Source organism: Peromyscus eremicus, chromosome 5 (assembly GCF_949786415.1).
Source record: "Peromyscus eremicus chromosome 5, PerEre_H2_v1, whole genome shotgun sequence".
Taxonomy (NCBI): Eukaryota; Metazoa; Chordata; class Mammalia; order Rodentia; family Cricetidae; genus Peromyscus; species Peromyscus eremicus.
Genome location: NC_081420.1, coordinates 74,635,427 through 74,707,515, shown reverse-complemented (window position 1 = coordinate 74,707,515; position 72,089 = coordinate 74,635,427). Strand labels below are relative to the sequence as shown.

The following is a 72,089-nucleotide window of genomic DNA, read 5'->3' as shown; positions in this document are numbered from 1 at the left end:
ACCTTCAATTCCAGCACTAGGAAGGTTGAGACAGGATGTGATATGGCCGAGCAAAGAAAGGAATGTAAGGCTAGAGGAGACAGGAACTCACACTCTTTCAGGTTGAGGAGTTGGTGAAGTAAGAGGTGGTGGCTGTGGCTTGCTCTGCTTCTTTGATCTTTCAGCTTTCACCCTGATATCTGGCTCCAGGTTTTTATCGAGACCAATTAGGATTTGAGCAGTACTGATGGAGTCATCATGAAGCATTATTGGAAGGTAGCACCTGCTGGGAAGGAATTGGGCCCCCGGGGCAGCTGCGAAAAGGTACACATTGCCCCAGCCTCTTGCTTCTCTCTCTTCTCTTTTGGCTTCTGGTCAACATGAGATGAACAGTTTCCTCACAGCACAATGCTCTGTCTTATTACAGGCCCAGAAACACAGAACCGAGTGACAGAAACCTTTGAAACAGTGAGCTGAAAGAAATCTTTCCTTTTGATTGTCCTCTTAGGCATTTTGTCACAGCAATGGAAATATGGTTAAAATGACATTGCGCGACTATATTGTATATGTAAGAACATATATAAACACTGTTGGGATCCTGCTCTCACTCTTCCCAGGTCTAATGTCTTACTTCATCAGTGGGGACGGGTGACTGTGTATCTGCCGAGTGGTCATGCAGTCCCCACCTTAAAAAAGCCAGATGCAGACCCCCACTCCTCCTTTTCTGTGTTTCCTCTCTCTGCGCTCTGTCTCTGTGTTCCTGCTCTACTCCTGCCATCTTCCTTTCTCTTCAGGTCTGGCTTCTTTCTAATAAAGCTCTTTCTAACTCTGGTAGCCGTGGCCCATGACTTTTCCACCGGTAACCAGTGCCACCAATGCCATTTTAACTATCAAACACATACACAGAGATTATTATATATAGTCAGCCCTTGATATCTGAATTGGTTCTAGGACTATTGGTTCTAGGGAATTGGTTCTAGGACTCCCATATAATCTCAGGATACCAAAATCCTGATACCAAAAACCATGCTAAATACCCCTCATATAAAACAGTAGGACTTTCGTTTAATTTATGCAAAACCTCCTATACATCTTAAACTATCCCTGGGTTGCTTCCAACACCTAGTACAGTGGAAAAGTTGTCTGCTGTGGGAACCATTTGCTGTAGTTCTTTGTGAATGCTGGGCAAGCATGATGCTACTCCTGCAGCCTTGGTTTACTAAACAGTGGCCAGAAAAAAGTACCTATTCACTGAAGATAGAGTTTGAGTTTTGACATTTTCATCCTAAGGCTGGTGGAGTCAGTGGTAGAGGAACTACATATGCTCAGCATCACCAGTCTTAATAACAAGCAGTTTCAAGGTGAGGTCTTGGTGATGCAGCCCCAGAGTGCTGTGGAATCCTTTCTACTGAGTATGAGAGAGATTGCCAGCAAGCAGGACCCCAAGCTCCCACAACTGAGGTAGCAGACATGTGCCCATCCTAGCAGGCTAAGGCCACACCTTGCAGGTGAAAGGATTGAGGAGCCTGCAACAACAACCCACAAATCTACTTCTTTCCTAGGAAATTCTGCCGTGGGACTTCCCCCTCAGCTGAATCATAGCCCACCTTCACTCTAAGCTAAATTCTCTTTCTTTTGGAACGTGGTCATGGCGGAGTGCATACCATGTCCTAGCTGTGCTCTGGGCAGATGCGTGCAACTTAGCAGCAGGCTGAAATGGTTTGCAGCCTCCCTGCTTCCTGCGGTTGTGGGAGGAGGGTTGATGTGCTGCTACAGGGTGCCTTTAGGAGCACAGACAACCATGTTACATTCAAATTCAAGGCCTGGATTTCCACCATGACACACCACTGGCAAGTTCACTGCTCCCTCCAAAGGCAACGGCCTCAGCGGAAGTCCCATCGGGAAGTGGGCATTTGCCTTCTGGAGCAGAGAGTGCGGAGTCCGGCTGAGGCTAAACTGCCCTGAGGGGATCCCTTCTGGCAATCCAGTTTTGCTGTGGAAATAAATTCTTTTTAAGTCTGAGGAACTCTCACAGTGACTCAGAGACTCTAGCCCCTTTGTGGAGCTATTTCCCATCATCCAAATGGTTCACATTGAGACCTTCTCTCCCGGCTCTTTGAACCACTAGGCAATTCTTGCTGCCATGTTCCCAATTGGTGGTGCTCTACTCTCAGGCCGAATGTTGCCTCTAAGACATAAGCTGGCACTGTGTGGCCCCGGGGAGTAGCAGGGGCTGTCTGGCCAGCCCACCCAGGCTCAACACAGTTTCTGAATGGTGACTAGTCAGTTGATTCTGCTCATTAAAAAGTTCACTCCCATGAGCTCTGCCTGAATCTGCCAAAAGTGGTTAGAATGACCACCCTACAATCTGCTTAACTCTTAGGATTAATTTCATGGAGTCTGTTTTTGATTAGATACTAAGCATTTTAAATATTAATATGGCTTTTCCATAAGCGGGTCTCAGTGTTGGCGACTTCCTGGGCACTTAATTTTGCTGAGTAGGATTGGCCCTCCTGGGACTGGTTGCTATGCCACAGAGGACAATGGGATTCCTCACACAGTGGTGGCATGGGATTTAGTACTTATTTTCCCAGAAGGAGGGCAAACCTTGACTCTTGCATCCTGGGAGCTTCTGAAAATTAAAGTTAATCCACAGCTTGACACAATAGGACATAATTAAATTCTTTCATAGCCAGACGAGGACAAGGCTATGCTGTCTGCATTGTGGACACACAGAAGCATTCTTACCTGACAGAGCAAAGCTCATTTCTCAGCATTGAATGTAAGTCTCTTTCCAAAATCATGCTTGTTGGGCATATAAGTCTCTTTAGAATCAAATTAAGCTTATCATGACATTCTTCCCGTGGGGCAGAACACAGTGTCAGTCACATGGGCTCCATAGCCTGATGTCTGCATTTATGGAATTTTCCATCTCTTCCTGGTTTCTTTTTTTATTGGCATTTATGTATTTACTGGTTCGTAAGGACATTTTCCAACACATGTGTATGATATGATTTGGTTGTGTTTCCCAAATACCTTATTGCCCACCTCCTTTCTCTCCCTGTTAGTACCTTCATTTTCTTTGCTGGTTTCATTTCTACTTTAATGTCAAGTATAAATACATGAGTTTATGTGTCTATATGAAATCTAGGATCCACAAGTGAGAGAAAACTTATTTGCCTTTCAGAGACTGACTTAATTTGTTAATATGATAATTTTCATCTGCAGCATACTTTTGTTCTTCTTTATGACGAAATGTAATTCCATTGTGTGTGCATGAGTGCATGTATGCATATAAATGCATATATCTCATGTTCTTTAACCCTTCCTATGTTAATGGGTACCTAGGTTGATTCTATAACTTAACTATTGTTAAGTTAACAAGGCAACAATAAACACTGATGTGAAAGTATCTTTGTGATATGTTGACTTAAGCCCCTTGGAGAAATACTCAGACATGGTATTATGGGGTCACATGGTTGATCTATTTTTAGTGTAGTCTTTTTTTTAGACCTTCAATACTGGTTTCCATAGTGGCTGAGTGAATTTACATTCCCAGCAGTGTATAAATGCCCCCCCCCCACATCTTTGCTGGTATTTGTTATCTTAATGATTGGCATTCTGACTGGGGGTGAGATAGAATCATGCTATGTAGTCCAGGCTGGTCTTTAACTCAGATCCTTTTGCCTCAGACTACAGAGTGCTTGGATTACAGGTGTATGTCACCACAGCAGGCTTCTAATTTTTTAAAAGACAAATTAAGCTCTCTTTCTGTGTGGGCCTAGGGTTTGGGTGCCTTATACTTGACAGGGTGGTGGGCATCCCAATGCTGTTTAGCTATTCAGCTTACTCAGAGAAGAATGAACTTTCGATTTCTCTTAGTGACTTTTGATTGTGGGCTCCAACTTTTTAAAACATGATTCCTTTTAAAAACAATAATAAAAATCAGCCATATCCCTTATTATAAAGTTAATAGATTTTGGTGAAAAAATTCCCATATAACATGGATTTTAGGATATTTTGTAAAAGTTCTGCTGCTCTCTGGGTCTTTAAATTTTATTATTATTACTTCTATTGTGTGTATGTGCATGCATGCATGATGTGTATATATGTGTGCACCACAGCACATGAGAAAGTTGCTGGGCAGTTTTGTAGACTTGATCCTCTCCATCCACCTGCACAGTTGGGGATTCATCTCAGATCATTATGCTTGCTCAGCTGTCTGGGCAACCCCTCCTCTCTAGGTTTTTGATTAAAAAAAAAAATCTGAGGCAGGGGCTTTGGAAAAGAATCGATGAAGACCTCAGACTGCTCTTCCAGCAGGCCCGGGTTCAGTTCCTGACACCTTACACTTCAGGGCTCTTAAGGGCCTACAACTCCAGCTCCAGGATGCCCTCTGCTGGCCACCTCAGGCACTGTACTTACATGCACAAACTTTCATGTACACACACATATAAACACGTAATTTAAAAAGTGAAATGGCTCAGAGGCCAAGAGCTGCTCTTCCAGAAGATCTGGGTTCAATTCCCAGCACCCACATGGCAGCTCACAACTGTCTGTAACTCCAGTTCCAGGAGATCCGATACCCTCACACAGACACATGTGCAATAAAATAAATAAATAGAATAGAATAAAGTGAAAACAAAATCTTAAAAAAGTCTGAGGCAGAGGATTAAAGGCAAGTATTTACCAGCTTAATCAATTCTGGCCTGGGTCAACAGGAGGAAATATCAGAGGAAGTCAGCTGACTTCCTGGCTTAGAAGGCACATACCCTCCAAGGAGGGGTTGAGTTCAGGTCCCAAGCATGGGCAGTTTTCCTTTCGCTGTGTAAAAGCCCATGGGTCCTCTGAAGCCTGTGGGTGGCATTGTTGGTGGGACGTGTGTGATCCACAGGCAAATGATTCATCTCCGGCGTGGGTGGTCCCCAAAGACCCTCTAGAAGAGTCTCAATTGTTTTGAGGCTTCATTAATGCTGCGAAGGTTCTCCTGGGGCCCATCCAGGGGTTTGCTCTCTCAGGCACCACTGGGAGCCAAATCCTCATTACCAAGGTGAAGCCAAGGTTAGGTTGCTCTGGCTCACTTCTCAACAGCAGGGGAAATGATTGGTTTTTCAAAAGCAAACCTCCCGGTGGCCTTCTGGAAGGCTATCGGTTGTCTTTGGAGCCAAGGTTACAAAGGGAAGCAGTAGCTGGTCCAGCAATGGTTCTGATCACTGACAGAGAGGTGAATGGAGAGTCCAGCGACATCTGCCTCTGTCATCTGAGTACTCACCTGGGTCTTTTGGACACATGCTCCTCTAATTCCATGGTCATAAAAGCACACAACTTTTCCTTATTGTGGGGGCCACCTACATGGGGCCGGAGGCAGACTTACTCTAGAGGTCTGATTATGTTTGGAAGCCTGCCTCATAGTTACGGCAATTCTCAGGGCTCCAGAGGACCCATGCCAGATGTTAGAGGCTGGTCTTTGTTCCGGTAAGGTCAAGGGTGAGTCTGTCCCAGCTAGCAGAGACTCCAGGGCTAGAAGGGGTAGATCTTGATGGGCCTGCTTTCTGATGTCTACCCTCTAACACATGGAGAGAGGCCTGCAGCCTCCAGCGTCCCTCATTATATCAAGCGCCCGCCGCCATCACTAATCCCAGCTTCCTGTTTTGAAGCTTGGACCTAATAATGGATCCTCTGTAGTCCGTTGTTTGACTAAGGAACATAATTCTGCCATGTGGCTCCCCAAGTGGAAAGATAAAATCCAAATGGTCAGGACCTGTCAGTATTGTGTAGGGGTGTGCATCTTTCACATTGGCTTGAATAGAATTATTAAGTAAGTTCTCAGAAAAGAACCTGCCATCAAATGTGGATCCAAGAAGATGGAAACCTAGGCTAGGTAAGAAGGGAGCTTCTGGATATGTCTTGGCTGGCTGTGAGCTTGAGGACACTTTTATTTGAGGCCTTGGCTTCCGTGAGTCAGCTGGGAGCCAGCTGTGGCTAAGTGGGAAATGGAGCATTTGGGAAGAAAGAATAAATTAGTCTTGGCACTACGCCTTGAGTTCTACCCAGGTATAGAAAGTCTCAGTGGATGAGCCAAAGCTTACAAAAAGTGGGACTGGGGAACATCAAACCTTGGAAACGCAGAAGGGGCCAGAGCGGCCCAAGGCCTATTATCTGTGCTTTTCTGTTTGCTGTGACCTGGAAAACATAACTTAAGGAAGGTAGAGTTTACTTTGGGTCAAAGTTTGGGGAGATAAAGTCCATGCAGAGAGGGAAGGCATGGCAACCGGTATGTGAAGCAACTGGGCATGCTGTCTCCACCAGCAGGAAGCGGAGAAAGACTAGAGTTGGGCTCAGCCCACTTGCTCCTCTTCCAAGCCCATGAGGCAGTGGCATCCACACTCAGGGTGGAGCCTCCCACCTCAATTAAACATCTCTGGAAACTCCCCCCACGACGCAGCCAGTATCTCCTAGGTGATTCTGCATCCAGTCAAATTGACCGTGAAGATGAACCATGACAACCACCAATCATTCCCGAGTCATTTCCTCCGTATCAGCAGTCAGAGCATCACCTGAGTGTCATGTTTGCTCTGAATCTTTGTGGCTTAAGAAATGGCTGGAAAGAGACTCTGGGAATATTCATGGTGTTTGCAGATGATGTCAGAAGCTGTGCTAGTTGAGTGAGCAGAGAGGACTTTGAGTATCATCCAGAATCTTTATCAAGCTACTATTCCTGTGTATTCAGAGACATGGAGAACACAGGGCAATGTCATAGAGATTCCAGAAGTCTTCCAGTCTCTGTTTTCTGAGAAATAGTAGGTAAGATGAGCCAAGAGGGACTAAAGTTGGCCCTGGTTCTGTCTGTGGTGTTTTGGGTTCCACCAATTTCCTGTTGTTGTCGGTGAATCTGCAAGGAGATTGGGGGCCCGTGTGGTATAAAACATGAAGGATAGTTTACCTACTCAAAGCTGAGAGGATGAAACTACAGAGAAACCCATTATATCTCATCTTCATTTTATGTCCTGGTTTGCCGACTTGGTATGGTATTTGGGAAGGTTTTAGAAACTGCACTGGGTAAACCTTGCTGGAATAGGTGGTTCCCTGGGGATGTGCCTTTGATGGTTACAAATTATCTTGGTACCTTCTCTTCTTGTGCTTCCTGTCTGCCAGGAGGTAAAGAAGCTTCTTTACCACACACTCCCATTGTTACGACACACAGTCGAACTGAGGACCAAACCCTCTAAAACCGTGAGCCGACCCCCTTAAGTGGTTTCTATGTGATATTTTGTCATAGAAGTGAGGAAAATAATTAACAAAGACTGAAACCTCCCCTCTCTTAGAACATAAGTCCATTCCAGAACTAACAGATCTAAGATTTCCATGGTCAATAATCCACGGTAATCGTATTATGATACTCTCCCATGGCAAGCCATGAGCCAGCTGTTCGTTTTTCATTTTACTAACACAGACATGGTGAACCCAGAGGAGAGCTGTGCAGGGCTGCTGCTGATGTGAGCCCCAAAGGGTCAGCTCTAGAAGGGCTGGTGACACCTCAGGAACACTGCAGACCAGTCTGCAGTCCTGGCTGCTACTGTTCGTTGCAGCAGGCAGAGGAAGACATGGGCAGATGACTGAATCTGGTACCATGAACTCGTGTTCCCAGCCAATGGCTTTCGGCATCAAAGCAGGAGGCTCTCTTCCCAGTGGTCTACTCCAGGCCAGAGACTCCTTTAAATGGGACTGACCTCCCTAAGTTAATCTGCACCTGTTGGCATTTCCTCTTCTGATCTGGAATCTGCCTCAGAAACATTGTGCCCAGGCCTAATTAATTCCAGTTAATTAGTCTCAAGTCTCTCTGTGACTGAAAAGACATTTCCATTGAAATATTTCTCATTTTTTTCTATTATTGTTTTTTGCTACTGAATTTTGAGATAGGGTAATGCTATGAATCCCGGATTGATTCCTTACCTCAACCTCCCAAGTATCGGGATTACAGGTGCGTGCTATAATTACACCACACCCAACTCAGCTCAATCATTTTTTGCCCAAGTTTATCCATTATTTGGAATCTGCTGAGAACTGAGGTCTCATAGTTCCAGCAAGATCTGGCCAGTTGTGCTGAGACTCTTGGTCCTCTCACCAAGGTGACAGTTCAGCCATTGTACCTGTTGTGCTTACTGCGCCGGACCCTGCATACCCCACTCCCTCACCAGAGGAATGCTGTCTCTACATCTCACGGTAAGTCAATCTACCAGGTTCTCTCAGTCTCTTCTGCCAGGACCATCCAGCTTGTCCAGCTTCAAAGGCACTGGCATGAGACGGTTGAGGCCAGGCCTTGACAGCCCAAGCCTTAGCCATCCTTGATGCAAGAGTGGGGAGGCAGTTTCCTTTTCACTCTCTTTGGTGATGAGTTGGCTGTGGCAAGGACTGAATGCCAAATAGAGTCTCCATGGCTCATCAATGGCTAGCAACCATCATTTAAAAATAACATTTCGATTTGCACTCGTGATGTTGGTGGACAAAGTGCTTCTGTTGTTTGAGAGAGGAGCTATGAATGTCCTCTTCTCAGAAATACAGGGATTTCCTCTGAAATTAGTATTGCCCATTAGTGTAGAGCTAGGAAACACAATAACTAGAAATATAGAACCAAATTTCTATACCTGTTTCCTTCCTTCCTCCCTCCCCTGGCTCCCTGAATTCTACATCTTACCCACAAGCTGTACTAAAGCTTGGATATGCCATCCTTTTTTTGCTACAGGTAAGACCAGAAATGAAGGAAATACATGTTGAGTAATTTCCTGGGTATGCGGTTCTACATGGCAGACACTTTTAGTTTATTTACTAAGAGTAATGCTGTGGGGCAGGGGCAGGCACGTTTGCCTTACTTTAGAGATAATGGTAGAGTTGCTACTTTAGAAAGTAAAGACACATCCGTCATGCAACAGGAAGCGAGTGAACCTGGAACTTGACCGAGGTCTCTACTTCCGAAGTGTGATGCTCATTCCACAAGCCTCTGGCTAACTGAGAGGAGAATGCGGGAGCTCTCCTGGGTTCATTGGACATTTGGTAGACAGATGCAGGGGCATAGAATTGGACCTGATTGCTAATTGACAAAATGTGCACTGTGTGATGACCAGTAGAAAATGAAAAAGGGGAAGGAGAAAGGGGGAAAATAGAGAGCCAGAGTCACACTTGCTCAGTCCACACTCCTTTACCTCTGAGAGCCGAGGGAGGCCTGGGACACAGGAATGACACTGACAGAGAAATCCTGTCCATGCAGTCTCCAGTAGCTGCTTGCTATCTTACTTCTAGTGCAAAAGTGGGAGTGTACGCTGTGCCTGGGTGCTAGACTAACAGTGACAAAAAAAAAATCTGGGCTGCACAATGTGTTCTTCTCTAGGATTTTCTTACAACTAATGAGCAGTAGACCACTTGATTATAGAAGCCATCTAACTCTTCCTTCTCCTTCTCCTGCAGACTTCCATTCACACACACACACACACACACACACACACACACACACACACACACCCCTCAACGATCACCCAGTATGCTCATGCTCATTACTCAATTCGGTTTCCTGTGAAAAGCATCAGGGACAGAACTCATAATCTTAAAGACCAAATATGTGCTTAGACCTAAAAGTAGTCACACTGTCTTTTAAGGCAGGATTATGTAAACTCTGTTCCCAGAGTATTCTGAAGAAGCATTGTTTGACTTGGGAAGGATTTATGAAGTAGAGCACCCTTGACATCTATTTCAAATAAATGTGAAAGCATCATGTGTAAATTTAACTTCCTCTTAAGTGGTGATTACAAAGTGAGGCAAGATTGGTTCAGAATAATGGGAGCTGAAGGCTTTGCAAAAACTGACGGGGGCTGGGAGACCAAGATGTGGGTGCTTTTCGCTGTAGTGGGTAGAATTGCCAGGGAGCTGACCTTGGGGTGGGCACTGGCACGCTGACTCAGGAATGTGAGTAACCTCTCTCTAGCCATTCCCTCTGTTCCCAGATTCACTATTCACAGTGAGTAAACATCCTGTGAGGTGCAAGTCCCCAAGGTCTTAGTCCTCGCTGCTTGATAAATATTTTTTTTAGTCCCCATTCCAAGTCTCCTCTCGATACTGATAGTACAAAACAAAAAAGCCTTCTCATCACAAGGACAAGTCCCACTGGCCCTGCACCTGATCAACAACGATTAAGAAACGTCTAGGGTGAATGTTGACATCCTATCAGATCTGTGAGGTGACACTCAGGGGAAACTGAGAGCCCCTAAAGAAAAGGGGAGGAGATAAGCTCCCTCCTCCACACCTGCCATCTAGGTACACAACAGTCTTAGCTGCAGAACAGTGTGGTTGACCGTCATGTGCACAGGCTTCCAAGGCAAAGGGTCCAAGTTTCTGGTTAGGCCCCGTTCTATCTGTGAGACTTTCCCATGTGCCTCGGGGCCTGCATCCTGAACTCCTCCTATGTTTGGGTGAGTCATCCAAGAGTTACAGATGGAAAAATGATTGAAATGTAAGCTCTTAATAAAAGGTAGTTACTATCATTATTTAACAAACAGTTCCTCATGAGCATGACTGCCCAAGTTTGATTCCCAGGACCCACGTGGTGGAAGGAGAGAAAGGAATTCCTCATGTTCTCCTCTGACCTTCACAGATAAGCTAGGGCATGTGCCTCCTCCCAATGAAAATGTAAAACAAACAAACAAACATTTTTTAACCGTGATTGATGACCACCGTGTCATTCTCTCAGGACTCAGGACTCAGGACCCTCAGACCTTCATGTGGCTTCAATGTCCTGATTACCAACCACAGAAATGCTGGCTTACACCAGGCCAGTGGATAAATACCTCAGTTTCCCCAGCTGCCTTTCCAGAAGGGGAGGACGAAGGAGATTCACAGCCAATAGACTGCATACTCTATTACTAACGCAAATAAGAAAACTGTTTATGGGGCCGTGTTGGGATGGAGGTCACCAGACTGAAATTCAAGAGAGGGAAAGGAAATGCCCTGTCCCCTCAGATGTAGCCTGGTCTGTGTTGTCTCAGTGCAGTCTTCCACGGAGAGCCCTGACAGCTTCCCAGGGGAAAATCTGAAGGGCTTCTCCTTGGAAGGACACACTCAGGCTGACTGGGCTAAATCAACAGACTGAGAAATATTGATGTGTAAATCAGAGAGAAGCTATTGAGCTGTGAGGTCCATGTTTGGTTGAGGGTGCTTTTTGACTTTGAAATGAGAAAGCCCACACTGTAGGTGGTACTCCCTGTAAGCGTGGGAAACCACGGGATTCAGACAGCCAGGGACCTGCAAATATTTGGGTTAGGTTTTTTCCACACACTGATAAGTTCTAGTTTTAATTCCTTCCCAGACTTACTCCACTACATTTTTATTTTGCACTTGGTTCTGAGTGTCCATTAAATAGAACGTGCACACACACACACACACACCATCCACAACAGCCTAACTGTTGCTTATGTAATTAATAGAAACCAAATGTCCCAGGAGCCCCCACTCCACACTGCTTTCCTTTTTCCCACTGATCTGAGAATCTCTCCCCATGAGCTCATTTTCTCCTCCGTTCCTTCCACCCCAGGCTGCAAATGTCTACAGTCTAAAGGTCTTTTGTCCGCCACACTTAAAGACTCCGGTCTCCTTGCAAGTGAACTTGCCTGCCTTGTTTCATTATTTGCAGGGCATTCCTCACAGACGGGGACCTTGACCTTCTGAAATTCTTGTTTAAGATTAGATACCAAACGCAGCACTCCGCAGGAGCACTAACGGACAGCTTCGGTACACACAGCAAGACCTCCGGAGGGGTCACATTATTAACTCACGGGGAAATGTGGATGTGATGATCAGACAGGATGTAACTCACATTCTAATCCACTACTGGCACTGGGGGTCGCTGAGTCCTAAAGAAGGAGCAGCCCAGGATTTGGCTCATAGGAGGCCTTAGTTTGGAGACTCTTTTTTTTTTTCAAACACATGAATACCATCCAGCCCCACCGTGGGATTTTAGGAGCTCTGCTTTCTCTTGCTCAGACCTGCTTCTTTTCTTCCCCCATCCCTCCAGCCTTTTGCCAATGGTGCATCAGGCTGTTCCAGAAGTTTAAAATATACTGTAGCTGGTCAGTCGAACAGAGGTTAGAAGCTGTCATGTGACTTTTCCTGAGGAGACTAAAATAAATGTGTGTTCACTTTTCTGATGGGCACCGAAAGACCATAGAAATGTGCTGCCAGCTGCAGAAAATATGTGAAGTAGGAATTCAGCTGATTATGATAAAGCTAGACCTGGAAGAGTTCAGAACTCTTCCAGAGGATAAAGCTGAGGCTCAAGGAGTCTTGGTAATACTGGCTCTTGATTATCAGCCGTTTCCTGCTTTGAATTTCTCGTGTGCTATTGTAGCTTTTCCATCATTCATTGGGCACAATTTCCCCTCTACAATTAACGTATTTGTATAACTTTCTTTAACTGTGCTAACACCAGACACAGTCAAGATCCCTAATTTCAGGCCTTTCTGTAATTATCGTCATTAGCAGCATCCAGCCAGGACCATCCCCGGATGGACAAAGTGTCTTATCTGAGATACCTCACAGACTCTCTGGGACCAGACTTAAGCATCCAGACTATCTGTTTGAGAAGGCCTGGAGGATGTACTCATTAAGCTTAACTTTCTCCTTTTCCAAATCTTAACTCTACCTTTAGATCCATCCTTAACAATTAACTCAGAACTAAAGGGTTCCAACTTACAGATACACCAAGCTATGACTCAGGGAGCACAGACACACACAGACACACACACACACACACACACACACACACACACAGACACACACACACACACACACACACACACACACACACACACACACACCACCCCTAGCCTGCCAGAAAGCGGCAGGAACTGAGATAGCTTGGACAGATAAGGGGACCAAAGGAAAAAAAAAGGCAATTTTATTTTCACCTATGACCTAGTGACTTATAGGTTCTATAGGTTCTTAATATTTCAACTAACCACTTCTAAGAATATAGTTTGAGCACATAAACCCCTTTTGCTTAGATATTAACAGAACTTAGCCCTCAGTTGATTCATTCCACATTAGTCACTTCCCTTTTGGGCTGCAGATGATGGCTGGCAATTACTGCCCTTTCGTGTGGATCTTATTGCCCCTCCTTTTGACCTTGAGGGAATTCAAGCCTGGTGACCCTGCCTTAGCCAGAGCATTACTATTGCATGAGTATATGACTCAAACTTCAGAGACTTGGGGGACTAGATTGGAGGGCTTGAAGAGAGTACTAGAGGAACGAAGATGAATGAGATGGAAGATGAGGAAGAGCCAGATGGAGAAGAAGAAAATGAGGAAAAACAAGATGAGAAAAGAGATGGGAGAGGAGCTAAGATGGGAAAGAACTAGATGGATGAGAACCTAGATAGGGCAGAACTAGATGAAGGAATTAAGATAGAACTTAGAGGGGAACAGCAGATAAATGTAGAGAGAAATCCGGTGAGAAAAGAGCTAAGTAAGAGAGCAGACTAGAAGCTGTGTAGAGAGAACTGACTCAGAAGAATAAAGTGAATGGACCAAAGAGTTACATGTACTAGATTTATTAGAGAATCCCTCAGATTAATCCGTCGTTGGGAGAAGGCTATCAAGGGGCTGAACCCCAATAGCTTTCATTGGAAATGGTCCATCCCAGCCTGATTTGGAGAACCAGTGAGCTTATAGGTATTACAGGGACACCAGTGAGGGGTTACTTACAGGAGCCTGGATGACATAAAGCCAATTTTTCCCACTTTTTTATTATTAAGAAATTTTCTATTCATTTTACATACCAACCACAGATTCCCCCCTCCTCCCTCTTCCTGCCCCCAAAGCAAAGATTTTTTGTTTGTTTGTTTGGTTTTTTTGCATTTTTTTTGAGACAGGGTTTCTTTGTACCGTTTTGGTCCCTGTCCTGGATCTCTCTCTGTAGACCAGGCTGGCCTCAAACTCTTAGAGATCTGCCTGTCTCTGCCTCCTGAGGGCTGGGATTAAAGGCGTGTGCCACCACCGCCTGGCAACTTAAAGCCAATTTGTGGTGGGAAAAAAAGAATCTCATTTCAACATGGATTATCATTCACAAAAGGGGCACTGAAAGATCCCCACCACCAGGCAATCTTCTGTTTTCTCTATGCTTTAGCATGCCCCAAGACCACATGTAGCTTTAGAACGAGAGGGACCTGGAATCTCAGGAGAGGGTCTGGTGACACCCCTCGGCTTAGGCACCACCAAAGACCCCAACCATCATGCGATGAAATAAGCTGTGTTCCCTGCTTATTTCATTGCGTGACTGCAGGGAAAGGCCTTTCCCAGGTATTCGGAGCAACTGCTTCCTGATGGTTGATGGTTCAGTCAGACGCGGAGGAAACAGCCCCACTCCAGCAGAAGTCAGTTCCGTTTCTGGTGTCTGTAGGAGGTATGTTGAGTCTGCAAGTTCAGAAGTGGAAAATCCAGCCTAGAAATTCATGTCGTCCATTTGGCATGACCATTGGCTAACAATGTATTGTTTTGTAATTGGACAGAGACTTTTTCAAACTTGGCTGAAAAATCTGAATTTATTGAAGAGGCATTGAGCAGCAGGTTCCTGATGAGTTCAGATTTCTCCACTGGTCCCTCTGCTGATCAGCATTTGGTGATTTTCGTTACTCATTCTCTGATTTGGGTTCAGAACCCTGTGTGTGGTTTGATTTCTGAGGATCCATCTGATGTCTCCCTCCCTTCATCTGTCTTTTTCTTGTCCAGAGAGCTAACAGGCCACTGGCTGGATACCCGAGGGTGTGAGTGCCTGTCTGTACTGCTGCAACAGTAAGGCCAGAAATTTGGGAAGGGCATTCTTGTTTGTTTGTTTGTTTGTGTGTTTTTCAAAATACACTTAGTGTTCATAGGAAAGACATAAAACATAAAAAATGTTAACTATCTGCACTTTCTTTTAAACATTTTAAAATTAATTTGTGGCTAGCACACAAAGGAGTGTTTCACTTTCAAACAAATATCACTATACTTGGTTCTTCTTTGTCCGTGTCGTGTCCCCCCCCCTTCTTCCCCTTCTCCTCCCCTTTCCCCAGCCTCCCCTTGTCCTGTCGTGACTGTATGTTCCACGACCTTCTCTGTGCCCCCTCCCTCTCTCCTTTCCTTTTCATGTCCTGCACACACACTTAAGTCTAGACCCCATATACGAAAGAAAACATGTGTACTTGTCCTAAGTCTGGTTTATTTTGCTTAACATGGTGCCCTTCAGTCCCATCCGCTTCCCTGCCAACGACAGGATTTCATTCTTGGTTACAGCTGAATAAAACCCTCTTGTGTCTCAACCCCACATTGTCTTTAATTTTTGGAATTGGTTGATTTTCGAAGCTAGCGTAAAATGTTTTATTACGGCATTTTCATGCACAGTTCGCTTTGACAGATCCCCTCCTGTACCCCATCCTGCTGCCTTTTTATATCTCCCACCCCAAGTCATCTCCTTTTTGTCTTGTGATACAGGTATCATACTTTCTTTGCTCATTCATCGGCTTGTGCATATCTGGGCTGGTTGCGCAGGCTTGACTATTTTTAATGGTACAGCAGCATGGTGCCAAGTATCTTGTGTTCATTTTGTGAGTTAGACATTTCGGAGTCTGTGACTGGGCAGGAACTTCAGGAGCAGTTTGGATGTCCAGAGTGACGCCATGCTTACCTGACTTCTCAGTCCTGTCCTTGTTGTCCTCACTCACATCCAGGCCTTTCCCCTGCCCCAGAACTTAGTCGTACCCAAGAAAGTACCTGTAAACATCACACTACTTCCCAGTGCTGACCCCTGACCTCACTAGCATGGGGTTTTCCTGGAATTCTCTCCAATTTTTGGTCTTAAGAGAAATTTCTGAAAATACAGAGGTGTGGTAAGGATTTCAACTTCTTCCCAAAACTCTAGAAGTAGCTGAACTTAGGTTCTGGTGTAAAGCTACCGTGTCAATAGCCACCATCATAACAAGCTGAAGTCCTTTAGGGCAGTGGAAGGTGGTATGGATGCCCGCCACTGTTGTGACGGTGACTGGGAGGCTCTCTGGGCCGAATCAGAATAACAGTGGTAAAAGCTTATGAGTATAAGCAACGTGGAGATGTTAAGTGAGGCGCCTTAAGACTCCGACCACCCCACTAGATGACATTAATACACTGTTTAAAGATTATCAGAGATCTGAGGAGTTAAATTAGTGGCCATGCTAGATAAGTGCGAACCGAGGGCTTCCTGGCCCGCCAGGCTGTATAGATGGAGAAGACAGGCGGCTTCCTGAGAGTGGGAAGGACAGCCAAAGTCATGTAGCTTCTAGATTTCTCATTCTCTGCCTGGTCCTAGTCTAGCTCCGCTGTGCTAAATGCAGTCAATATTTTGGATGATTAAACTTTAAAGAGCTTATAAAGCCAGCTGCTGAGCCTTGCCCATAGCTGGAAGAGATTTAGAATGTGTCCTATGCAGCAGGTCATTGGGTAAGGTCCTCAATGCTTCCCAGCAGCCCAACTTGTCAAGGTGGCACTGAGCCCTGGCTTCCAGACAGGCATAGGTGACTTTAAAATGCCCACATCCACTGTAGATGAGATAAATAAGGGCCCTGAGGGTGGAACCCCGATTGCGTGTTTGGGGAGCCCCAGGAAGCTGCTGGTCAGACACATCCTGGGTTTGTACCTGAGCCAGCTTCCTAAGAATGGTCCTCAGGAAGTGCTCACGATGCCCAGGACTACATGAGGAGAATCTCAGTATCCAGAGGATGCCATATCAAATGAGGAATTTTAGTTTAGAACCAACCAATGGCTTCTCTAGGGTGAGGGAGAGGCCATAGGAGCCCTTAGACCAATGGTTCTCAACCTTCCTAATGCTTGTGACCCTTTAATACAGTTCTTCCTGTTGTGGTGACCTCCAACCATAAAATTATTTTTGTTACTACTTCATAATTATAATTTTGCTACTATTGTGAATCATAATGTAAATATCTGTGTTTTCCCATGGTCTTAGGAGCACCCTGTGAAAGGGTCGCAACCCATAGGTTGAGAACCCCTGTCGCAGTCTAAGTTAAGTACAACAAATGAGCATGCTTTTCTGTAGACCAGGGAGCATGGCTCTCTGTGGGTTCTCAAAGGTTTCTAACATACAGGTCAGGAGTTTACAAAAGCCAGTGTATTGATTACTCCAAAAGCAGCTGGAACACGGAGTTCAGAATACGAACATTGGACAAGATGAAGGCCCATGACACAGGCCTTATTGTCAGGGCCACAAGCCCCAGGTTAGACTCGGTGACCTGTGAGTCGAGCTGGGGACTCGATATGTTTGGATTTTGTTTCTGACAGTGCTGGGGACTGAACCCAGGGCCTTGGATCTGCTTAGACAAGGCCTGTTCCCACCACTACAATCTTAGCCCTGAATTGGTATTTCTTTTTTTTGTTTTTTGGTTTTTTTGTTTTTTGTTTTTTTGTTTGTTTGTTTGTTTTGAGACAGGGTTTCTCTGTGTAGCTTTGTGCCTTTCCTGGATCTCGCTCTGTAGACCAGGCTGGCCTTGAACTCACAGAGATCTGCCTGCCTCTGCCTCCTGATGCTGGGATTAAAGGCGTGCACCACCACAAGAAATACTGAACTGGTATTTCTTAAAAAGCTTTCTACATGACTGTCACAAGCAGCTGTGACATGTCACCGGTCAGACATGTTCTTAGTGTTCAGGTGAGGCTGAAGCCACACAGATCGTCCCACCAGTTTGCTTTGTCTCTTCCACAGCGACAGCTGTTTACTGGGTACTATTCACAGGCTTAGGGCCTGAACGTCTCTCCCGCTCCTAAGTGCCTCCACCTCACCTGTCTTCTGTTTCTCAGAAGGACCCTTCCTTCACTCCTCTTCCTTCCCTCCCTTTCCCCTTCCTCTCCTCTCTTCCTCCCTTCCATTTCCCCCTCCCTCCCCTCCCCCACTTTCCTTAACTCATGGCTCAGAAAGATCTCCAACATGCTTCTCTTCCACATTATGTCACATGAGGGTCAGGGTTCAGCATTCCACTTAAGTACGTTCTATAAACTGAGTAATTGAGATAATAGCATTTGAAATCACTGCTTTTACACAACACACAATTTAGTCCAAGAAAGTCTGTAATGAGCAAAATACCAGAATTTCCAAATAAAGCAGAAACCATTCACAGCACCGCGCAGACCCGCTCTGAAACCTCAGGCATAAGAAAGAAATATGATATAGGCCATGACTTTATTTTGACATTCTGTTCCTTGTGCAATTTTTTCTTTGGTTTAGTGCATTAAACACTGCAAGGAGGAACCAGCTTATTAAAATGTGCAGGTCTTGGTGACACGGGATTCCCATGTGGCTTGTACATGTCCTTCGTCTGCTGTAAGTCGGTCTTCACATCTTGCAGCATTCACTATAGTGTAAGGGCCATGTGAGTGTTCACTAGGCTGCAGATTCAGGAAACAATAAAACCCCAAGATTCTGAATGTGTTCAGTAACATATTTTTCCCCAAATATCTTTCCATCTGGCTGGTTGAATGTAAGGATGTAGGACCTGTGGGTATGAAGGCTGCTTTATGTTTACTTTAAAAGTGGATGAGAATTTTGCTTTCTTATTAGTTACTTATAAAAATCTTTTTGTTTGTTTTGCTTTGTTTTATTTTGTTTTTTCTCTCTGTCCTGGAACTCTCACTGTAGACCAGGCTGGCCTCGAACTCACATTCACCCGCCTCTGCTGCCCAAGTGCTGGGATTAAAAGCATGCGCCACCACCGCCCCACCTTATAAAAATCTTTAAATCAAACTTAACTCATTTTTTTTTTGAGAGAGTTATAACCCAGGCCTTGAAACTCTTGTGAAGCCTTTGAACTCTGATCCTCCTACTCACACTCCCGAGCACACCACAACACCCAGCTTTTTATTCAACTCCTTAAAAAGAAGATATAACTAAGAACAACCAAGATGATTAAGCAAAAACCAAAAGGGCAGGTTGTTAGTCAGAGAAAAGCCACATGAGGAAGCCTGGCCTGGGGGAGGGTCTCCTGAAGAGAGTAAGTACTGGAGCCCAAGTTGTTTGCAAGACAGAACTCTAAACCTCCCCTAGAGGCCTCAAAGGCCAAGTCTTCTGTTGTACCACACAAGAGAGGGGAAGGGATGCTTTTTCTGCCCATGACAACAGTAGCAAAAAAGAGTTGAAATTTTAAAACAAATCAACTGAGGCAGAGTGTGGTCCACAGCTCTGCCGTTCTCAGAAGTCACCCAGAGATTGGAGAGTTTGGATCTGGAGTGTCACCCGACCATGTCCCTGCCACAAGCTCCAAAGCAAAGGGGACAACCTGTTATGGACTGAATTCTGCAAATCTGCAAGCCCTGGCCACAGAGACATGCAAGGAGGAAAGGTCTGTGTGAGCCTCAGCTCTCTGCCCTTGGCCGTTTGGCTCCGTTGCTTTGGGGCCTGTGATATGAAGTGCATCCCAGAAGCCCATACATGGAGGAGGCCTGTTTGCCTCATGATGAGCAGGAATCAAGAAGGGAGACTGGAAGGAGCCAGTGTCTCAGTATCCCTGCAGAGGACACACCCCCAGTAACATAACTTCCTCCCATTAGCCCTCTCTCCTTCCCCCAAGCTGCCACAGGCTGGTGACCAAGCCTCAGATACACCAGCCTCTGAGTGACACTCTAGAACAGTGGTTCTCAACCTTCCTGATGCTGTGACTCTTTAATACAGTTCCTCATACTATGATGACCCCCCCCCCAACCATGAAATGGTTTTTGTTGCTGCTTCATAACTGTAAAATTGCTGCTGTTATGAATTGTAAATATCTGAAATGCAGGATATCTGATATATGACCTCTGTGAAAGGTTGGCCTCCCAAAGGGGTCACAACCCACAGGTTGAGTACCACTGCTCTAGATCTAAACTAAAGCATCAAGTAAAACTTTCCTCTTTATGGCATGAATATCTCAGATACTTTGTTAGAGTAGGAGAAAGCTCTCTTGCCCGAAAGGCTTTCCAGTGTTTGATGCTTAAAGGACTGAATCTGTCTCCACCGGATCTGAAGGGCCCAGCGGCCACCGCTGGGGTGTGCTAATCCCAGCATACTGTCAGCGGGAGCAATGGCACCTGTAATTTCGTGATTTCTAAGTCTCGGCGTTCTTATGCGTGTTGCTACCTCAGTATTTCTTCTTTACAATGTGGTCTCATTATTTTGTTCTCGCTATTAAGAAAAGTGATCAAGCCAGGCGGTGGTGGTGCACGCCTTTAATCCCAGCACTCGGGAGGCAGAGGCAGGCGGATCTCTTTGAGTTCGAGGCCAGCCTGGTCTACAGAGCGAGATCCAGGACAGGCACCAAAAACTACACAGAGAAACCCTGTCTCGAAAAACAGATAAAAAGAAAAATGATCAAACACTTGGAAGTAAGACAGATAAGCAGGAAGTAACTGTGCTCTTGAAACGGTTTTTCAGGTACAGAACACACTTTCTTCACTTTACTGTTTGGTGCCTCCTAAAATGCCTACATTTAGAGAAATTATAAGCTGGAGGTTTTTATTTACTAGTGATACAATTTCTGTTTATCAGAAAAAACAAACAAACAAACTCTAAAGCATGTGGTTTATTTCCCCATATATATTAGGTTATGCTGACTCCAGGCATCTTAGCGCCGAGTTTGGCATTCCTTTAGTAAATTGCTCATAAATACACAGTTTATCGATCTTCCAGAACGGATTTTGACATTTTTAGATTTATTTATTTTGTGTGAGTGTTTTACCTACATGCATGCCTGGAACCTGAGGAAGTCAGAGGAGGGAGTTTTACCCCTTGGAACTCGATGCTACAGATGGTTGGAAACGATCATGTGGGTACTAGGAATTGACCCTGGGTCCTCTGTAAAGGTGGGAAATGCTCCTAACTGCCAGTCATCTCTCCAGTCTGCAGAACTGGTTCTAATACCTGCCGATTCCCTCATTTATAAATGAACTTGATATATTTTATATTCAGATGAAGAGTCATAATTACCTTTTTTGGTAACTGGGACTTGAACCTTCCCAGAGCCCATGAAGTTCAGAAGTGTGGATGTGTGTGGTATCCTGCCTGCTGAGGGACTCCAGGGCAGCAAAATCGGCCATTGCCACATTTACAGCTCCCACGTCTCTGTGGCTGGCACATACCGACTGAATGTTACAGTATGTTATATACCTATTCCTCTCCATCCTTCACTGTTTTGTTGACCTAGTTTGTCTCTAGACTCGTGGGGTTCACAACTCAAAGGAATGGCTCACTCCTTGCTTGGGGCGGAGGCTGGGCCCCAGAGTAGTACACTGGATGCACTCGTCTGAGTGACAAGATGCCAAGAAAGCCAGAGAGAGTAGAATGAGGTAGGGTGGTGCAGGAAGAGGGTGATGGGCTGCTGCTGGCCAGCTAGTTTGGATAACTGGGGAGTTCAAGGTTCAACGACAAATGCTGTCTCCAAAAATAAGATGAGGAGTGGTTGAAAATACTTAACACCCACCACTGGCCTGCACATACTTGTATACACTCGCATGCTCAGATAGATGTGCACACTCATATAGATGTACACACACACACACACACACACACACACACACACACACACACACTGAATTGACTGGAGGATTGAGAAAAATCCCACACCTCAAAGTCTCTCAAAGTCTTACCCTTAGGAAGCCCAATTGACCCAATGAACAAGGCAAGGCATCAGTGCCTTTGGAGGAGTGTCCCAGGACAGTCAGGAGCAAAGCCTGGCCAGCCACAGTTCCACCACTGCCCCCAGTAGCCCAAGGGACTTTGTGCCTTGGCTCTTCTCCTCTTCCCCCTCAACTGTGGGTAACCTGAGCTGTGTTGAAAGCATCCCCAGGGGGGTTTACTGTGAAGCACCCAGTTAGTCGCCCAGAGGAGCTCCAAGTCCTCAGAACAATCCCAGGCCTAACTCTTACTATCAGCCCCTCTCCACTCAGCACAGGGCTGCATTGTGTGAGGGTTCTTCCCCACTTCCTTTTACCCCACCCCCAACCTTTTAAGTTTTAGCTCCTAGCAGCCACTAAATGTCTCTGGGGCAAAAACCAGCTTTGAGTTGAAAATGGCAATTGTTAACCATTTTCCCAAATCTCCCTTTTCTCAAGTGTTTCTGGCAGACTTTGTCTCAGGGTGCTGATGTGCCTAGGACTCTGACCTTACCCCAGGCCCCTCTTCTTTCCCGCCTCCACTGTGTCCCTTCCCCCACCAGCTCCTGCAAATTAATGTGCTGGTGCCGGTGGGTGACAGGGGAGCCAGCCTGTGCCTCTTCCCAGCTTCTCTGCCATCCCAGCCTGGCAAGTTCAAAGCAGCAAGTTATCTCAATTCCATATGTGCCTGAGCCCAAGTAAGTGGCCTGCTTGGCTTCCCCGAAGAGGTCAAAAGTGCAGCCTAGGAGCTCAGGATGGGAGCCTGGGCCTGCACTGGCCAGAGTGCGGGCAAAGCACCCCATGTCCCCTCTGATGTTTTCTTTCCACATCCTCTTTCCCCATCAGGCTCGCCCTGCAAAGATAAGGCTCTCTTCTAGCTCCCTCCTCCTTCCCCTGCTTTCCTGCCCTTTTATTCCAGACTGAGGCGGCCCTTTGTGAAGGAGTGTATGGGGTTTTTTTGCACAAATATTTAATCTTTTCCAATCTGCCCTTTTGAGCAGCCTGTCAGCTCCAAACTGTTCTGTTTGCTTTAGACGGTAACAGGATACTGTTTTGAGAGGCGATGCAGAAGTCGGATTACTTCTGAATCTGGCCTTTATTTTTGCATGAATGCTTTTCAAGGTAACTATAGATTTAGATTTTTCTTGCTCACCAAGAATTGTGCTGCCAGTGTGGATGTGGTCGGGAGCAGCCAGGAAAATCTGGCCGCAAGTTAGGTTGTTTTTTTTGTTTTTTGTTTTTTGTTTTTTTTTTTTAATTAATTTATTTTTTCCCTATAGCTTGGAAATCATAGTTGTAGAGAGGTTTTAAAATAAACCCAACCACAGTTTCATATGGCTTTCTTTTAGTCAGGATCTGCTCCTTTGCCTTTGGAGCGAGTCATTCATTATCTTATGCAAAATATGGTCTCTCCTGAGGAGTGTTTGCAGAGCCGGTGAGAAGTCACCTGCTAGAACCTAATGGAGAAGTGAAAGTGAATAGGTTGAGCTGCAGCAGCAACCACTGTTCAGGTCTGCATTGTGGTGTGTGCTTCTGCTATTGTGGCAATCCCCTTTTCCACACTATGTATGGCACTTATCACTCCCACTGTGCAAGAGAGATGCAGACACATGGTACCTTGTCTGTGCACACAGCTAGTCATGGAGTGACTCTGGTACTTTATTCAGAGCTCTTTGCTCTGTTTGGTAGTGGCTTTGATCTGTGTCCAGGCAGGAACGGGGAAACTGTGACTTGCCATTACAGTACCAACCAATGATAGATGACAGGTCCTAATTATTTGAGACTGTAATTAACGTCAGCTTCTAACCTCCTTCACTCCCCCCCCCCCCCCAGCAGCTCTAGATGCTCTCTAGAGCCATGGGATGACAGAGACCGTAAAAGTGCATTGAGGACTTTGGGTGAAGTTTGGAGCAGAATAAACAGTGAGAGGAGAAAGGGCATTTTGCAGAATTTGGCTTGGAGTCCAAGGTCTGAAAATGCTATTGGTTAGCTCAAAGTTAGAACTGCAGAGGAAAGAGGAAATGAACTATGGGGAATTGTGAGAACTCTCACGCTCTTCCATGTGAATATTTTGGAAAAACTTTCTGTGGCAGAACTCTTGTGGTATAGTAAGCAAAAAAGAGCAGTATACTTTACATGGAGTAGATAAAGGAGAAAAACAAAAAATGTAATTGTTGCTATTAAATGATGAAATTTCACTTTTGTAGTTTTGGAAAAACATTTTTTTTGTGCTTCATGATAAATAAAGATTTCTATTATAATCAGAGATTAACTAGTAAGGTGAGGAAAAGAAAGACCGGGACAATACCACAGCCTGGTGTACAGCCCATCGACAGTGAGGAGCCTATGTGGTCAGAAGTGTCCACTCTGTGACCGTGTATGGGTAGGGAGGGTCATTCTTTCTCTGCAACCCAATGGAACAGCTAGCTTCTGAGTCAGCCAGAGTCTTACCAGTGCGACAAAACACCAGGGACAAAAGAGGATGTCTTTTGGTTCAGGGTTTCGGGGTCATGAGTCATGATCTCTATGGTGAAGCAGAGCCTTGTGATGGAGAGATGCCGGCCAGGAAGCAGAAAGAGAGGAGGGGGTAGGGGCCACAGTGTCCCTTCAAAGGTATACCACCAATGGTATGCTTTTTCCATGAAGGCTCTACCTTCTAAAATATTTCTTAATTTCTTTGTGTGTGTGTGTTGCACACCTGGAATGTATGTGTAGGTAGATGTGACTATGCGCGTGTACAGAGATCAGGGAAGACATCAGATGTCCTCTCATTTTCTTCTTTATTTCCTGAGACAGGGTCTCTCACTGAACCTGGAGCTAAGCTGATGGCCAGCAAGCCCCAGAGATCCTGCGGTCTCTTCTCCTTTGGTGCTGAGTAACAAGCACATGCAACCACATCTGGCTTGTGTTAAAAGATGTGTGTTCTGGGGATTTGAACTCAGGTCCTTAAACTTGCACACAGAGTGTCCTTACTTGATGAGTTAGGCCCCAACTTCTGACCGTTTCTAACACTTTCCAATAGCACTATGAGCTGGGGACAAAACTTTCAACACATGACCCTTCAAGGAACATTCCAGATCTAAAGTTTACATAATAGCTTCTTTCCTTCTCTCCATTTGATCTCACAGAAGGATAAGCTTTGATAGATGTGTGTCACACTGTGAGGGTAGAGAGATGCTTCCCCAGTTTGCACGTGAGTAACCAGCAGAAAATGAAGCATGCTTTACCCAACACCAAGGTTATTGCGAGCAACATCTTGACAATGAGAGTGTTCTAAATACAAGAGTCCATTTGTACTCCTTCAGTTGTCCCAGGTGCTCAGCAGAACCAAACAGCACCAGAGTTGTGATAATCAGCTATTACGTGGTCATGACTGCAGAGGGGATTGCGACAAACCAAGGAAGTGAAAGATAAAATCCAGGCGTCAAGTTTACAGACTGGATAGGAATACCAGCCCTGGATAATACAAACTCAGAGGAAAGACCTCTGAGGGTCAGAGGAGAGGGAAGCTTCATGTGGGCTGGGCTGAGCTCTAGCGGCAGCCCAGTTTCCCAACCCAGGCAAGAACCAGTGTCAACCATATCTAGAGGGGGAACGGCAGGCTAGATGCAGGAGGTATCAAGGAAGATGGCAGACAGGACCAGAAAGTGTTAAGGGGCGCCAGGGAGCAAGCTGAGCTGTGAAGGGTGGAGATCCTGGGGGAGGGGTTTCTCAAGAACCAGTCCCCAAAGGAAAAAAAAAAAGTGTGCTCATAACACACCCCTAATATTAACCATCTGCTCCGTGCATCTGGTAGGCCTGCTGATACGGTGGTCGTGAGGAAAATAAAGAAGCAAGTCTGCTTCCGGGTGTCATGGAAACCGCACGCAGGGAAGGAATGAGGGTGGCTGCCTCACCACTCTTTTGTCAAATAAAGATAACCTAAGAATAGAAGTAATCATTTCCTCTTGCATTTCTGAGGCATTAATTATGGAAAATTATATTTTCAACCCAAATTAGTATTTATAGAAATACTGAATAAATAAAACATTTGGGGAGGAAAATAGTAAGATTGCATGCTTGGAAATTTTATGAGTTTTGAGATCAATCACGTAGCGCCAGCAAGCGTCCCATTATCTTGAACTTTGGGGATTGTTTTTTTCTTTCCCCTGGCCATTGATGGCTGGCGCCAGGTCTGTGCCAACCTCACTCATTAACTTGGTGCCACTGGTTTTAATGAAGGAGGAGGGTTCTGCTGAAAACGAGGCCTGCAGGACAGATGGATGACTGGGCAATTGCAGGGAAAATACATATTTATGGACTTCCATAGGCACAGGTTATTGATTTAGTGGACCTTAATGGATTCTACATTTTTTTTTCAGTTTTCCCCAAGTCATCCTACAGAACTATTTTTCAATTCTTAAATATGTTCCGAAAGCTTTTCTCCCATGGTTTATGACGCTTGTTAAGTTGTAACAATATTGGTGAATAATCTTTGACAAGCAGCTGTTATGATATTTCAAAGATTAAGTTAAGCTAGTAGGTATGAAGTGAGCAACAGTCAAGGCTGGGCAGGGGCAACAGGGGAACACTGAAGGGTTCTGTAGGTGTTAGGATGGCGTTCATCAGTCTGGGGGACTTTGTTCTAATGGAGGCTTACTGTTTTGTAACCGTTTCTCCAACAAACTTCAGTTTAGTAAGGTCTAGATCATACGGCACTCAACAAGAGGCTATAGCTTCCACCTCAGTTTTAGAGCAAAGCAGGTTGAATCAAAGCTTCAACCAACTCTGGCCCAGCGGGACAGAAAGATGTACAGGAAACTGGACATGAATCCCCTGGGCAGAGCCACCGTGCTGTGTGCGTCAGGAGAGGGGGCCATGGCCATCTCCAGCAGAGCCATCCTGGAAATATCTCCCTGGTTGATGTCCTCAGGCCACTGCAGCGTGGTATAGACTCCTTTCATGTGGTCCTCAGGTTCCAGGCCAAGCTAACCCATTCTGCACGTCTTGAGATGAAAACAATTTTGTCATTGTATAAAATGAGGATAAGATTGTGCTTAAAAGACAAGATTATACAGGAATGAGAAGCTAGGGGAAGGGAAGCCTGTGAGTTAATGCTTAGGGTAAGGGGGTGCAGGGTGAGAAGAGCCGGGGACTGGGTAACAGGTATTCACAATGCTGAGAGAGCATGGAAGCCAGCATGTACTTTGGTATGCTAATAGACACCACCGTTAGCCATTTGCCTGGAGTTTCTTTGGAATCTAGCACTTGCGGTTCTCAGCCTTCCTTAATGTTATGACCCTTTAATACAGTTCATCAAGTTGTGGTGACCCCCAACAGTAAAATGATTTCATTGTTACTTCATCAATAATTTTGCTACATATTTGATATGGGACGCCCAAAGGGATTGCAACCCACCAGTTCAAAACCGCTGCTCTAGATGTTTTTATTCTACTAGAGCTGCCATCAGGATTCCACCCAGGATGCGGGAGCGCCCTCTTCAGCAGCATCGATCTGAGGAAGTGCTGAGGGTCCCCTGACTAGAAAGAATGGCCACACACTCTCGGGGGATGTAGGGGTTGGCAAACTGGCTAGCAGCCTTCTTAAGGTTCCTTACCAAGTGCATCTTTTTTACCTTCAAAAGCCTCATTTTCGAATGAGCAGACATGTCAGGGCTACATAGTTAGGAACCTTTACAGCAAAGAAGAAAAGTTTATTCTCTTAAACATTCCAGAGATGATTTTCCCAAGTCTTAACAGCATCAAGTTATTGTGACATCATTGAACTCAAGCCAGGGGAAAGTGAAGACATACAAACGGAAATATTTATTTCCTTTAAACACAGCTTGGATTCCCTCTCCAGCTCTGAGAGGGGATACCGTGCGGAGAAGGGATACATACTCATTACAAATCTGGGCAGCCACGGCAGAGCATCCTCGCACCTGCTCCACATCAGGAGACCTCGCATCCTTTCTTCCACTCAGACAAGTCCTTCCCCTCGCAGTGTTTCTTCCAACCCTGCCTGAGGAGGGGATGGGCGTGGAGACAGCAGGAGGAGGCATGCCACCCCAAATGACCTTCCGTGTAACCTCCGGAGGGGTATTCAGTGGCTCACCTGTTTCAGACACCTAAAGCTTCCATCCCTCCTCCGTCTCACTAAAGCCTTTCTCTGTCTCTCCTCCCTCACCCCATTTCCTCCTAGTCACTGTTTGCCTCACCAACAAGCAAAGTGCTTTTGTAAGGCTGGATCATGGAGAGCCCCAGCTCTGAGCTACCAAATGGGTACCCCGATTAGCAGGATTCATTAGAAATACAGCCATCGAGATGAAGGGAGCTTGCTCGGACGTGATCCTGCTGGTTGTCATTTACGGACTTGGGCATCTCCTCCTCACTCTGTTTATTAATTACCTTTCTCCACCAGATATTGCTGCAGCCTCTAAATCTCACACAAATTTAGAGCAAAGTCAAGCTCCCTGCCCCTGGTGTGGTGATAGATAGACCCCTTTCCTTCACATGACATCAAGACTTTTCCCATACTCGCCCCTTGTGCTGTGTTGCGCTGGACTCTCACTTTCGTGGGGGTGAGTGTAAACTGCTCATATTCCCTTGTCTGGACTACTCTGCAGATACCGATTTTCCATGTCCACCCTAGCCACTGTGGACAGACACACGGTAGGTCCCACGCGGGTCAGCTTGAGTCTCCCACGGAAACACTCACCAATAGTTCATCCCTTGTGTCTCTTTAACAATTTTCTTGGCACAGAGAATGGCATCTGTGAGGTCATCAGTGATCAAGGCTGCAAAGAAAGATGTGAGGGTTAGCTGGGGCTTTTGCTCTCTCAGGGGTCCTTATACCAGAACTTCTGTGCTCTTCTGGAAGGGGCTCAGAAGAGTTGTGATTTTCCCTACAGAGAAACATGAATTTCTTTACCAATATAATACAGCTTTCGTTTTCAAGACCATCCTGACCTTGGGCTACCTGAGAATAATACAGTTCTGAAAAGTTTGGAGAACTGCATTTAAAAGATAGTGGGAAGCATAAAAATCACTTTAAAAGATATTTATGGTGTGTGTGTGTGTGTGTGTGTGTGTGTGTGTGTGTGTATACACTAGTATCTGCAGAAGCCAGAACGAGGTGTCAGATCCTTTGGAGTTGGAGCTATAGGTAGTTGTGAGCTGCCTGATTTGGAGCATCAGGAGCTCTTAACTATGAAGCCATTTTTACTGTCCTGTAGAAATACACACGTAAGGCAGAGCAGTATTTTTTTTCCTGTACTCAGATCACTTTGACATCTATGTCATCTCTATCAGTAAAGGTTAAACCATCTATTGTCATTTTCCAGTTTATACATTAAAAGAATTATCCAAGGTGTTTTTCACGTGAAAAAAATATAGAGTTGTGAGCTAGCTGCCCCACTCTTTATTTGTCAGTCAAAGTCTCTGGGTGCAAGTGTGATCCTTGATTGTCAGTGGTTTTTTCCTGCTTGCCTGGAAGTGGTTTCCAAACCTCCTTGACATAAACATGACAGAAAAAGTCAAACAAATATGAAAAGTCTGACATCACTCCTCCAGCAAGATGGGTTCTCTAGGTGAAGACCTGAGGACGGAGTGGTGGTTTCTAGAGTCTGGGAGTTGGGGAAGCAAGGAGGTATTTGGTCTCAGTACCAACTTGCAGATATAGATGCAAGGGTTCTTCTGGAGGTCCAGGGCACAGCATAATGATTATGTAGTTATTACTGTATCACACACACCATATACCACACATTATACACACCCACATACCACCTCCCCCCCACCACACACACACACACACACACACAAAATCCAACACATATACCACATACACATACATACCAGACACACACTATGCACACACATATAACACACAGATGCTATACAAATACCATACCACATATACAACACATACCTCATACACATGCCTCACATATAATACACACTCTCTCCACATCATATATCACCCCATTCCACATACCTCCACCACATATACACCACACACACACACACACACACCATACCCACACACGTATACATGCCACACACAAACATCATACATGCACCACTCCCCCATATACTGCATACATATTACACACATAACACACACACACACACACACACACACACACAAATACCCAGTAACTATGGATGTCCCACTAGCTGAGTATAGAAATCACTTTACAATACATATGGATCTGAAACCATCACATTGTATACACACTTTACATAGGGTTTTTGTGAATTATACTTAAATAAAGCTGGAAAAGATAATATACAGTAAACTTAATTAACGTTAAATGCATCTAAAGCCTTAGCCTCTCTGTTGTCTAGCTCGATTTCAAGTGCATTGCCATCTGGTGGATCTCCCATCACGTGGTACAGAAGGTCCCACCTCTACACAGTCTATTGGACAGTTTTTGAGAGACGACTATGAACTCGCTGGTGTCTTAATGAGAATTAGCACTAAGATGTGATTGTCAATGCTTTGAAACTGAGGTGTTTATCCTCTAACATTTTACAACAGAAATGCATTTATTCTGTCAGGAAAAAAAACAAAACAAAACAACAACCAGAAAGAAGAAACATTGGCTTGAAATGTCATGTTTCAATAAAATATCATAATAGGGAATTGTTTGTAAATTTGCTAGAAGTGAAATTTTTCCTTCAGTGTGCTGGTTTACTCTTAATTGTATTACTTTTCTTAGAAGATTAAGGTTGTGACATTTCCTGTAGGCAAATTTATTCAAAATGAGGTTTATTTTTATTTTTATTTAAAACAAACCACTATTTCACAAGAAAAAAAAAAGAACCACAACAGAAAGAAAACCAGAGACAGGATTGAGGTGAGGCAGGAGCAGCTAAGGCAGTGGATACAAACTCTCACATTTAGTTTAGGGTCATCAGGAGCAACAGAGCTATGGCAGCTTGTACGTCTTGTTTCTGGAGACACACATATCTATAAGAGCTATTCATTACCACCAGATAATACAACTTTTACTGTGTTGGCATACAGTAAATATCTTCATGAAAACCCCCATCCATCCTCAGAACATTCATTTTAGTGGATACCATAATTGTTCCTATAAACTGAGGCCCCATGACCAGTAAATGGGTCTATGTTTGGAAGAGGCTGGGGAGGGATCCTAGAGCAAGTGACATTGGTGTTGTCTCAAGGGGTGGGGAGGGAGCATTACATACTGTGAGGAGGAAGCTGCCGTGTTCCATTGTTCTGTGACAGGAGTCTATCCCATGCATATGTGCCAGGGCAAGATTCAGTCTTGGGAAAACAGTTTGAACCCTGAATAGGATTCATTCACTCACAGCAGGGCTGTGGAACGTCATTCTCTATGCTGTGAATATGTGTTTCTCTGATTGGTTGATAAATAAAACACGGACTGGCCAGTAGCCAGGCAGAAAGTATAGGTGGGATAAGCAGATGAGGAGAATTCTGGGAAGAGGAAGGCTGAGTCAGGAGTCGCCAGCCAGACACAGAAGAAGCAAGATGACAAGGCAGAACTGAGAAAAGGTACCAAGCCATGTGGCTAAACAAAAATAAGAATTATGGATTAATTTAAGTGTAAGAACTAGTCAGTAATAAGCCTGAGCTAATGGCCATACAGTTTGTAAATAATATCAAGCCTCTGTGTGATTATTTTATAAAAGGTTATGGGACTGTGGGTGAGAGATTTGTCCCGACCCCAGCCGGCCAGGACACAGAAAAACTTCCAGCTACACAGCAGAATCAGGTGGTGTGGGTTAGAGAAGAGGACACCATGAGGGAAGCTGTTTGTCAGACTTGTTAGGTTGTTTCAAAAGTACTACTCAGAGCTGAGTGGTGGTGGTGCATGACTGTAACTCTAGCTCTTGGAATTTAGAGGCAAGAAGGTTATGAGTTCATGACCAGCCTCAGCTATATAGTAAGTTGGAGCCCAGCCTGGATGACAGGAAACCAAGACAATAATAAGGAAAAAGTCTCTTGAAAATGACTGGATTAACTTAGTGCTTAGGAAGCCTGGGGCCGAGAGGGAACCAGATGCAGAGTTGAGACATTGAAACAGTGAAATCACCACAGAGGGGCAGCAGAGGGGCAGAAATCGGGGAGGTAGCAGGCTTTTTAGAAGGATTCATGCCAATAATTGTTTCTGCCCAATTTACCTTAAATAGACAATTTTGTCTAGTCAAACAAGAATAGGACCAGTTCCTCAGAAACAATATACAGTGGAATAGTTTACTCTACACTCAACAACAGAAACCAGCAGCAATTGGTACCCAGAGCAGTTCTTGCTTCCAGTTAGTGCATGTCAGAGTCCCTATGCCCCCCCCCCGAATAATTACAATCTCCATGGTCCTGCTTTACATCTCTTTTTCTTCTTTACTTTACTCTGAAGTAACGAAGGCCAACTCAGATGCCCAGCTGATGAGGAATAAGATTGATGTACATGGACTACGTTATATGGAGATATCAGCAATCACGTTTTCTGTAACCATCTCTCATTAGCAAAGCCTGTGTTTTAGAAGAAGATTGCCATTATATGAGGAAATTCGTAAACGGTGTGTGTGTGTGTGTGTGTGTGTGTGTGTGTGTGTGTGTTTATGTATGCATGCATATACGTGTGTGTGTTTAATTTATATATGTATTTACCTAGTCCATCTTCTGGTGCCCTAGCAAAATATCTGGGACTAGATAATTTATAAGTAAGAGAATTTTGTTTAGTGCATGTTGCTGGGAGATCCGCTGGTGAAGGCATGTGCCAGAGGGCGTTACTGGAAGACAGGAAGCGTGTTCATTCTAGCCTCCCTCCCCATCCTATAAAGTCACTAATGTCAAAATAGGGTCCCCATCCTTCCTCTGTCATCTAACCCGAACTGTTTTCCCAACTCCCCATTTCAAAATATCAGTCACGGGAATTTGGTATTATTTCTAACACGTAAACTTTGGGGAACACATTTAAACCACAGCAAATACATCAAAATAAATTCTGAGTAGTTTGAAGAAGGGAAGAAAGGGTTTTAGGAATACAGTTTTGAAATCAAAGAGACTGTATAATTTCTGAAGTGGCATGAAGTCTGTACTGTACATAGATGTAAGGTCATATACTGTAGACTGAATCTTAAAAAGTCTTATTAATAAGAACAAACCTGGAGCCAGGTATTGGGGTGAATGCTGGAAGATCAGAGAAGCAGAACAAGCCACAGCCACCTCACCGCACCAATTCCTCAGCTGATCCTGTTTCCTCAAACTGGAAGCCTCTGTGTCCTCATCTAGAATGAATCTCAGCTGAACTGCTGCTAAAAGCCTAAAAACTTAACCAGCTAAAAGCTTCTAGTTTCTGGTCTTCATGCCTTAAATACCTTTCTGCTTTTTTCCCTCACTTCACAGAGATCCATGCCTCCAGAAGGCTAGGATTAAAGGTGTGGGTGCCACCATTTTCTAGCCTCTGTATCTAGTGGCTGTTCTGTTCTATGACCCCAGATAAGTTTATTAGGGTACACAATATTTTGGGGAACACAATACTACCACAATATACCTCGTGAAGGTACCTAATGCCAACTCATTTCTAGGGTTTCCTAACAAATTCCTACTTCTATACAGCACGGGACAGAAGGACATTGTTTCCAATTACAGTCTTTCTGGCCCAAGGCTGAGGTCCATCAGTTACTGAAGACTGGTTAGGGTATAAAGCCAACATCCTATTTTCTATTTTAAGGCTGTTTCTAAAAATTCCATCCTAGGGATGGAGCCCAGGGTCCTGTGTATGAGAAGCAAGCACTCGATCACTGGACCACAACCCAGCCCTCCATCTCTAGCTGAAGCAGAAACATATGAACGTTATTTAGTGTTAACCATCAACCACTGACACTTTCGCTCCCTACATGAGGATCATCCTGCATTTCCCGAGACTTCCTTAACTGGAATTAAATTGGAACAGTATTAACTAAATAATATACATATCGAGTCAAGCATATCTATGATGGCGAGAAGAATTTTTCTTCCTGCTGTCAACAACTGGACAAGTAGGACAAAATACATGAAAAGCTTATTTTCAGACGTTGGACACCTGATGGTACCATGCTGTCCTTTAAGAGAGGAAACAGAGGCACAGAGCCTGTGATTGCTGTGACTTTTCGCTCAGAGAAGAATAGATAGGTGAAAATTGAGATAGGTCAGAAGCTCTGGAGCAGGAATTTGTGGAGACTATCTGAAAGGCAGGCAGAGTACATCTGAAATAATCCGGATGAGCCAAGTGCCTGACTCCCTGGGCCAGGCAGGAAGAAATGCTCTGGAGCTGGACAACTGCAGGGTTCTACAGGTTGGGGGACTTACCCTATTTTTCAATACTCAGGATGAAGAGACCTCACTGAACCTCTAGGGCAAACCCTTGCGGGAGGGGGCGGGGGGGGGGGCCGGGAACAACCCTTTCATAGGGGTTGCATATCAGACATCCTGCATGTCAGATATTTACACACTACAATTCATAACAGTGGCAAAATTACAGTTATGAAGTAGCAATGATAATGATTTTATGGTTGGGGATCACCACCACATGAGGAGCTGTATTAAAGGGTCACAGCATTAGGAAGGTTGAGGACCATTGCTCTAGGGCATTCCAAAAATGCCAGGAGAAACCTACTTTGATAGAGGATGAGCTAGCCATACCATAAACTAGTCTAGAACTCTGTCGTGGTATTTAAAGATGAATTCAGCTGCTTGTCAAAGTCCAACACTCCTTCCTTATGCAAACAACAAGCCAGACACCCACAAGGCTACTTAAGCACACTAACTAGTAGCCAAGAAAACTATTACATAGAAAAGAGGTGCTGATACATAACCCATAATAAGAACCAAATGGTCAATGCAAACAGAAAAATATGATGTAAGATGGAGTATGAAATAATTTCCTACCACTAGGTGGAAAGAAGATATTAGACTCGAGTTTGATAGATTAGACACTTCAGGGAAAAAGATCAGAGATTTTGATGACAGAATTTGAAGAATTAATGGAAAATACTGAAAAATATAACACATAAAAGGAGGAACTCATTGAGTGATGAGAGAACATTGAGCATGTTCAAGTCGGAATCTAGAAGGAGAAGCATGCCGAAGAAGGATCAAAATTTTTCCTTCCCATATAAGATTTCATGTATATATAGAAATACATATTATTTATACACATATTTTCATATTTGAGGCACTTTGTTCCTGTACGTATACTATGCAGAAATTTATTTATTTCTTATTTATACATAAACTCTTTCAAGAATGAAAATGAAATAGAGTCACTCTCAGACAAAGAAAGCTGGGCATGCTTGTTAGGAGGCTCTACCACAAAAACAGAAACAGTTGAAGGTAATTTTTTAGGCTACATGAGAACGAACATTCCTTAACTGCCTGCCCAAAGGACTCCACCCAAGGAATGAAGAGTTGAGAGCTGAGGATGGAGTATATGTGACATGCAGTGAAAACTATCTCTGTTATAAAGTGGTCTGCCAGGTAACTATTTCAAGTGAAAACAATAAATTAATACAATAAAATTTAACAATAAAATAAAATTCCTAGTGAGGTGCACCACATGCCGAAGTGAAATACACGGGCACACAGTCCTGAGATAGAATGCAATGAAGCAAGGATCCCATTTAAGCCACAGATAACACACCTGCATGCCTATGCTGGCCAAAAGGTGACATTGTGGGGTCTTCCGTCACTTCCTATCTTATTTTTTGAGACATAGTTTCTCACTCAAACTATGGCTCACTAATTGGCTAGAGTGGTGGCCATGCAGGGCCCCATGATCCTCTTCTCTTCCCCCCGCCCCCATCACCAGGATTATACCCACTGAACCAGGTTTTTTATGTTGGTTGTGGGGATCCAAACTCAGATGTTCATATTTGCATAACAAGCATTTTGCCAACTATTTCCATCTCCCCCCCCCTTGTTTTTAAATAAAGTTTTATTGGAAAACAGCCAAGCCTAGTCATTTACATATTTTTGTGGCTGTTTTCACACTACATTATGGTTTAGTAACTGCAACAGAAAACATATGGCCAGCAAAGCCTAAATAAAATATTTACTATGTGTCCTTTCAGGAAAGCAATTGCTGACCTTGATTGAATCATTTAATACAAATATGTGATTGACAGAATGGATGCAAATACTAACTATGTTCTGCCTATAAAAACTCACCTTTAGTGCCCAGACATAGATGAGTTAAAAGCAAAATAGAAGGAAATTGACAGTGTAGATGCTTCCCAGAAGAAGCTGCAGTTACAATCACACTACTATACCGTGTCTGTGTGAGAGATGGTACCCTGGTTGGGGGGGGGGGTAGGACTCTAGTGAAAGCAGGGCTAACCCACTGAGAAGAACCACCATCATCAATATGCACGCATCTGATAACAGAGCTTCAGAAACTCATCTGTTAGAAAGAAGAAACAAAACTACAAGATCCACTAATTTAAGAATGTCTTTCTCACTCTTCACAGAACTAAGACAAGAGAATACATAAGAGACATTTTCTGAACATTCAGCTATAACTACAGAGCACCCAAGCTTTCTTCAAATACTTGTTTGCTGTGGAGACAAACTATGAGCTGGAGAGCAAAGATCAGTTTTTCAGTCTGGAAGCCATATAGATTAGCCTCCCTGGGCCATGCCCAGTATTCCCTTGGCCTTTCTCCTCCACTGAGTTCCTAGTTACTGGATTTGTGTCCTTTGTTTTCCTGATTTGTGTCTTTCTTTTTCTTGCTTTAATTTATCCTCTTGTGAAAAATCTCCCCCTAATGGTGCTATGAGAAAATTATATGGCAACTGTGCTAGAACCTTCCTCCATACCTGTCTTCACTGTGCTCTGTGCACTGGGAAGCAAATCTGCAGAGAAGCCACCAATGGATTTCCATGTCCTCTGACTTCTGGAGGCTTAAGTCAGAGTGAACACCAGTAAGGAAGGGAGCGAGGAGGACAATGAGTCTGGGATTATTTCCTTCCAGATTTTTCTCCATGTCACTTGACATAGCTGTGTCCCCAAAGAGAGGTCATGTCTCCTCCTCATAGTCTTCAGTGAGAAACTGATCACAGCCCTGTTTTCATTCTGCTTTGGGTCAGGTGATGGCAATGCCTACTGCTCCCAGTCGTCTGCTTTACCATCCTCACTGTTTCCCAAAAGAAAGGTCATTCATTCATTAATAGATCTGTTAAAATTTTCCTGGATTGCTGGAAGGTGCTATGTATGCTTCTGGAGGAGAAGAGTAATCTAAAGCTCATCCTTCAAGCTTCAATAATGACCAGCCTAACAAGGTATGTCCATTGGTAAAATGATGGCATGCATGTTGTGGGAGTAACCAACCATTTTCTGATGGGATCTAAGGCCTGCTCCATAGATGGAACCCATTCCTGGCACTGTTGGCATGACTGAGAATCTATGGCTAGATATCTCATAGGCCCTAGAGAGAACCCAATACTATTACTGTGCTAAATGGACATAGTATGAAAATGTTTCCTATTAGCTTGTTCCTATGCTCATAGATGAGAGCTTCACTCAGCCCTCATTACAGAAGCTTCCTTTTGCAGCAGATGACAATTAATATCGAGACCCTCAACTGGTAAACTTGAAGAGATGAGAAACTATAGTACTCAGTCCTCAATGGGATATCCATGTCACACCCCTCCCTGCAAGTCTTAGAATCTTCACAGAACAGGGATCAGAAAGTCTTTAAGAGCCAGAGGTGATGGATAACTTAAAGGGGACACTTGTCCAGACACAGCAAGTCACATACATATGAACTACTTATAGACAACATGCGTAACGCTGTACAAACTAGAATTAGAAAAAAAAAATCCCATCATGGAAAGGGGGAGGTGGAAATGAAACATCACCAGGAGCTAAGGAATTCCTGGCATTTGACATCTGTTGGAAGAGTCTGTTTTCTTTAATGATGTGACTCCTGGCAGGTCAATCACACTCTAGACCCCACTTCTAAGACTAGTTGGGCAACAAAGACTGGACTCGGTTGAGGAAAAAAAGAGAGAAGTTGGGGGAAGAACAAGCTCAAAGTTGAGGGTGTTTGGAGGGGAAGACGGAGAGGGTGGATCTGGAGGAGTTGGGGTAAGATAGGATATGATCAAAATAAGCTATGATATTCTCAAAGAACTAACAAAAACATTACATTTTCCCCTTAATTTTCAACTTTGAGTTTTCTGGGAAGTCAGAACACCAAGTGATATAAAAGGTGAAGTTTTTACTTTTTAGCAACTTGTCTAAAAATGTTCTCATGATATATTCAAAATGTATTGACAATTTGACTAATAAAGGAATATCTATTGGAAATTATTCTTCTTCAGAATTTTGGACACACAGTTCCTCTTTCTTCCGATACCAATGTTGCAGTTGAGAAATTTTATGTTGCTCACTCCTTGGTTAATCTTTTGTACGGACCACATACATTCATTTTCCTAGTGGAGTTTTGGAAGGATGTGCCTGAGTGTGAGCCTCCATTATGTGAGTCACACGGGAGGTCTTACGTGCTGGAGTCCTGTTCTTTAGTTTGGGGTTTGTTGGTGCTGTGGGTGGAAACTTGAATTTCAGGAAAGGGCTCTGCATCTCTCCCTCTCTTCTGTCAGGTACCATATCCTTGTAGTTCGCAATACCGTTCATTTTCTTGTCCATGCTTCTGTTCTCTGTCTTTCTCCTGTGCTGCTATTAGAGATTTCCTCACCATGTTTTCCTTCTCTAATCCTTCAAGCTTTCCTTTCTGCCATAAGTTGCTAAATCACAAGAACTCTTTGTTTTGTTCTCCTTTTTCCTAAAACGTGCCTTGTTCTAGCTTTATCAGTGACTCCCAGTGAACACAATGGCAGTCCAGTAGGGGTGAGGTGTATTTGTTTTCTATTTCTGCCCCCAAAATGACCACAAACATCATGGCATTGACAGCACAAGCTGTTCTTATAGTTGTGTGAAAGGGCAACATGGGATCGGTTGGGTTAAAATCATACGTTTGTTCTGGTAACATTCAGTCCCGCTGACTGTAGGGCTGAGGTAGATGTTTGATTGTTTGATATAAGATGGGAGCCACCCCTAGCTCCTGCAGGCCGCCCTTTGCTTTGCTCATGCCTCTCTCACTGCTCTCCAAGCCAGCAACGTTGTTTGAGTGTCTGATCTTCATCTCTCTTTCAGTATTTGCCCCCCTGTGACCTCAGATGGGGATGACTCTACCTCCAAGGACTCACGTGCTTAGACTGGGTCCGGGTCCGATCATTCTGCCCAGCATGACCTCTCTTGCTCAAACTCAGCACTCGTAGTCACAATTTTGAAGCCTCTTTTGCTCATTGGTTTAAGGGATGGGATGGTGTACTAGATGCTTTCCTTGTTGTTATGAGGAAAAGTAAACAAAGGGAAAGGGATAAAGGGTTTTGAGGGGAAGCAGTCCATCATGGCGGGAAAGGCATGGATGGCAGTGGGAACATGGGGCAGATGGTCCCCATTGTGTCCCCAGTACAAAAGCAGAGACAGATGAATGCAGCTGCTCACCCCCTTCTCCTTTCACCTCCACTTTTTTCCTTTTTTTTCTTTTTTTTTTGTTTCATTTATTTATTTATTTGGTTGGTTGGTTGATTGGTTGGTTTTTGTTTGTTTGTTTTTGTTTTTGTTTTTGTTTTTTGCGACACAGTCTATTTAGCTCTGGCTATCCGGGAACTCACTATATACACCAGGCTGGCCTTGAACTCACAGAGATCCACCTGCCTCCTGAGTGCTGGGATTAAAGAAGTGCACCAGTAGGCCTGGTTCCTTTTACTCTTTTTATTCCATCCATGGAAGGGTGCTGCCTACATTTAGGGCATGTCTTCCTTCCTCAGGTAAACTCGGCAAACATCCTTACAGACACGCCCAGAGATGTGTCTCATCAGTGCTCCAGCTGTTTCTTTTCTATACAGAGACAGGGTTTCTCTGTGTAGCTTTGGCGCCTTTCTTGGAACTCACTCTGTAGCCCAGGCTGGCCTGGCATGTGCCACCACTGCCTGGCTCTCTAGCTGTTTCTTAAAGCAATCAAGTTAATGATGAAGCAAAGATCAATTAAACAGTTTATTTTCTGCTCCCAAAGAATTTGGCCCAGAGTATTTTCTGACTGACTTCAACCCTGTCCTGCATTCTTTCCGTTCATGTCTTTAATAAGTGGATATTTATTGAGCACCAACAGTGGCCAGATAATGTTTTAGGTACTGGGGACACATCAGTGAATGAACTAGGGAGAAGAACACAGCCATCTTCCCCCACCTTTCCCGCCTGCTCCATAGCTCTGCTTCCTCTTCTCCAGCCCCTCCCCCGTGAGCGCCACTGATGACTTGCCTCTCTTAACAGTGATGCTTAGGTGGCCTCCTTTTTGACCTGCTTCATGCCCTTCTTGCAAATCAGTCCTTTGTAATCAGTGCTGCACTGACTGACCGTGACTGTCCCCCACTGCAGGCAGAAATCAAGGCCAGCTTCTTAGCCTGGCTGCCACCAACGCCTCAACCAGAAGTTTCCAGCCTTTCCTATGATTCTTAGGTATTCTTTCCTTCCCCATAGGAAGACTGGCTCAGTACTCCCCTGCCCTTAAACCTTACTACATCCAGTTCTTTATTTTTGCTGTTTGCTTTACCTAGAATGACTCTTCTTGATTCTCAGGTCCTGTATGTCTTCCATGTCCTCAGTCAGAGTTTTCCATGAACCTTTTTTTTTCCCTACTTTTGGTGGAACTGGGGATTGGCCTTAGGGTCTCCAACATGCCAGACAAACACTATATGCCACTGAGCTAGATTCCCAGGCCTGGAGTTTCTTAAACTATCGTGTTCTCCTGGAGCCCACGTCAGTCGATGCCCTCATGGCCAGCCATCGAGTTAGCTTTTGTGCTGCACATCCTCTCTTGTTCACTGGGTAAGGCTTGGTGAAGCAGAACTCATGCCTACTGTGTTTACTGCTCCCAATCCTGGTCACACATGTGTCCCTTGAGTAACAGAAGCAAAGAGCAGGAAGTGAATCCTGGTTTAATTTCTACTCTAAGAAATGGAAACCAAGCCCATTTGTCTTAATCCACACAAAGAAGTACAGAGTTCCATGCCGGAAGAACATCAGTTCTGGTATGCGCTTGGCAAGGGATGCTTCCCATTCCTGTTGAAAACTAAAATGTTTCAATCCACGAAAAGACATAGGTCACTGGTTCAACCCTGTTTTCATGGAGGGCTTACTAAAAACCACCCTAGGAGGAATAAGACATTTGTTCACATGCTACTGAGTCATCTGCCGGCCCAGGAGCAGACTTCCTTGTGTACATAAACTCTACATCTGCTTTAAAGCATTTAAAGATGAAGAATTGGGATAACCAGAAACAGTACCTGAGCAGGCAACGTGGCAGTGATTCTTCTGTCGTATTCTATCACTTCTGCACCACGTAAAACTGTTTATCTGAAAAATGCCATAGTCAACGGTTCCATCATCCAGGAGAGTCTGGACTGAGGTGTTGTAACGGCTCTCATAGTATGCCATGCAGATCCCTATATGGGGAGAGAAAGACCTAAGGGGACCACAGTCTTTTATCTCAGCCTGTTCCATTGAGGTGAACTTCTTTATACATGCTCCCCACTGGCCTCCTCCCAGCAGACCTTTGGGCAGGATGCACACACAAGTGAGAAATAACAGCAGGACATGGGAGTGTGTACAGGAGCAGGAGTGCCAACCAGAACCTGCACAGCAGCCGGCAGCTGAGCCTTACAAGGGGAAGCCTAGCCTTCTCCACACACTGGGATGGTGGCATCACTGTTCTTTTCCCTCCCTGTGGTCATGAACACCGGACTCCAGCCATGAGAAACCAAGAACCAGGGGAGAAGGAGAGAAGGGTGAGGGTGAGCAGTGTGGGAGAACACGTGAAGAGCTAGCAGCCATCTCCGATGGGAGGAGAGCTTGGCCAGGCTGGAGGCCACCAGCTGGAAACATGGAGTGGATCTGCTATACCTCCTAGCAGACACCCACACTCAAAATTAGAACGAGATGGGAGGCAGGGGAGGAGTCTCACAGTTTCCAAGGCTAAATCCCCCGTAATTGTCCAGGCCAGCCTTCACAAATATTTTTGCCAGTTTACATCGAGTGTAGAGTTTGGATTCTGCAACTATGCTGAGGCTGATAATCAGGGCCAAGACACCGGCAGTCTTCATCCCCAAGGCCCGTTGGAAGCAGAGCCTGCCAAAAGATTGGGAGAGTGATCAGACAACCTTGATTCATACTAAGAGCACCAGTCATCAGCATTTCAGAACATAGTAACACCACTTTAGTTCTTCCTGGTTGTGGGCACCCCCACCTGATTCCGTCCTGCCCATTTTCAGCCATTCTGAACCTCTATCAGGGGGGGAAAAGGAGAAAATAACTCAGACACAAAACACAGGGCAAGAATAAGATGGGAGGCCCTCACTGCTGTGTCCTTAGAATCAAAGAGAAATGTACCTTCCCTCACTGACATCCAGGTGGAAATCATGGCCTTTCCACATTTCACCTTAACTCTCAGTATAGACGGGCAAAGAAGAAAACATGGAGGTAGGCATTCCCCACATATGCACTCAGAGATGAGACAGACAAGTGCCTGTGGGGACATCGGACTTCTGGGTTGATGAAGGGTCTCTCTCTCTGCCATTCTATTTTGATGCTTTTCCAGAAGGAGAGGTCTTGCTTCAAACATACCAGTCTCTCATCTGACACTACAAAAGGATGGGGTGATTTTTTGAGGGGTTGCCCTCACTGCCACCCTAGTGGAGGTCCCCACATGTTTGGCTTCTAGTGAATTAGTATAGAGAGAGGACAATGGGTAACATGAGTGGGACGTGTTGGGGTGAGGAACAGGGGCAACAAGGGAACCTGGAGATGAGTTATTTAAAGGGGTGCAAAAGCGAGAGTTGCCTTTCTTGCTGATGACCGGCTTCCAACAAGATCTTTTCCCATCCAAATAACTCCTTCTTCAAGCAGCACAACTTTGTTGGAATGAGGCTGGTGTGGTGTTTCTGATAACTACTCGGGACACTAACTCAAGATTTGTACAGGTTTTTTTGGTTTATGTGTTTGTTTTTTGTCCATTATTGTTGTTTTCTGTAACTGCCTAGAATCTTCCAAAGGTGCTAGTCATTCCCATGGAGATAGATTCCCCATTGGGAAGTTTGAAAACACGGCTCAGTGTGCAAGCATGGACTAGCAGAGAACCACAGTGGGGCTTCCAGTTTCTAAGCAGTGGGGTACCTGGATGCTGGTGAAGAACAAAGCTCAGAAAAATCAGACCTATTTTCCAAGTAAGGTTTTATTGGAACCTGGGTCTGCCTAGATGGTGATATATTGTGCTTGGCTGTTTTCACAGTGCAGTGTCAGGCCCCAGGAACCATGTCAGACCGTAGAGGCCACCAGACCTACAATACTGTCTCTTTATGGAAAGTGTGTTGGCTTGTGGCTTTACTCTGGGGACAGAGAAGCAGGCAAATGATGTGTAAGATCCAGAGCCTACATGTTAATTAAGTTTTCGTCCATTGCATCAGAATCTGCTCTGAAACAGATCAAGACAATAGCCAGAGCAGTGGCAGCCCCAAGCATACTGTTTGAAACCTCTGAAGCCAAGGCTTGCATTTGCTGGGTTGCTCAGATAACTGTGGTTCCACTCTTACTGAGAAGGCAGACTCCCAATGCCATCTGTAGACTGGTTTCCTGGGTGATGGGTGGAAGGAATCTGGTTCTACTTACTCAGTCAGTGAGCCGAAGTTCCCAGGATTTTCCCAAATCCCCTGAAGCCATTTCTGATTCTCACAAGGCGCGAGTGATCCTTCACTAACTCAAGGGCCTTTTCCTAGAGCTTTGGCAAAGGAAGGATTCTTATCTCCTTTGTTTCCAGCTGCCTGGAGGTTCTAGAACCCCGAAGTTCTCAACAGTCTTGTTCTGCATCTTACCTGCCCTCTTTTTATTCTTCCTAGTCAACAGCCTGGTCCATTAGCTCAGCCAGGGCCTCCCGTGCAAGTGAGATCACTTTTCCAACATGGCAGTCTCCAAACGTCATTCCAATCCCCATCACTAAGAGGGCATGAACCCAGAATTCCAATATAGGTTCCTACACTTCCATGCTTTATCAACCGTCAACATTGTATAAATTAAAAATTAAAAGATAGAGGTGAAATTAACATTTAAGACTTTAACAGCATAAAATTTATTTGCTTTAAGCAAACTGCTATTAGTAAAATATTTTTAGAAGAACAGAATTCAAGTAAAACTTAAAAGCATACAGAGGACAGGAATACAATGTTAAAGTGTAAGAACTCCCAACTCCCAATAAAATATTTGCAACATAATTAGTATTCTTACATGATCATTGAAAATGTTGATGTGACACTAACGATCTGGTTTCAAGCCCATTTATCTCCAGGCCTCAATGGGACAATACACCAAAATTTTAATTGAGATATGCAGGTCTGGTTAGAAGGTTATTCCTGGTGGTGCTTAACTAATCACTGCATTTTCTTAATTTTTTCCTGCTAATAATGCCGATGTTTTGACCAAATTTATTTTTAAGTCTGCATGATACAACATTGGTCAGTGCTAGCCTAACATACACAGTTCATCTCTGTGCACACTGGAGCTGTTTCTTTCTCCTAATAGAATCGTATTGTAATTAATAATCTCACGCATAGGCTATCTTTTATTTTTCTAAGACTGTCTATAGGACAAATTCCTGGGAACGGGATTTCTGGGCTTTTATGATTCTGTAGTATGTTGTCAGATCGCCTTCCACATGGATTGACGTTAGAAGGCAGGGCTCCTTCCCCACTGCCTGCCTCACATACGGTGTCGGCAATCACAGTAGTTCCGTCAGGACGAGACAAAGCCCAGTTCTCAGGGGGCTTCGGCTTCTGTTTCCCTAGTTTCAAGCTGCCCGAGCGTCTTTTCTCCTGAGGACTGTGTTCGTGGATGTTGTGAGAAGGGTGTGTGCGGAGAAAAAAATGTGTAGGCTCCTTCTTCAAACGTCCTTCAGCACGCTTCAGATCAGATTCTTACTATTCAGCAAGACCACAGGAACAGCTGAAGAACCTTTTTTATGTTCTTCCTAAGACACCCACTTCACATCTTTGCAAGCTACAGGAAAGATGCACAAAAGCCATTCATAATTTTTACATTTTGTATCAGTCACTTTTCTATTGAGTATGTAAATTTAAATCTCATGAAGTGGGTGGAAAGTTTATGTGCTCATGATGAATCAAAGAAAATCTTAAATGGATAGGAAAGACACACCAGGCTCAAGCACTTATATTAAGATTTGGCTTTCATATTTAGTAGAGTCTCAGTTCAAATTCCAGAAAGTTGCTTTGGAAATATCAGTCAGGTTATCCTAAAACATATTGGAAAGCAAAGATGACTGGGACTGTTAAAAGCATCCTGAAAAGAGGATGAAGTAGGAGGGCCCATAGTGACTAACGTGTTAAAAGAACACAAAGCTGCTTCAATCAAGGTAAGGTGTCTGATGAGAAGGTCAACACGCGGGTCCACGGAACAGGATGCAGAGCCCATCAGAAGACAGTCAGCAAAATGGTGTTGGAGATACAGATGTCATTAGATGGGATGATGCTGTTTTTAACAATGGCTGGGACAATGACAGACAATAACAAAAGAAGTACAAGAAAGCATGGAGGAAACATGCATATGGTGGAACTCACAGCTGGTCAATGACCTACTTGTAAAGAGTAAACTTTTAAACCTTCAGTAAATTAACACCAAGGAACCTCTGAGTTTCATGCTTTTGTGATAAATTTTCATTTTGAATTTTGTGCTAAAATTTCATTGCCAAACTCAAGTCATGAAATAATTAAAAATAATTGTAATCTAGACTCAACCAAATCAAAACTTTAGCTCTTTGAAAAAATGCTGTTAAGAAAATGAAAAGACTAGCCACAGTTTGTGAAAATATTTTCACATCGCATGCCCAATGAAAAGCCCTGTGTCCAGATTGTGTACATATTCTATATCTTAAAATTCAACAATAGGCAAACAACCCAATTAAAAAGTGAGCAGCTGTGACAAATGGAGCATCTCTATCATATCCCTCCCAGCAAGGCTCAGGGACCGTTGTGAAAGAGGAGGCAGAGAAATTGTAAGGGAGGACTGGAGTGAAATTGGCTTCTGGACATGAGGGTACATCTGCCCTCATGAACTCAGCAGCCATGGCTGTCTGCCCAAGACCTGCACAAAATCAAGTCATCAACATCTCATCATGCAGGGAGGGGCCCTTGAGACTCTGCCCCTAACTGAGGAGCCTTTGACAGTTGCCAGCTTCTGGGGGAAAGTCAGTTTTCCTTAAGGGTACGGCCCCTGGTAGGTTGACCAGTGGATGACTCCACACCTTGAGTACACAGGCAACACAAATTAGACTTGGTGGATTGTTATTACTCTTTCTTTAAAAAGCAGGACACAAAGTTGGGAGGGGATGGGAGGGGGTTGGATCTAGGAGGAGTTAGGGAGGATGAGGGATGAATGTGATCAAAATACATTATATGTATGCATGCATGTAAAATTCTCAAAGAATGACTAAAATGTATTCACATTTTTCCTGGGAAGAAATAAGCAAAACCATCTGAAAGGGGGCGTCTAAGAAGAAGTGCAGGTGGATGAGTGGATGTCTCCTGTCATCTGCTGCAAAGTGATTTCTAAAACTATAATTGCTTATTGCTTCAATCCAAACTAAAATTGCTGACAAGTTGGTTGTAACACATAAAGTCAAGGAGAAGAAGGAACATTTATTCCTTGCTTGCAGAAGGCAGAGCGGCTCGCACATGTGGAAAGTGGCTGGGTACAGTTTCTTGTGTAGTTAGACACAGGCTTGTGGTAGAAACTAAACTACTCTAAAGTACTTCTTCAAGTGAATCAAAAAATTATGTTCGCACAAAAGCAAGTTAAACCATGTCTATAGCACAGTTTTATCAACAACCACCAGAAACCACAGGCATCACAGATGTCCATCATCAGGCAAATGTAGACATGAACTTTTGTACGTCTTACAGTGGACAGTAGTACTGCTCAGTAGACTTGTCTTCACGACCACCCAGATGTTTCAGATGCATTTTGCTAAGTGAAAGCAGCCCAGGCCAAAGGACACATATTAAATGATGCCAATAACATGATGCTATGAAAAGACAAAACCGTGGGTGGAGAAACCAGGTAGCTGTGATGAGTGATCAGGGTAGGGTTTGATGACAGAGGATTCGTAGAGAAATCTCAGGTCATTGGCAATATTCTCTGCAGTAGTAGGGGGGTGGACACCTGATTTCACGAATGAGTCAAAGGTCATAGAACCACACAGCACTGAGAGTGAACTTCTGTGTGCAAGAGACGAAAACTCAGGCAGATTGTGGGGCTTCCTGAGATGAACTTCAAGGGCAACAAGAAGACGTGCCTGTCACAAATGTATGATGGATCTCCCCAAGGGAGATGTAGGGAAAGCCACTAATAGATCTGAAAAACAGTATTTCTTCTTGGCTATTTAAGCCTAAAGACAAAAGATCTGTACGGAATTATTGCACTTTGGTTGGTTACTTTGTTTCTTAGATAGAAGGGTTATCAAGTCTACGAAACTGCTCTAAGGCCCACGGAGGGCTCAGTCAGGGTTACCAAGTCTATAAAAGCCTATCAAGGGCAAGCAAGTCTATAAAACTGCTTTAAGGACTACAGAGGTCTCAGTTAGGAAAGTGCTTGCTGCAAAGAACGAGGACCCCAGTTTGGATGCCCTGCACCCATGTAGAAAGCTGGGCACTGTGGCATGTGCTTGGAATCCTAGCACTGGGGAGATGGTTTCAGGAGGATGTGGAGCTCACTAGACAATTCTGTGGGCTCCAGGTTCAGTGAAAGTCTCAAAAAATTAGATAGCAACTAAGAAGAAGCCTGATGCTGACCTCTGGCCTCCCCACGCAAGTCTACAGACATACACATTCAGTGGCACATACATGCACATGCACATGCAAAACTACATCTATATGCCAGGGTTGAACAAATGCATCAATAGATTGTAGCTAATGGGTCAGGGGGTCAGATTTCACACAGTCAGGAGAACTATAAAGAAACAAAAGAATAAATCCTGGGATAGTGGATGAGTATAAGTGGTATCAACAACTACCTGTGTATCATCTATGTGCTGTCATCTACCTGTGTACCGTCTATCTCCTATCTATGTATCACCTGTCATCTACCTGTGTACCGTCTATCTCCTATCTATCTATCACCTGTCATCTACCTGTGTACTGTCTATCTCTATCTATCTATCACCTGTCATCTACCTGTGTACCATCTATCTCCTATCTATGTATCACCTGTCATCTACCTGTGTACCGTCTATCTCCTATCTATCTATCACCTGTCATCTACCTGTGTACCGTCTATTTTCTATCTGTCACCTACCCTCTGTCCATCACCTATCACCTCTTCTCAGGAGTAAACACAGAAATGTGTGTATACATTAGTCCACAAACATTAATTTCTTAATTAGGTTTTCTTATAGAACCTAGACAGTGCCACTCCTGTGGCAATACATGCACTCATTACCCAGAACTGCATCTTTGTCTTATTCTCCAACCAAAGGAAGCAGAACTCCTTGGAAAACTGGCTGGTTTGAGAACAAGGGCAGGAAAAAACAAAACAAAACAAAACAGAAAAACCAAGATGAGCCTGGATTATCTTGTTAGTGTAAGAAAATAAGGAAGTACTTAAAAAGAGAAGAACAGAGGGTGTGGAGCGGTTGAACATATCAAAGGGACAGTAAAGCCAGACTAAATGAACTCCTCATGGCCAGAGCTGACACAACTGAGCAACAAAATAAGCAGCAATGCCATGATATTATAATAACCAAGAAAGAAATCAATACGGCTGAGTGCAGATGAGTGAAGGACACAGTAAATGTTATAAGGAGAAGGAATACATGTTACTTTATAGAAAATCCTAAATGATCTACACGGATTATGGTTAAGCTCCAGGAAATGGAGTTTAATTCTCCTCCCTTCTGGTAGGGGCTGGGCTTAATCCCTGTTTCCAACAGACAAGGAAAAGCAACAAAGCTAACATTATGGAAGAAGCCCAGCAGACTGACGGCTTCGGCCGTGGGACCTCACCAGGAACGGGTCACAGTGGTTTTATTCCCCCAAATCTATAGCCCCAACACGATCCAAAAACATTGGTGAGAATGCCAGATGGAGAACGACCCGTGACACACCTGGCCAGTACTTCTTGAACTTGTCAAGTCGTGACAAGTGACCCAGGGAAACGCTCACAGACAAGGAGAGGCAGAACTGTGATGACTAAATGCAGCTAACAGGATCCCGGAAAGCCTGGATCTTAGAGCTGGTGCTGTGAGGTTGAAGGTTGTGGTTAGGCCTCTGCACCCATGCTGTTCTCAGTTCTGACAAGCAGGCTGCAGTAATGTGAGATACTATGTGAGGGAAGCCTGGGGAAGCCACAGAGGACCTCTGTGCCCCTGGGCATGTTTTCTGTAGGCCTAAACAGAATTGAAAACACGTTAAAGAATCTTAGGACTGGTGTCCTGCCACGATCCACCCGTCACAGAAAAGCTCAGTGAACACAGAATGTTTGACTGTTATAAAAATGAGTAACCCATCCCCATATGTGACAGTCTTTTCAGTTATTTGCCAATGAGAAACCCAGAAAACAGGTGACCTAAAAGTTTTTTTAAGTTCATTCCTTAAGTTACTACAAGAAGTTATTGTAAAGATTCTATTACTTAAAGGCCTTGTTTCTATGAAATTGAGCACAAGAGGTGGAATCTGGTGGGATGTTTAGGACCACTGGGCATGTGCCTTGAGGACTGTGGGCCTCAATGCTTTTTTAGTGGTGTTTTCTCCAAGCCTGGTCTGGGAAACACCTATAAAACGTGTTTAAATGAAGTTTTATTGGTATTGGTCTACTGAATAGAGTCTATGTAAGAATCTGAACTTTGACATGCTACCTATATGGCCAGAGTGCCACCAGAGAATAAAACAGTATCCCTAAGACTTCTGTCTTCCCGTAACATGAATGGTGTGTTGGGCCACCCCCTTGGCTTTAGTTAGGCAATGTGACAAGTGAATCCATACCAGAGTACTAATCACTGAGGCTATCTCAGTAAGTGACCTCTTTCAAGAGACTTGCAATACATCTGTCCTACGTACCCACAGAGACTCAGTCATGTCTGGGCACTGACATCTTCTGTATAAAATGCTATCATAATTGCATATAATCTGTATATGCTTCTAAATGCTATAGATTGTCTCTGGGTTGTTTGCGGAAGCTTGTGGAATAAATGCTGTGGAAAAAGTTATCCCGCATCATTGACAAGATGGTGACAAGAAAGGAGTCCACGTGGACTCAGATGTGACCCTTTCATATTTTGATGTTTTCATTCTGAGGTTGAATTCATAGGTGTGGAATCTGCAGAGATGTAGGGCCATTAACTGGAGATATTAAAAATGCTGTACCCAAGACATGCTCAGTTTTCAAGTTATGTTCTTTAGAGACTGTGGTAGTTTGAATGTATTTGGCCCCCATAAGGTCATAGGGAGGGGCACTATCAGGAAGTGTGGCCTTGTTGGAGGAGGCTGGATGACATACACCTTTAATCCAGACCTTGAGGCTGGAGGGCACATTTTTAATCTGGGCCACACTTTCTGTTGGAAGTGTGTCACTGTGGGGGTAGGCTTTGAGGTCTTTTTTTCAAGCTTCACTCAGTGTGATAGACAGTCCACTTCCTGTTGCTTGCAAAATGCAGCACTCTTAGATCCAGCACTGTGTCTGCCCACACACTGCCAAGCTCCCCACCATGATAATAATTGATTGAACCTCTGAAACTGTAAGTGAGCCACCCCAATTAAATATTTTCTTTATAAGAGTTGCTGTGGTTGCTGGGTGGTGTCGGTGCATGCCTTTAGTCCCAGCAGTTGGGAGGCAGAGGCAAGTGGATCTCTGTGAGTTCGAGGCCAGCCTGGGCTACAGAGTGAGTTCCAGGAAAGGTGCCAAAGCTATACAGAGAAATCTTGTCTCAAAAAACAAAAAACAAAACACACACACACACACACAAAAAAAAAACCAAACAAATAAACAAAAAAGAGTTGCTGTGGTCATGGTGTCTCCTCACAGCAATAAAAATCTAACTAAGACAGAGACTAAAGGCTCCAGAAACCTACAGCAGAAACCTGAGCCATCTTGTGGGGTGAGCAAACCCACTCTGACCCCAAGGGCAATATGAGAGATTGTAGAAGCTTGAAAACTGTGGCTCTGAGGAGGGCACGTTTTCAGATATGATTAAAAACTAAAAGATGACGTCTTAACCCGAATCAATGAGCTCCTGGTGGTAAGATTTATTGTTATTTTTGAAACAGAGTGTAGCCCAGGTTAGCTTAGAATGCATCTGCTTCTTAGGATGGCCTTGAACTAAGGATCCTCTAATCCCCGCCCTCCCTTAAGCAGTACAATTATAGGCACGTGGTACCACACAGGGCTGGCAGTCAGGTTGCTGGTGTTACTAGAGTCCTGTGGGAACCATTGTGTCACTTGAATGACAGAAATGGCTAAGTCTGAGGGTGCTAAATGGAAATGTAGGGGTCTTGACACATGTGTTCAGGGTCATGGAGGTTCACAGGTGGTAAAGCTGAGTCAAGTGGGCGGGACAAATGACTTATCCAGTACCAGACAGATGTATCGAGCATATGGGAGCCTCATAAAGTACCCAGAGATGGGTTAGTAGTAAAGCATAACTCATTTCTGTGTCATAGCCCTTGTCCCATTCTCCCACAGCTACCCTGGCTCTGCCTCTGTTGTTTTGGACATAGGGGACTACAGTTGCCATGTAAACTCATTGCAAAAACTCCAAATGCAGAAGAGAGACTAATTATACCATAGCAAAGAATCATTCTTTGTCTTCTAGATGTTTCTAGAAGTGGCCATAGACCTAGGTCAGGATTCTCTACTAGTTGGCTAACCCTATGTATCTTAGCACTGTACCTCGGATTTGTGTAGGGCTCTGGTCTGTGAATTTCCTGGGATTGGGGCTGGACCCTGGGGTGGAAGAAAAGCACATCCAGGTGGAAGGATGGGCACCATGATCAAAATGCTAGGCTACCCACCTGTAGTGCGGCCCCTGAAATAATGAAGCAGGAAACAATTTGATTCAAATGTATTTGGTTCATAGTTATTGATTGCATACATTTATACATTGTACAAGAGAAATATCTTCACGTGTGAAAGGAATTAGAACGTTAAGAATGCAAACTCTGGGGGCTGAAGAGATGACCCAGTTCAGTGGTTAAGAGCACTTGTCGCTCTTAGAGTAATGGGGGGTTCATTTTCCAATACCCACATGGCATCTTACAACCACCTATAACTCTACTTCCAGGGGATTCAATACTTTATTCTCACCCCCCATGGGCAAAGGTATGCATGTAGTGCACACACACACACACACACACACACACACACACACACACACACAGAGGCAAAATACATAAAATAAATCTAAAAAATAATGCAATCTTTGGAATCAGATTGCAAAATATGGTTGCTTGGTTCTGTTACTCTGGTCACAGGACATTGTGGTGGAAGCACACAGCAGAAGACTGTTCACTAAATGGCAGCCAGGAAGTGAAATCAGGAAGGGTCCTGATGTCCCTTTGAAGAGTATGGACAATTACCTAACTTCCTCTCTCCAGACCCCACCTTACAGGTGCTGCCACCTCCCAATAGTGCCACAAGCTAGAGATGAAGCCTGCAGTATATGGTTAGCTGATATTCATTGCCGAAATTGCAAAAGTTTCCTTGCATTTCTCTCTCTTTCTTTCTCTCTCTCTCTTTTTCTTTCTTTCTTTCTTTCTTTCTTTCTTTCTTTCTTTCTTTCTTTCTTTCTTTCTTTCTTTCTTTCTTCCTTCCTTCCTTCCTTCTCTCTCTCTCTTTCTTTCTTTCTTCCTTCCTTTCCTTCTTTCTTTCTTTCTTTCTTTTTTTCTTTTTCTGGAAAAAATGTAACAATGGCAGAGCCTTCTTTAATGGGAAAATGCATGTATACAGTTAGAAAATGCCTGGCATGCAAGAAGAAAGCAACACGTGTTGATCGTCATCATAAGTAGAGATCACTCCTCTGACTGTCACTGTTACCATGGTGACAACCAAGTCTTAGGGAAGAGCAACATGTCAGTTATTGCCATGAAAAACTATGAAGCCGTTCAAGATGGAGACTCACTCCTCAGTGGTCTCCGAGACATTGCCTCGTAAGAGCTTCTCTGGTTGACAAAGCGAACCAAGACTGTCTGTATGCATCTGGCCAATGACAGACTCAATCCAACCTAACTCTTGAATGAACTGCCACGACTCTCAAAATGTGAAGAACTCCTACATCCAAGCCTGCCAAGCTAAGCCAGCAGGTCTCCAGCTGACTGAGTCCTACTCTGCCTGTAGTGGATGGTTGCATACGACTCTGATCCTTCATGTGTCCTTTGTACCACATTCGTCTGGCTCTGGGCCTTTTGGATTATTCTGACACTTGTGGCACGTGCAAAGTGAGTCTTCTTAAGGTTCCCAAACATTTCAGAATACTTTGTGTGCAGCACTTAGGACTGTGGGATAACCTTCATTATTCCATGAAAGAAATATTAGTTTGCCAACATTTATGCTGTATCACAGACTTCTTCAGTTGTGCATGCCCTAGCCCTGCAGCCTCTCTCTCTCTCTCTCTCTCTCTCTCTCTCTCTCTCTCTCTCTCTCTCTCTCTCCCTCTCTCTCTGTGTGTGTGTGTGTGTGTGTGTGTGTGTGTTCAGTCCACTGCATTACACTCCTCCCTGCCCCCAAATGCCTGGCCATTGGGAAGCCTCTTTGCCAATGTCTCTGTAATCTTTCCCCATTTTTAGTCTCCTACGTCAGCATGTCACATTAAGCCATTTCCATTTTTTTTCTTACTCCAAGATAAATGCAAAAAGAGCCTGCCCTGTGGCTGAACTCTGCACAGCTTCTTGAAAGGAAAATGTCGGTGTGGCATGACTTTTTCCATCATTCAATCCAACTGTGCACTCCCAGAATAGGAAAAGTCAGAAACTCAGCAGGCACACAAAGGCTGGCTCCTAATAGTGATGGAAAGGTTGTTTCTTTGAGCCAGATAATAGGTAGGAGCTGCCAATCAACCACTTCTAGTCCTGGGCTTATGCTTGAAAGATGTGTGGCATCTCTTGGGGGGGGGGATCCCTGGTAACACTTCCCTTATGGAGTGGGACTGAAGTTCTGTGGGAATAAACCGAGGGACCCTGAGTCCCTTTCTGTCATTTATTTATTATATCTGAGGTTTGCAATAATCTGTAAGCATGTGTTTAACATTCCAGCTAGCATTTATCTCTATGTTGGCAGGCTCCAAGGGTGAGAACCGGTGGGCGAGACTGTCTGGTGACCTTTTGAATGTACAGTTTAGATTAAGGGGGGAAAATCACAATAATGAATCTGGATTCTTGAAGTTTACAAATTAAAGAAAACTAGTTATAAGCAATAATATAACCATGAAAATGAGATTTTATTTTTTTTGAACCAGGAAGAAATCCTCAAAATGTTCAAAAATGTTGTTCAGTACTTTGTTGTTCAGATTATAAATCTGGATCCCAGAGAATTATTTTGATACTTTTTAATGTGTAGCTCAAAGCTTGGATCTAAAAGACACTCAACAAGTGTTTTTGAATGAGTGTTTGTGTTCAAGCAGCTTGTTCTAAGAAGGGGGTCCCTAACTGAGCTTGGTAGCACCCCTCTCTCATCTCAGCCCTTAGGAGGCTGATGCTAAAGGATCTTAAGTTGCAGGCCAACCTAAACTACATAGAAAGTTTAGAGTTAGCCTGAGCTACATAACTAGACTCTGTCTGAATAATGGCGGTGGGGGAATTTAGCTTGCCTAACAAGCATGAATCCTTGGACTTGATCTTTAGCACTGTATAAAACTAGGCATGGTTGATGCTTGCCTGTAATCAATCCTAGTGTGCAGGATGGGGGTGGGGTGGAGGAGGGGAGGGCTCAGGAGCTCAAGGTCATCTCAGCTACATAACAAGTTTGTGATCAGTGTGGACTATAAGAGACTATATCATAAAGAAAGTGGAGAGGGAGGGAGGGAGAGGGGAAGGGAAAGAAAGAGGTACCTCCCAGTAGCTGGTACCTCCTGTTCATCGGATATGTCAGCATTGTATTGAGTTAAAAGGACACATCTATGGAAGTTGAATTAGCAAATGAACAATAAGCTCCCAATTAACACGGAGATGCACCTTCCACAGAGCAGCCCCCGTCAAAGTACAGTGACAAGCCCAATCATCACATCTCTTCCTGGATATAACAGTCATCTAACACAATCCACAGGAACAGTAACGTTCTGCTCTTGCCCAACACCCTCCTAACAAATTAATTGGGATGTGTGCGTCTATTCTTGCTGGCCCACCTTGATGAAGGGCCTTCTGTCTCCCTTAGAAGTTGCTATTTCTTCCACAGTCTCTAGGGGGTAAAGTTTCTCCATGACTTCAGTCAAAGCCCCCTCCCCCCCAGCTCAAAAACTGGGTCCTCATTGTTCCTGCTCAAGCAGCTATTGATCTGCTTTCCTAAGGTACCCATCTCACCAGCCCTTAACCCTATAGCTCTGACTCCACCATGCATGCTGCAGGATTTTACACATTCTAACATTTTGACAAATGAGAATGCAGCCTGAAAATCTGAGTTTTCATGGCAGAGTTCATGCCACTAACAAGGCTGCATGGGAAAAATCCAGGCTCCAAGGCTGCACAGAAATTTCCCTCGCCAACCCAGATGTGGTAATAATATTTGATATTAACTCGAGCAAGCATTCCACGGATGTTAAAAGTCATGGGCACTTCCAGGGGGTGATTATTTATAATTTCATTTGGGGGTTTGGGAAAACTCTTGTCTCTTTAGATTTTTTTCCTTTGGCTGGTAACAGGGTTTGGGGAGCATTTGAATCTCCTGTCTCCAATTTTTAAAAGATCCATTCATTTTCCTGGTCATTCCCAACTTTGTTAACCAGAGGGAAAAGACAAGCCAAAGTAAGGAGCCCTGGAACGGAGTCTTCTTAGGCTGCTGTTGTGGAAGAATCCCAGGGAGATGTTAAATGATTTGCAAAACGGAGGTTTGAGGTCTCACTGGATTTAAACTGGTTAGCCTTCCCGGAGCCCTGTGAGAAAACATGGCGAGATTGAACTTGGGTTTCTTTTAAGAGACCAGCAGCTAGCCAGCTTTGGGATTCTTACAGGGTCATTTGGATGTCCTTGGACTGAAGGAAAACCTTGTCCTTTATGGTATTGCTTGTTCTTGGGTGCTGGGGAGTGAACTCAGAATCCCATGCCTGCTAGACAAGTGCCACACTACTGAGCTGTTTCCCATCTTTCAAAATGTTTCTGTGTGTGTGTGTGTGTGTGTGTGTGTGTGTGTGTATACACAAGTGCACATGTGTGTGTATGTATACATATGTGCATGTGTGGGGGGCAGGCATGTGCATGTGTGAGTGGTGCACAAATTCCAGTGAATGAGTGTGTGCATCTTTGTGCATGCTTAGGGAAGCTAGAGGAGGATGTTGGGTGTCTTTTTCCACCACTCTCCACCTGTCTCTGTCTGTCTGTCTCTGTCTGTCTGTCTCTGTCTCTGTCTCTGTCTCTGTCTCTGTCTCTCTCTCTCTCTCTCTCTCTCTCTCTCTCTCTCTCTCTCTCTGAACTAGTCACTCCCCATTTTGGCTAGACTGGTTGGCCAGCAAGCTCCTAAGACCCACCTCTTCCTAATCTCCCTTCCTGGGGATTAGGAAGTATACTCAGCCAGGCCTCGTTTCACCCTCTTTAACTTTTGATTTTGAGACAGTGTTTCTAAGTTACACAGCTGGCCTTGAGCTCAGCTTGTAGTCCAGGCAGGCCTTGAACTTATCATCAGGCCTGCTCTGCCAGGCCTGACTTGTCCTTTCATTTTAAAAATATGGCCCTTCATAATGGGAAAATGTGCCTTTATCTATTAAAAACAATGCATATCATTTGACTTTCCCCCCCCCCCCCTGAAAGATATCCCCACGCTATTTCTGGAAAGCAGTAGTCCCCAGTTGTTAGGAGTTTAGATGGCTCTGCTTTGTCTTTTCCTCCATACAGAGCTTGACCCTGCAAGGTCAAGATTGCTGAAGTCAAGAGCTTTGCTCTATTTAGAAAGCTTGAGCCTTTAGGAACTCGAGGACGTTTTGAAATGCTGAATTTATTTGATTTAGAAAATCCAAGGACCAAACCTGGGTGTAGGCATCATGGGTCCACTCACCACAACTCTGCCCAGAGGGGACCCTGCTGGTGCCTGAGAATCAGCTGCAGAGCCAGGCAGAGCCAGGACGCACCAGCTTGATTTCCATAACCTCGGGGCAAGGTGAGAAACAGCACAGGGCCTCGGAATCTGCCCCAGAGATCTAAACGGAAAATCTAATGCCACTTTGCCCCTTAGGAAAATATGCATGGTGCTCAGTCATTGGCCCCAGGGAATATTCCTAACTTTGGAGACAAAGCACAAATGATGACTTTATTTTTAAATGTCTAAAATAAAATCTTAAGTTCCTACATGAAAAAAAACAATCCCAGTATGAATCCTTCACCCTTTCCCTTTTGCACAGATAAGGCATTTCATGTATGTCTATAATGAATCCTTTCTTGTCCCTTATTAAGTGTTTATATTATTATAAAATCCTTTGTCCTATAGATACAATTAATTTATACCCAGAAGGCACGGGTTCACAGTAATTCTGCGACATTCAGGTTTCTAGTTTGGGGAACCATGCATATTAAAGTGGTTTGTTTGTTTTCTGTTGTGGTGTGGATGGTATAGATGATGCTACTATGTTTACCACTTAGCTCCCTGCCTTGTGTCAGGAACTGGCCTGAGGAATCTTATAGAGTGTGATTTTACTTCAGCTTGTGCCAACTCTTATATTTGTGGGGGACAAAGTTCTAGCAACTTTCTTTTATGCCTGCCAGGGTATCTTAGAGAGAGTATATCTAAGAGTTGGAAGGGTTGGGGGCTGAGACTTTAAATACCAGCTGGAGCTTCGCAGGGCCCCCGCTGCTTTCTTTCCCTCATAAAACTGCCATCTCCATCCATCTGTGTTTATTTTTCTCCTGCGTTTTAATTTGCTTAATGGACTTGGGCTGAAGATTTCCCTCAAGGACTCAGGAAAGTCAAGTCTAGTAAACCCCGAAGACAGATCTGTCACAGGCAAGCGCTTTGGGGGTTTATTCTGTCTGACTATTATCATGTGTGTTTCAGAAAGAATGGCTACAAAGCCGGCTGGACCTCACCTTGCCACCTGGGAACTTGGGAAGCAGTAGGCAGACTGGCCAGGGCCCTGCCTCTCCTCTCTCGGCTCTTTCCTGCCTTCCCAGCTCTAACATGGCTACCTTCCTCTCCCAGGACCCTGGTCTCTTGCCCTCCTCTCCTGTCACTCTCCCTACATGTTCTCTTACTCACAGATGTCAACTTAAGTAACATCTGAAAAGGTTCTTCCCCCCCTGTTGCTGTTGTTGTTAAGGAATTTATTGAAGACTGAATGATTGATGAGCGTGTGACCTGGGATACGAAGGTGATAAGGGTGTCGTTGCCGTAACCAAGGAGACAAAGGAGATGGCGGTGTGTAGATGTAAAATGAGGGAGGTTATAGAAGTTGTTCTGAACCAGTTATCCTTGGCTCCCAGGATTCATAGCAAGGGTGGCATCAGACCAAGGTGGGGCGGGAGGCTGTGAAGTGGGTGTCCCAGCAGAGACGGCCTCCGTGGGGAGACTGCACTGCGCGGTTTGTGGCTGTGGGTTTGCCACTCTTTCATGGTGGCTTGTGTTTTCAGGTAAACCTCACCTGAGAGGCATCCCTCTCTGGCCTTCTGGGCTCTCTTTTGCCAGGTGTGGCACAAGCTGTTCCATGTTGGTCCTGAGAACTTTCTTCGGCATCTCGAATGCTGTTAAGAGTAAGCAGGATGCAGTTTGATTTTACACAGTGATTCCAACGGTGTGGAATTTTCACCTCAGAATCTAATGGAAACTGTAGCCGGCACACACAGACTCCCCAGTACTGCAGGGTTTCACCCCAAAGCTCCAAGTGCACCCACATCAAGAAGTCTCACAGATGGTTGTGATGACTTCCAGCTTGGTGAACCCTGCTTTGTTTTGGTGCCATAGGAAGCAGGAGTTCCCTTGTTGCCCCCTTCTCCACAGTCCTGAGGGTACAAACGCGTCCTGAAGTGTGTATCCCAATGTGTGGACAGTGGATTCATCACCAATCACATACCAATAAGAAAGTCAGAAGCAGGTTCTCTGAAACCAAAAGTGTGTTCCATCTCATTTCCCACAGGCCTGTTCACCAGCTGAGAGGTAAGCAATGCTGGCCCAACTCATCTTTATCACCATTTTATCCTTTTAAAGAGAAATCAGACCGCTCAAGACCATAGAACATCTCTCCGCAGGCATGCAAAAGGCTCACTTCCTTGTTTCCCTCCAGCAGGCAAAATTTGTTTTTCTTTTTGGTAAATATTTGATGTTCTTATATCAATATTTTCTTTGAAATGGGTACATTTTGACCTAGTGCCAGGAATATTGTTTTGTGAGAATAACAACATCATTTTTTTTTTTTTTAAATCTCAGATGTTTTCTTTTAAATGTTTTATAGCAATAAACCTTTCTGGAGTAACTCATTGTTTTGAGACATAATTTGAACAAGAAGTGGATGGGGGTACACTGTGCTTTCATGCAGTCCAGAGAGGAATCTTCACAAACTACCCACCGTGTTTATGATCCATGCTGGAATAAAAAGGGTGTGGGGGGAGGGAGGGGTGGCATTCATTCTCCAGGACCAAATATCCCTGAGCCTCAAGATGATTTATAATAATCTCTGTTGTGTTCTTTTCTACACAACAGAGACCGGCTCCCATGTTGAATATTCTGGTGGGGACCTTTCTGCTTGTCTCATCATCTTTCTCTTGTGTAGGCGGAGTTTCCCTGTCCCACAGCCACTCTCAAACAATCACTCAGAGGCTTAATATTAATTACAAATGCTCAGCCAATAGCTTAGGCTTATTACTAACTAGCTTTTACATTTTAAGTTAACCCATGTTCCTTATTTATGCTCTGCCATGTGGCAGTACCTTTATTAACATGGCACATTCATCTCCTGCTCCCTCTGCATCTGGCTGGTGACTCTTAACTCCACCCTTCTCCTTCCCAGCATTCTCAGTTTTGCTTTCTCACCTAACTTTATCCTGCTCAGCTATTGGCTAGTCAGCTTCTTTATTAAGCCAATCATAGCGACAAATCTTCACAATGTACAAAAGGATTATTCCACATCACTCTTGCATTCTTATCCCTTAGTACCTACCTTAGTACTGTCCTGGGTTGCTCTCTGTTCTGCATGACCAAGTTTAGTAACAGTTTATAGACTTAGTCCCTTCCAAGTAAAGTATTACATTTGAAGGAATTGTCTGTGGCTTAGGCTTATGAGGAAAACGCAGAGCAGATTATTGGCCCGATAAGAGAGCACCATGGGAGAGAATTTGATATGAAAGAACTCAAATTGCTCCACATATAGAAAGGAAAGAATGCTATTGTTAGTTCTGTTGGTGACATATTTATTTTTTAGTATCTGGTATTGTATTTAGGGCCTCACACATGCTAGGCAATGGCACACTTCTCAAAAAACCACCTTCCAAATCAACTTTGTCCCTCAATCTTAGTTAGAATTTAACCATTTGTGATGACTATTCTTGGTTGTCTGCTTGACTACATCTGGAATTAACTAAAACCCAAGTGGCTGGTACTTGTGAGTGATTTTTTTCTTAATTAAATCATTTGAAGTAGGAAGACCCAATTTTAATTCCATCTTTTGAGGTAGAAAGATACACCTTTAATCTGGGCCATACCTGCTGGCAGCCTATACAAAGGACATGGAAGAAGCTTTGGCTCATTGCCTGTTTGCTCTTGCTCTCACTGGCAAGTCCGTTCCTTCACTGGCATTAGAGCATACTTCGCCATGATTCTGGTGTATACTGAAGACTAGCTGAGACATCCAGCCTTATGATACTAGATACAACTACTAGAATCTAGGACTTTCTGTTGACAGATAGCCATTGTTGGATTAGCTGGACCACAGCCTGTAAGCCATTCTAATAAGAATTTGTGTGTATGTGTGTGTGTGTGTGTGTGTGTGTGTGAGAGAGAGAGAGAGAGAGAGAGAGAGAAAGAGAGAGAGAGAAAGAGAGAGAGAGAGAGAGAGAGAGAGAGAGAGAGAGAGAGAGAGAGAGACTTATTCTATCAGTTCTGCTCCTTTAGAGAACCCTGACTAATATACCATTCTTTCCAGATCCTCTAAGGATCCAGATGAGTAGGGCAGCATTTGGTAGCAAGGGTTACAGCAGATGCAGTGAATCTGGTATATGTGGGTGAAGATCCTCTTAGACACAGAGGATTTATCCTAGGCTGATGGACTGTGCCAACCCTCAGTGCCACAGTGTAAGATCTGTCTATAGAGAATAAAAGACTTATGTCCAACTATGTCCTGCTGGATATATAAACTAGGAAGAGATTTACCAAGGATGTGGAGAAAGAAAGAACATCAATACAGTATTAATTCATATTCTCTCCTGTTATAATTTTTATACCAGATTTTTATGAAGACTAATTAGCAAAAAAAATTATCTTGAACAACCTTGAGGACACAGTACTTATGGAACCATCAGTATCAGTATAGTCAAAGATATCATGAAAGTGTTAGTCATAGAAAGTTCTAAACATATTTGGAAATTTCCATTAAATTTCAAGATGTTTTGCAAGACTCAGCAAAGAACCTATTCAGTCCTGCTCTTCCCATTCTTAGGTGCATCTGAGTTTCCTACTTCATCTGAAAAAGAGTCTTTTCTTTTCTGGAACCTATTATGAGTATCACTGTAGATAGTAAGAATTGAGAGCTGATTCTGTGGGAAAGCTGTGAGTGTCTTGATCCTCAGTGTTTATGAGGAAGGAGTTGGTAGTGTTCTCAGGTGGAAGATCACAATTTGCATTTTGGAAATATAAACAAAACCATAATGAGTCCCAGCACTAAGGACCAAAACAACACACACACACAGGCACACTCACACACAACACACACAACACTCACACCCACACTCACATACACAGACAAAGAAGTTAGGATAATAGTGTACTTGGCTGACTGCAGCAGCTCATGGCTGCTGAGTGCTGTGGTAAAAATGGGCACTCCCTGGCCATCTTTTCACCACTCACCCGGGGCATATGCCTTGCTGTTGGCTGCTTTAAACAGAGTGGGCAGCAGCCTTCTCCTTGCTGCTCTGGAGATATTTGCATATGGTTTTGTTCAACAAAGCTGTAGTGTGTAGAACTGTTCAGTTGGTGAAGTGGGTGGCCACATGTCCAAACGTTTAGAGGTGCAAGCCCATCCATTAGGCTGCCTGTAGGCTGACCCTCCCCTTCTTTTGTTAAAGCCATAGCCCTTTAGTAATGGTGCTTCCTCTCTCACAGCTTTTCAAATGGACACAAATTCCATGTGTATAGATTCAAAGGTACGGAAAGAAAATCCAACAATCTAACCTTCCCTGTCTCAGGGAAACAGAGCTGTGGGTTCTTCCTGCAGTGGGGTGAAAACAGAGCCCATTTTCTTCTAGCCCAGCCTGTGGTTGGGCACAGAAGCTTCTTTCTCTCTGAAGCCATCAAAGAAATGACTCAGACCCAAGTCAGCTTGCTTTGGCTACAGCAGAGCCCTGCACAACTCAGAGTCACTTGGTGTAGCCTGCCAAACTTTTGTTTCTGTTTTTAATCTGTGTAATAGATACAGGAACCCGTACACGGTAACTCGTTTGCCTGTATTTTAATGTCGGTGTAAGGGTTTGACTATACTTTTGAGCAAGCTGAGTAAACAGTTGACTAGTTGATGCCCTTTGGCTCATACCTGCCCATCAGTGTGTTTCAGCATAGTCTGCTGCCACCATTTTCAAACCTTGGTCTTTTCTAGGTCATGAATGATTGCTGAAGTGAAATTGGATCTTGTAAGGCTGAGTGACCTCTAAGGGGTGACTTTCCTGGGGCTACTTCTATGAAATCCCAGAGAGGCTCCAGACAGCACTAGGAAGAATATCTGGTCCACACTTGCCTGTGACTTTCTTCTTTCTGTCCTGATCTTTGCCTTCATTTCTGAAAGTTCCCCTCATCTCCATCTTGCAGTTTATAAATGTACAAAAAGGAACTCCATGTTAAGGTGAGGTTTAATTTTAATTGGGCATGTTAATTAGGTGAGTCAAAGGGGGCTTTTGATGGCTGGCCTTCAATACTTTGATAGCTGGATCTTGGTAGTCAGCCTCTGGAGGAGGAAGTGGCCAAATGAGGGAATAGACCTTGGTGGCTAGCTTTAGGGATGTAACCTAACAGGTTATTTGCAAGGCAGAGGGACTGGGGCAGAAAGGCAAGGCCTGCTAGAGCCACATGCTTGGTCGGCTAGTGTCCCATCACAAAGAAGGTTCAGAGACAACAGAGACTTTCACTGTACTATAAATCCATCTGGATTACTAACAGAGGGGTGGAGAGATGCAGATGTGAACGAGAAGGCTAGGATCAGGGCCTCATTGGAGCAAGCAGTAAAGTATGAACAACATTGGAACTGGGGGAGGGGGAGGGGGGGGCACAGCTCAAACAGCAGGAAATTTGGTTAGGCTCTGAGGTTTGGCTCAACCTGGCACATCCTCGGCCCTCTGGCACTGTACCTGAAAGTGGTAGGCAGGGAGGTAAGCATCCTCTTCATAGTTTGATATTTAAAAATTGGGGTATGGAACCCAGGGCCCATGTATGCCCGGCCAGTGCTCTACCCAAAGCCCCACCATGCTCTTTAAACATGATGGTGAGGAACAGCACCAAAGAAGGGAAGGGTATACTTTCCTCAGCTCGCAACTTTTTCCTACTTTACCATCATGTTTGGAAGAAAACCACTGGAACATGGTTTTAAATGGATATGAAAATGTTCAAAGCAAAAATTGGGAAAGAAAAACAATCTTGCTTGAACTAGTTGAGCAGACTTCTTTTACATATTAATTCATTTGACATGACTTTTAAAAAATATTGACATGAGTGAGGCAGGCCCAGCACCTTCTAAGCTCTGACAGACAGACAGACAGACAGACAGAAGACAAATATGCTTACAGTCTCCAGGAGCAATAACAAACATCATTAGCTGTGAACCTCCACCACCACCACCACACACATACACACACACACACACACACACACACACACACACACACACACTTTGTTTGTCACAGTTTTATCAATGACTATTATTTTACAGATGATTCCTCCCCATCCTATTCCTCTTGCTCCTCATTTTTTCTTTGAACAGAGAGCAGGCTAGTTCTCTCAAGCTTCCCCTTCCCTGGCCTCCTGAGCATCAGTATTACAAGTTCGCAGCACATGTGGAGGAAAATGGCCCAATGGATACTTCCCTTTGCTGGGCATGGAACCTGGTGCTTTCCATATGCCAGATTGTGTCCTATCACTAAGCAGCACCCTGGCTCCTCACAGCAGGCTTGACAAAGGTTACAGGTTACCTCATTTTATAGATTTATCATCACTTAACCAGTGCCTTGTCATTAAACAACACTCCATTTTTAATCTTCCCTTGTTACTTTGACAGTAAAATGTCATGATTGTATGTTTCTGTTATTTTTGTTAGTTTAATACTGTTGTTGGTCATTTAAGAGAGCTTTAGGTGTTTGGTAAGCAATGTTTTATTCAGAACCTCCACTCATGGCTGCTCAGAAGTTACTGACACTGTTAGAATCCAAGCAGCTTCTTCCAAATAGAGCTTTTATAAAAATTAAAATGTTACTCTGCCCCTATGCATAGCCTGTTCTGTCTTATCTTGTATAGCAAGGGACTTGACTTGTGAGTTGATGTAATATTTTCTAATAATTGTTATCTTCTCAATCTAATACAAATGCATTTACAGTCAATACAGAAATCAATTAAAGTTACTTTAGACAAAAGAGGTACTTTTTCTTACACAGCTCTAACATAGGAGGCTGCTGAATGTTTTTGGACTTGGGGCTAAAGACTGTAGAGGCTCTAGACCACAAGTTCTCAACCTGTGGGTTGAGATCCCCTAAGAGTTTGCATATCAGACATCCTGCATATCAATATTTACATTAAGATTCATAACACTAGCAAAATTACAGTTATGAAGTAACAACGGAATAATGTTATGGTTGGGACTCACCAGAACATGAGGAACTGTCTTAAAGGGTCACAGCGTCAGGAAGGTTGAGAACCACTGCCCTAGACTTGGTCTCATAATCACAGTAGAGCTACCTCTGGTCTAGGTTTCACATTCTCACTCAAGATAGTAAGAAGCAAAATCAGACTGTTCCTTCCTCGAGTGCTGTGAGCATAGTTCCTGGCAGTCTTGTGTATATCTTTTCACAGCTTTTCATATCACATCTGCAACTGTGTCTGCGTGGATCGAAACTGAGTATGGAGTGTCTGTAGCTTTCATGGTCAAGATGAACTAGGGGGAATTGGTTCATAAATGCTGGTGGGGATAGCCAACCAACAGTGTCTGCCATGCCCAGCACTGCACTGCCTGTAGCTGGTCAAGCCTCCCACAGTGCTCTGGGTTGCGGAGAAGTGGCTTTGATGTCACGAAACTGTACTCTTCCTGGACTTCCTGATTATTAATGCCAGTACCATGAGATTCGTACAGAAGGATTATTGTGAAAAATCATCTTAGAAAAGAAAACAGTAAGACAACTGTCTTTTTTTGGTGTATTATCTTTGTAGTTGTTTTCTAATCTTGTATGATTTATATTTTCTTCCTTTTATTTACTAATATTTTAAGATAAAATGATGGCGTTTATTATTATGGATGACATTTTTTGTATGTGCTTGAGCGTTTTATTCATCTTCCTCTCCTACTGTCCCTCACTCCTATTTGCAACTCCCCTTTTTAGTTTCACGACATCCGCATACACATTCATACATATACGTCTGCACATTTACATCTAGGCTTTGCATAAGAGAGAACCACACAATGTTCATCTTTCTGGGTCTGGATTCTTCTCTTTAATACGATTTCCAGTTCCATCTAGTTTCCTGCAAATGGCACCATTTGATTCTTCTTCATGGCTGAATAAAATCCCACAGCATGTATTTGCCTCATTTTCTTTCTTCATTCATCTATGATGGCCATCCTGGAAGACTCCTTCCGTAGCTACTGTGGGTGGTGCTGCAGTAAAGAGGAACGAGCAAGTGTGTCTGTCAGATGTCGACTTAGATATGTACTTTGGGTGCGTACTCATGAGTGCTACAGCGGGGTCAAATGGTCGGTCTATTTTTAGTATTTTGAGGAACAGCCACATTGATTTTCGTAGTGTCTGTATTAGTTTACATTCTCAGCAGCAGTGACTAAGGCTTCCTCTTTCCCTACATCCCTGCCGGTGTCGCTTTGTTTGAGTGAGTTGTTTGTCCTCCTGATAGTAGTCATTTTGACTGGGATGGGATGGGATTTTAAAACAGTTTGAATCTATGTTTCTCTGAAGGCTAAGGATGCCGAACAACTTTACACCTTCACAAGTATTTTTGGTCATTTGTATTTATTCTTTTGAAAACTTTTTTCCCCTTCAGTTTGTCGGGTCATTTATTGACTGGAAGATTTGTGGCTTTGGTATACATTTTTTTTTTTTGCCATTTTAAAAATTATTCCAGCTAATACCCCTGACTGATGCATAGTTGGCAAAGACTTCTTGTTTTTATTGGCAGCTTGTCTCTTCACTCTGGTGATAGTTTCTTTTGCTTTGCAAAGGCTTTTTGTTTTTGTTTTTTTTTTTCAATTTGAATTTTTAAAATGAATGGCATAGAATCTCACTGTTGAGATGTGAGAGTGGAAGATTATTTTCTAGGAAAAGAACATAATAAGCCAGTTAATGATTAACTTGATTTTCCTTTATTTCCCACCATAACATAAAAAGGAAGAATTAGCTGGGTGGTGGTGGCGCACACCCTTAATCCCAGCACTCGGAAGGTAGAGCCAGGAGGATCTCTGTGAGTTCAAGGCTATCCTGGTCTACAAAGCAAAATCCAGGACAGGCACCAAAACTACACAGAAAAACCCTGTCTTGAAAAACCAAAAAGAAAAAAAAAATGAAGAATTAAAGCCATTGTGGGAGAAACTAGAAGGAAATGTTCTAAAGTTTTCAAATTTCGCATTAATAAAGGGAATGACTAATCAAAAGTTTTTAACAATTGTGAATACACACACAGTACCATCACTGGGCAAGTGGACCTGGGCTTTATAAGAAAGTAGGCTGAGCAAACCAGGGGAAGCAGCCAGGAAGGAGCACTTCTTCATGGTTTCTGCTTCAGTTCCTGCCTCCAGGATCCTGCCCGAGGTCCCTTTCCTTCCCCAAGATGTTTGGGCAGTGTCTAAACACAGCAACATAGAGGCAAACCATGAGTGATACTGAAGAAATCAAGGGGGACTTAACAATTTTCCTAGAATGCAAGTAGAACCTACCAGAACTTCTGGGATACAGCCAAAGCAGTTCTAAAAGGAAAGGTTATAGCCGTGAGTGCATATATTTAAAAAATCAGAGCGATCTCAAATAAATAGCCTAATGATGCACCTCAAGGTCTTAGGAAAGTAGGGACCAAACCCAAAAGAAATAGATAGCAAGACGTAATAAAGATAAAAGCAGAGATGAATGAAATTCAGACTAAAAGAACCATGCACAGAATCAATCAAACAGAGAGTTGTTTCTTTCAAGAGATAACAAGCCAGGCAGTGGTGACGATGGTGCACAGCATTAAGCCCAGCAGCACTCAGGAGGCAGAGGCAACCAGATCTCTGAGTTCGAGGCCAGTCTGGTCTGCAGAGTGAGTTCCAGAACAGCCAGGGCTACACAGAGAAACCCTATCTCAGAAACATACATACACACACACACACACACACACACACACACACACACAGAGAGAGAGAGAGAGAGAGAGAGAGAGAGACAGACAGACAGACAGACAGACAGAGACAGACAGACAGACAGAGAGATAGAGAGACAGAGAGCAAGATTGACGAACGAAACTAAGCAAAAAGATGATGAAGACCCGAATGAATGAATGAAATTAGACATGGAAAAAGAGTGCTACAGCAGATTCTGATAAAGTACAGAGGGTCATTAGGAAATACCTTGAAAATGAATACATTCCTTGTATACATTCCAGGGCAAGAATGGCTTGCTAAAATTAAACCAAGAAGATGGAAATGCAAAATCTTGAACAAAGACTCGAACCTCAACAGCAGTGTGGGAAGGATCTCTCCCCTGCATTGTCCAGTCTGATCTTTAACTATAAAGTATGTGTAGATTTGGTAAGAACCAAAGAACAACTCATGGCTCACCTGTTTCTATCTCTGATGACTGCTGAGGGTTTCCACGGATCCACGGACTGCGTGTTTCTTGGTTTATGAGCCACTCACCCATCTCTCTTATCCCTTGCTCCGTGTACCATGTTCAGATGTGCTATGCTGCAACAGTTGGTCTTTTTCTACAACTTGTGTCGTGCTTAGGAAGGCCTTGTTTGTTTGCAGTCAGTACTAGGGGTGAAACCCAGGGTCAAGTATATGGAAGACAAAAGCTCTGCCACAGAACAAAATCCCCAACACCTCACCGTCTTCAGACCAGTAGCCACGTACAAGGTTAGTAATATTTGTACAATTTAGTAAAACATGTGCAATGCAGGTTCAGTACACCTGTACTAGTTAGTAATAGCCTGTGTACATCCTAATGGATGATGTTATTTAGATCATCCTTTAAAGCAATGGTCCTCAACCTCCCTAATGCTGTGATTCTTTAATACAGTTCCTTATGTTATGGTGACCCCCAACCATAAAATTATTTTCGTTGCTACTTTATACTGTGATTTTGCTACTGTTACGCATCATACTGCAAATACCTGATATGCAAGATATCTAATATGTGCCCCCCCCAAGGGGTCACAACTCACAGGTTGAGAACCATCGCTTTAAGGCATCTACTCTGACCCCTTGACTTCTTGCTCATTCTGACCCAAATGCTGTATTCATTTTATTCCTGTAGTTTTATTACATATTTTAGTGCCTGGTCGTGCAAGTCTGCTCGAGTGTTGTGCAAACAATTTTGCTAGGTTTTTCTCATTTGCATAGTGTTCTTTATTCTCTAACATGATGGTTGGAATGATGTTGAGTTGAGCAGTGAGGGAACCATGAGGGGCCAGTATGTTCCTATGGCCTTAAGGGCCATGGGCCAGGGAGCCCAGCTTGGATTCTTGGCCCCTGAGCACTTTTACAGAGCTAGCATCTGAGGTGAATTGTGGCCTGTTCCCAGGAGAGACTGACCTGGAAACTTCTGAAGGCCTCTAGAGAAACTGACAGGTAGTTTTCATCATTGGTGAATACTTATTTTTCCCCTGGATCCACAAAGGATTCACCAATCCCTTCATTTTTTTTTTTTTTCTGGCAAACTCCATCTAGGACTTTGACTTCAGAGAATCACAGACACACACCCAGGAGCAATCAGGGCATGGAAGACACACTGAAGTCAGCAGTGACTGGGAGCATGTGTCCTCTGGCTTCTTTGGCTGTAAGTGAGTATCTGTTTTTAGCCAGACATAAGGTATGTCTAGCCTTGACTTTTCAAAGCTCAGACATTGTACCAGGTATGTGGTTTAGACAATGGGGGCCTGCCTGATGGAGTGCCTTGCATTCCTGGGGGCTAGAGTGACTTCCCTCTAAGGACACACTCCCAGAAGCCTCCCTGCTCCATTCCATCATTTTGATCCATGTGCCAAATTCCTGGGCCTGACACATGTCAAGAGATAGCTCACATGATCGTCAGCTTGTTTTTGACTCTGTTTAAAAATATGCAATAAAACTTTACAGTATGAGCAGCATGACTGAGTGTGGTTTTTGGATTTCAAACTACTGAGGTTAGCTGTGCTCATGATCGTCTTTGGAGCTATTTTACAAGCCCAGCCAGGGTCCCTCTCACCAGCATCTCAGCAAGGATGCCCATGCCCTCCCAGTGCCACTTCACCCACTCCAGCTTCCTGGTCCTCAGTTCTAGCACCCAGAAGGAACAAAAGATGGGCTTAGTGGTCCCTGTGAGGCACGATCGCACCCCAATCTAGATAAAATCCCAGTTTCAAAGACTCTTGCATTCTGCTGTGATGCGGTTGGAAGCAGTGGAGGAAGCAGGACTTCTAGACGCATCTGGTTGGGTCAGAGTTTCCCAGGGGTACTCGTCAACATCTTTCTCTTTCTCCCTGCACGTCAGCTGTCATCCAATTGTCTACGCCTCCTTTTATGATCTCACTTACCCTATGGCAGTCAGGGTCAAAGGGACTGAATGTAATTGCTAGAAACTAATCTCCTTGTTTTGACAAGATAAGTCTTGCTGCTCTGTAAGTTTTATTTTCCACAAATGTTCACAACGTTTATCTCAGAGAAAGAGAGAGAGAGAGAGAGAGAGAGAGAGAGAGAGAGAGAGAGAGAGAGAACATGATAGAGATAGATCCTAGAGTTCATCTGACCTCTTTCATAAAGTCTTTTATTTCTGGGGGAGAGCCCTGAGGCACGTGTGCATCTTCTGTTGAGTGTGCATCTTCATTAAATTTTTTTTTGGAGATTTTATTCATTTTCATTTTATGTGTTTTAGTGTTTGCCTTAATGTATGCCTGTGCACCACATGTCTGAAGTACCTGTGGAGGACAGAAGAGGGCCTTGGATAACCAGGAACTAGAGTTACAGAAGGTTGTTGAGCTGCCCTGTGGGTGCTGGAGAGTGAACCAAGGGCCTCTGGAAGAGCAGCCTGTGTGTGCTCTAAAGCACTGGCCCGTCTTTCCAGCCCCTTCCTTCTTTTTAAAATGCTAAGACAAAGGACTTTCTTGCAGACATGCAAAAGTGTTTGTCACCTTCCTAATAGCTGGCTTTAGGCAAAACAGCTCACATTACAGTTATGAAAATAATGTGTCTGAAATCCTTAGCGAAGAACGCCCCTCAAAATGCACCAGGCTATCTGTGTGCCCTTTGTTTAAAATCTGAGTGGGAGTGGGATAGGGTTCCAGCCATAGCACGAGGAAACCAAGGGTGTTGGTATATGCATGTAGCTCTTGGACTCAAGATGTGGAGGCAGGATGGCCAGAAGTTCAAGGTCATCTTTGCCTGTATGTCAGTTTAAGTTTGAGACTAGCCTAAGCTATTTGAGACTCTGTCTCAAAAATCAAACGTTTAGGCACACCCCTGCCTTGTCTGAACCTCTGTGGAATCCAGGTATGGGTGTGGGGGTGGGGTGGGGCAGGTGTTGCTTCTGGTTGGGGGGTTTAAATTGCTGCCTCTTCTGTCTCATGTGAGTATCTGTCCATTAGTGAGTCTCACACTCATCTCAGAAGGCAGATTTGGCTATTTCCATATTTTGCCTTCAGTTTTTTTAAGTACCCACCCTAGACAAGCTTCATTGTGCTTAAACTACACAAATGACTGGGACTCTCCTTCCAACAAACTTAATAGCTTCTCCAAAGACTGCATGGATAAATGCCAGGGAAAATAAAACATTCCTTGGGCTTGATGTCCATCCATGGGCATGTGGTCTCTTTACTCTTAAAATCCGTGCCTGTGTGTGTGTGTGTGTGTGTGTGTGTGTGTGTGTGTGTGTGTGTGTACATTGGAGGAAGTCACTTCTCCTCTACCACCATGTAGATTTTGAGGACTGAATTTAGGTAGTCTGGCTTGGTGACAAGTACCTTTACCTGCTGAGCTATCTCTCTGGTCCCATGTGGTCTCTGAACTGCCACATTTTTCATTGGCTAATAAAGGTAGACTAAGAAAAAAATGTTTCTTCTATTTTATTGAAAACTGAAAAATCTCACACATCTCTTCTAGTATAATTGAGAACACCGACAAGATCCCAACCCAGGGCAGCTGGCCGCCCTGACACCACATCAGGAAAGTGTAACCTATTCCAAGCGCTCTCCACCACCAGAGCTCCTGAGCTTGCTCCTTCTCTGTTTTCTCCTTGGGAGAGCTGGCAGAAGGTGTAAGTTCTCCCCTGGGCCAGAGTGACTTTACGTCCATTCCAGTCAGTGTAACAGGAAGGAAATCAGGGCTTTGATAAGGGGTAATGGAATCAGACTAAATGGAGTGTCACGGAATGAAACTTCCCCAAGTGACTCGGGGTGGCACTTCGTCTTTATAGCCTCTAAATTTTCACCTCTAAAACGCAGTAAATTTTGACTCACTACAGATTAAAGGGTGAGTGAGGGCTATTTTCTTTGAGTACTGATGTTGAGTTTTATAATACGGTTTAATCCCAGTCTCTTCAGGACAGAA

General features: G+C 44.0%; 1 protein-coding gene across 2 annotated transcripts; it reads right to left on the bottom strand.

Moving 5' to 3' along the window:
* Positions 1–27,385: 27,385 nt before the first annotated feature.
* LOC131911547 (lysozyme-like protein 1) lies at positions 27,386–43,525 on the bottom strand. 2 transcript variants are annotated; one of them, XM_059263720.1, is made up of 5 exons: positions 43,394–43,525; positions 41,694–41,857; positions 41,017–41,175; positions 28,357–28,435; positions 27,386–27,656 (listed from the first exon to the last, which is right to left on the bottom strand). In XM_059263720.1, exons 2-5 carry the CDS (start codon positions 41,830–41,832, stop codon positions 27,401–27,403), a joined length of 633 nt encoding a protein of 210 aa, XP_059119703.1. In that variant the 5' UTR covers positions 41,833–41,857; positions 43,394–43,525; the 3' UTR covers positions 27,386–27,400. The 2 variants fall into 2 exon arrangements, with proteins under 2 accessions (XP_059119703.1, XP_059119704.1); XM_059263721.1 differs by having other exon boundaries at positions 27,446–27,660.
* Positions 43,526–72,089: the final 28,564 nt, after the last annotated feature.

What these genes read in the sequence shown, in the direction of transcription:
- LOC131911547 (XM_059263720.1), bottom strand. Translation starts at nt 41,832, where the DNA reads ATGAAGACTGCCGGTGTCTTGGCCCTGATTATCAGCCTCAGCATAGTT. An exon ending in CTGCCACGTTGCCTGCTCAG is followed by an intron (nt 28,436 to 41,016) that starts GTACTGTTTCTG and finishes CTTTCTTTGCAG; the next exon opens with CCTTGATCACTGATGACCTC. An exon ending in ACACAAGGGATGAACTATTG is followed by an intron (nt 27,657 to 28,356) that starts GTGAGTGTTTCC and finishes CTCCTCAGGCAG; the next exon opens with GGTTGGAAGAAACACTGCGA.